This window comes from Nicotiana sylvestris, chromosome 9, assembly GCF_000393655.2.
Source record: "Nicotiana sylvestris chromosome 9, ASM39365v2, whole genome shotgun sequence".
NCBI classification, from domain to species: domain Eukaryota; kingdom Viridiplantae; phylum Streptophyta; class Magnoliopsida; order Solanales; family Solanaceae; genus Nicotiana; species Nicotiana sylvestris.
Genome location: NC_091065.1, coordinates 117,780,165 through 117,852,253, shown reverse-complemented (window position 1 = coordinate 117,852,253; position 72,089 = coordinate 117,780,165). Strand labels below are relative to the sequence as shown.

Here is a 72,089-nt window from a genome sequence, read left to right as displayed (position 1 = left end):
AATTTAATTGCTTAAGTCATGTTGGAATCTGATAAAAGAATTGTAAAAGGTTAAATTCACTTACTTGAAGTTTGAATGGAATACTTGACTGTAAATGACAAATTTGTGTTTTCTTTAAAATTATTTGATAGTTGTGAAACGGGCCGAACGCCTAGATAGCAGATAGATGCATCTATGGTTCGTGCAGTTCGACCTTCGGCAGTGCATAGTTTAAATATTATGTTGGATCGGGCCGTACAACCTCGGCATAATTTGCACATTATAGTTCTTTGGAACTCTCCATAATATATATTTAAATGTCTTGAAATGTAAGTTGTTAAATGATAAAACTGAACTTGGAATTATATTTGTGACAAAAGAATTTATTATTTCCTGTTATTGAGCTTTCAGTATTATTCATGAAATCCATGCTTAGTATAATATTTTTAATATATTATTGTTAGCCCATAGTAAGTGTCAAAGTCAACCCCTTGTCACTACTTCTTCGAGGTTAGACTGGATACTTACTGGGTACATGTTATTTAAGTACTCATACTATACTTTTGTACTTAATTGTACATGATCTGAGGCAGGTACATCTGGTTACCCGTCCGGAGCGCATACTTAATCCTGGTTCGAGATTTCACGGTGAGTTGCCCCCTTCCGAGCCGTTTAGCAACATGCTAGAGTCTTCCTTTTGTTTTGTTGATATCTATTCTATTTGAGGCACTAGGATAGACATCTTTTGTATATTCTACTAGTTACACACATACTTGTGACACTAGATTTTGGCCCATATTAGTAGACTAGTGATTTTTGGGTTATGTTCCTATGGTTATAAATGTTTCTAACTGCTTTCATTTATTAACTTAAATCGGTTTCTTATTAAATTTTTTAAATTATGGGGAAAAAATTCTATATGGGAAAACTCGTTAAAAATCGAAAATCACTATGTTGTTCACTGTTGGCTTGTCTAGTAACGATGTTGGACGACATCACAGCCTGACATGGAGTTGGGTCGTGACATAGCCCACTGCTCGCAAATGCGAAATTTTCTTCGTAAATGCAAGGTTCGCATTTGCTAGCCAGTCTGAAGACCTGATGCACCAGTAGTCCATTTAAGTTCAAAAACACGTTGTAGCCTATCCGAAACTCACCCGAGCCCTCGGGGCTCCAAACCAAACATACACACAAGTCCAAAAACATCATACGAACTTGTTCGCGCGATCAAATTACCAAAATAATACCTAGAACTATGAATTGGACACCAAATCAAATGAAATTTTCAAGAAAACTCATGAACTTCTATTTTAACAACCGGATGTTCGAATCATGTCAAACCAACTCCGTTTCTTACCAAATTTGACAGACAAGTCATAAATATATTAATGGACCTATACCGAGTTTCTGAACCAAAATACGGACCCAATATCAATAAAGTCAAATATTGGTCAAACTTTTAGATTCTTTAAGCCTTTAAACCTAAATTTTTCAACAAAATATGATAACTCGAGGTAGGGACCCCCAAATTCGATTCCGGACATACGCCTAAGTCCCAAATCACGATACGGACCCACCGGGACTGTCAAAATATGGATCCGGGTTCCTTTGCTTAAAACATTGTCCGAAGTCAACTCAAATGGATTTCAAGGCAAAAATTTGATATTTTATTAGTTTTTAACATAAAAGCTTTCCGAAAGAACACCCGGATTACGCACGCAAATCAAAAAAGATTAAAATAAGATATTTGAGGCTTCGAAACACAACATTATATTCTAAAACTCTAGATGACATATCGGTCGTCACATCCGCCTTTTGAAAATTTAGTAGAAAACTCTGATTTGACTGATTCTCATTCTTCTACTTATACCAATATGACCTGACCGACGTCGAAATACAAAAGGAAAAGGACTAAGCGTGACATTTTCGGTTCCTGGGGTCCGAGGAGAAGAGGGTCAAGATCATGCATAAATGATATGATATCGATAGCTTCCAGAAAATATTATTGCTAAGCTACCTTAACATTATAAGTTCAAGATTATAATAAAGGTGAAAATGAAGTAATTCTTGTGCGGCATTTATTGTGGCCTAGTCTTACAAATCCAGATAGATTCAGATAGTTTAGTCACATTGCTTACAAATCGAAACAATTCAATATCCTCGTAGTTTAAGAAATTTGTGTGACATTAATTTATTGAAGAAATGTAATTTCGTCGCACTTTAATTATTTCGATAGTGTTCAACTTACTTAGGAAAAACAAGTAGCTAACTTTTCTTGTTCCGTTGTTTTTACTAATCAAAGAAGCTACAATATTGTCCAACTTCCAGGCTACCAACGCAAAAATGTATTGGATTTATTTTCTTTTTAACCTCGTTTTTCTTTTGTGAAAATTAAGAAGTTTCTAGGGTGATCGTGGAGTGACACGTGGACTCAAGCTATAACGTTGACGATAATAGATGCAAAAAAGCAAATCGAGCTTCTTCTTTTTTTCATAAGCATTTCGTTGGTTGTATGATGTGATTTTAAACATAAACCATATATACAGCTCTGCTTTTTTATTGGCGAATTACTCATCTAGGAGATAACACGGTGGTGACGCGTGGAGCTCTAATAAAACACATGAAAATGAAAGGCAAAGTGTAGATAGTAATAACTTCACAGAACTGTTTAGTGCTTACTCTGTAGCCAGCAAGGAAAATGATAGCCATGATCAAAACACTATTCATTCCTACATCAACTACAGAAGATAGAGCATTGTGTAAGGAAAATGGAAAGAGGCCAAAAAGGGGTGAAACGGGCAAAACACACACACTAGGGTGGTCTAAAGATGATTATAATGATCTAACTAAAGATGATTATATTAGTTAAAAAAAATTGCGTACGTGACATTAACTTCTTAGAGTCTGGTCAAGTTTCTAGGAGGCAAAAATACTATTTTATTAAAAATTTAAGGTGTTTGGCCGAGATGAGAAGTACTTTTGTGCAACAGCACAAGCAATTTTTCTGATTTGGAAAAAACTACAAATTCCAACTTCTTCCAAGAAGCAGAAGCAGAAAATTAATTTGTTCAAAACGATAAAATAACCTTACAATAAATTTATATTTTCTAAATTATCCTATATTAATTTAATATTTTTATTTAGAATTTTCATTTTATTTCTACTATACTTTTCTTCTCTCTCTTTTTAATCATATTTTTATTCTTTTTCGACTATTACTAAGAGTAGATTTTAAATTTATATTGAATGATGTATTTTGATATATTTGAATTATCATGTAAACAATAAATAATACCAAATACTCAATGTTATTGTCACGACCCAAATCGATGGGCCGCGACGGGCATCCGGTGTCTTACTCAACCGAGTATCATCGTAATGTATCTTTCTTATTACATCATCATGGGTAAGTGGGTCAGAAGGGTCGTATGAGGCAACAAGAATAAAATATGAGGAAACATTTGACATAAAACGACCCAATCTGATATAGAAACTCATACACATGACATACGGGCCTATAAGGCCAACATGATCATTTGTAAACTCAAAATATGGGCCGACAAGGCCATACAAGTATTTTATACATAACATCTGTCTACAAGCCTCTAAGAGTACATAAGTAATATAAAGGTCGGGACTTGGGCCCGCTATATCAATCAATAGATGTCCTAATTATAGTGATCAAATAAGCAACTCTAGAGCAAAATGGAGCGCACCAACTCCTTCCGCTGAGCTGATAGCCTACTTGGAGGACTCTCAACCTGTCTATCGGGACGTGCGGTCATGAAACGCAACATCCCCAGACAAAAGGGACGTCAGCACAAATAATGTACCGAGTATGTAAGGAATGAAAATCAGTAAATAATAGACATTAGAGAAACATAGAGTAAAAGACTCCACATGTAAGTTTGAATAACTCTGTGAATCATTAATATGTATAATGTCATGCATATGCGTATAAAGGTCATGTCGTGCAAAAGTAAATGTGTTCATAACATCAACAAGCCTCTGAGGGCATCCCATCATATCATCTCGGTCACTGTGGGCAAAATCATCAATGTATACCAGCTGATCAGGTGGTGGTACGTATATAATAATGTAACCTTTTCACATATCCCATATACATATAATATACATATATACGCGTATATAACGCCATCTGGTCATGGGTCAATGTACATGTATAAATGAATACAATGCATGAGAAGTACTTCAATAAAATCTCTCGGAACATCATAAGACCATTATGCCTCTAATTAATATCATGAAGTAAACTTTATCCACTTACGTATTTTCTGAGACCCATGAACAGACGATAGCACAATAAGACATATGGGAATTCAAGAACATAGGCACCTCTAATACGAATAGAGTCATTTATGGAAGTTGTACATTTGCTCATTTCGTTTGTGTCGTGTAGATCATGCCAAAAGGAAAGTAGGGATAGCCTTAACATACCTGAACCGATTCTCTTGACAATCCCTCTACCACATGTCTTTTGAGAAAACACATAATTGCGGATCGAAGTAGGAAAAAATCTGTATGATATTCTTGAGAAAGATTGTATCGTGCTCTCTTAGAATTGCAAATCCCGTTACTATTACACAGTATAACTTCGTATGAAATTTTGTTGAAGCAAAATCACGTTGCCTATCTATCTCACATTGTAAAGGATTCATAAGAAGTCTTGTTTGAGAATTTCCATCAGTTCCTACTTGTATAAGCATCTCAATTTGTGATTTTGAAAGGTCTTTTATATAAGTGGGTGTCGGCCCACACTTTGTATGACTAAGTCACATAATCTCACAAATTTTTCCACCTTGAAGAATGATTTAAGAGTCACTTAGTTGGTCTTATGTGGCTGCCATGTTGGGGGTTGACCTTTATCCAATAATTTTCCACTTAATTCCTTAATTAGTTTCTTAATCCCTGATTAACTAATAATTATTCAATTATCCACATAATTAGAAATTATCTTAAATTACTTAAAATACTACTCACTTTTAACACACTATGTACACCTTACTATTATGGTCATGTGGTACCTTGTATTGGCACTAGTTTATAAATACCGGGTATTATAGCTCGGACCGTATTTTTATCACAAAATATTAAATTTCGATGAAACTCATTTTCTTCGATTTGCTTACCCTCTAACCTTCACGAATTTACTTATCACTTGTTTGAAATAGCATAATATTTGTAACCTCAAAATAATCTCATTCCCGAGCTTGCGTCGATTAACTTACGATGAAACTTTAACGTCCGAAAATGCAGGATGTAACATCTCATTCCCGAGCTTTCATCAATTCACTTATGGCATACTTTCACGTACGAAAACATGGGGTGTAACATCATCCCCCCTCCCCCCTTGGAGCATTCGTCCCCGAGTGTTGACTGATGCACTTATCATTTTCATGACCTATGTCTTCCGAATACTTTAGTACTCTCCTTGCCATCTAGACAACTGTTCTGTGAATAAATCCAAAGGCCAGGGCATTTTCCCCTTTAGGCCTCTTTCTCACACCACGGTCTATGATCGGAATTCTTCTAATCTCGTAACTCTTGCTACCTTCTGTCATGCAGCCTGTACGACTTTTTCCTTGTATGTGTGCCTATGCGACTCTTCTCTCCTTTTTCCTCCAGTTTTTAGCCAATCTCTAGGCATCAATTTGTAAGCAGATATAGAGCTTGAAAAGATGTCTCTTTGGGAATTTATAGGTATACTGAAGTTCTTTGCTCGATACTTTATCGAACTTATGAATATTGCTATATCTTATTTCATATTCCCGGTTATCTATCTGCATGACTTTACTACATCCAAGTAGGTCATACTATACCATAGATCTTACCTCGATTTATCGTTACTAAGGTATGCTACCAAACTCCGGGTTACGTTCGTTGCTTATCCTATATGTATAAATCTAAGTCCTTTAATGCTTCCTCATTACTATTCATCTTAAAAATAACGGCCTAATCTCATCTCATACTTTGTAACTTTTATCCATCCATTATTGATTCACCTCAATGTTGATCTGCAATCTACTACTGAAAACTTAAAATCTCTTATGTAATACATTGTCACTAGGGCTTACGTCTCATCGTGGAACATCTGAAACAATTAGACTAATCCACCTGGGGCGATATTGTACTTCCATAACCCTATTTCATTGCATCCCAATGTGGATATTTTATTCCTGTACAATTCATGAAATCCCCTTTTTTTTTAAATCATTACTCAATCGAAGGCCCAGACGGCATCGTTTATCTTTCACAATTACACTCTCATTCTACTACCAGGGCAGCATTCCATCTTTTTTTTAAATGTTATTAGTCTTAGATTCCTTTGAGTTCATTCAGGCTATACTGAACTTTCTATAACTTAGATAAACCACCAGCTCTCTTGTTTTCATGGGCTTAATCCCGAGGACTTATCCATTTTCGTCACCTTTCAATTGTCCTTTCTTATCCTTACTCATGTCTTCCTAAAACCTTGTCGCTCTACCATACTTTAGCTTGCGTCCTGTCCATATCTATTTATACTACTCATAATATTCCTTCAACTTGCTTGCATCATTGATTTTCCTATGTCATTTTGGAACATCAAGCGAGATATCACATCGTCTCTAACTCTTCTTTAATCTCTTAATTAGACTTCTCGATACCTAAAAACCATAGGCTGGAAGATATGCCACCAATGACACCGCTATCATTCCTGGATACTGAATCCAATGCTTTTAGCCCTCTATCTAAAGTATAGATTATTCTCAACCTTGTGCACATGAGTATATCATACATTGTTCACCTTTACCTTACTTACCTTAAAATCTTGCATCACATCTTCTATATTTTTCATGAGCTCCCTTCCACATAGGTATAGTTCACATCCACAACTTGAAGCTCTATTATAATACTTGCACCTCTAGTGCATACACAATCCGGTGGAAGCTTCATACTGACTGCTTATGAGGCTGGTACTCTTCTAACTTGCTTTATCATAGAGCCGTTATAGAATATGGTTGTTGTACCATCTCTCTTGTACCTCTGATATTAATAATGATTCTGCAATATTCTCAATCACGAGGTCTATAATTTTCTGGGTCCAATAATCACATTCCTGATTTACTTTGTTGATGTAACTCTTTAGTTTTTTCCTCCTTCTCATCAGCCTTTATGTAGGCTTAAGCTATTTTTTGATCTGCGACTTATGGTATTAGTTATTACTTTAGCCTTTCATGGATGCTATGGAGTATCCGTGATACCATCATCTAACAATTCAATCATTTGTCTATGACTTGGATTCAATTCTTTTTCTCAACTTATACCGGAGCCTTCTATGGCTGTATGAATGTCAACATATATTTGCATGGATATTACTCCGAAATCTTAAATGCATAATCCCTTTTGTTCCTTCTGATCTTCCTTTAAACGTAAGCTATTACTTTTCTTGGTCTTTATGCCTCCCCCCCCCCATTGCGTATATACTTAGCTTATCTTAGTTCTTACGCATGCCGGAATTTTTGGGCAACTCACATGGTCTCGAATATTACTTTTGGTTTCATTTCCAGTTCATTAGCTCTGATAGGTGCTACTTTCTTATGTAGTGCATACAACTTTTGTGGTGAGATTGTTTTTACATGACCATTTCTCCTTCGAGTTACCATGTTTAGATTGAAGCCTTCTTCCTTATTTTCTCAGCTAGTATTTTGTTGTAGTACTTAGGGAAGACCCTCTGACTCTTGTAAAACTGCGAGCTTATTATATCGTATCCGACAGAACTTTTGATGTCCTTCCTCGCCTATAATTATCCGTAGTTATCTACTTCCACGCCTCTGTGCTTGTAGGATTGCTTCTGAACTAATATTTTGACTGACTTCCCAATGACATCCTCTTTTATTTTCGTAACACTCATACGGTACCTTTAACTTTTCTAACTCTTATTTGAATACACCTCAAGTATTACAAAGTCATATCTGCGAGACTGAATTCCCCACGTTGGGATTCACTATGTTTATCTTGCATGATCTATTTATTTGTTTGTATCCTCTTGTCTAACCATAACTAGGCTCTTCCCGAATCAACTACTAACTACTTGCTGGCCCATTCTCATATCAATATTCCACATAATCTTTCTTGGGTTATTTCCTTTGTCTTAACTTACGTCTCCTACTGGCTCCTTATTTATCAATAACATCTCAGGCAGGAACCCTTACTTCCTCTCCTTGACATCACGTTAGAATAATGTTCTAGAATCGTAACATATATATAGGCTTTGAATAGGTGCAATTTCATCTTTTTCTCATTTTTATTGCTTTCCGTCTTTACCACTCCATAGTTACTAGAACCACTTAATTCTGACTTAATATCGCGTCATTCCATATCCCCTCCCCCCCCCCTAGAGGAGTACTAAGAGTTGGAGCTACGACAATCTACCTATAGATGTTTTACCTCTTCATTCTTGGCGTCTTTTCACATCATTGATGACCCTTACTCGCCTTGCGGTAATCTTTTTGTACTAAGGATAACGAAATTCCTTACTTGCAAGGGTGGAAATTACTATAACTGGCACATACAGTCTCTTAAGCTTAACTTTGCTCACATTGCTTGCTTTAGGGAAGCATCTTCCTGAATGACCATTCTCTGAATTCTTATGAATATTCTTTTGTTGTCCATTCTGTTATCGCCGGAACGTAATATGAAATTCTCATGATGCTGACTATTATCCAATCACTCAGTCCTTAATTCACTTTTAGTGTATCTTGTTCACCAGCCCATACTCATTTCTATTATTTTGGGGTCTAACTTTTCCCTCTGGTAATCATGTTAGAGTCACGAACTTATTTCTCGAAATAAGGATATGACTGTATGGCCTTTACTTCTTTTGTGGTCTCAAGGCCTGTCACCTTTCATCTTTTCCTTCACTTAACTATAGACTCTGTAATACAATTATTTGTTTTAAGTTACCATTGTCTTCCATGTATCACATTAACTCTCTTCTTTTTTCCTGCTAATATTTCTGTTTATCACTTTATTCTAAAAACTTCCAACAAGACATTCTTTTGCTTTTAGATCCCCTCGCTCCATCCGCTGGCTCTTCGGGTTGATTAACGTTCTCGCTCTACTAGGAACGGGAGCCATACTAAGATAATATTTATCCCTTCAAGGCTTTCAGTGCCTATCTTTGTAGTACTCATATATAGCTGTACTATTTTAGAATGCACCATGTGGGTGTCTCACAAGGAGATCTATTAGCGCATTTACAATATCCTTCAGAAATGTCAACTAACACAAATAATCCCTCCACCATTTTAGGTCACTGTAACCCCAGCTGGATCATGATATTAGTCTTTCTCTTATACTACTTATGTTAGCTTCCATAGGGCATAAATGAGATAGGGTGTGGCCAATTGTACATACCTTTTTACAATTGAAGGTAACTTAAAACGCTTATATTTCTCTGCTTGAATAGTAAATAATGATAATCTTCACTCACTGGGTACCCCGTACCCTTCTTCACTTTGCTTCTTTTACTTGATGAAGCTTGAATGTAGCTTCTGAATCTCTCATTGCCTTTCACCATATGGATGGACAGATATTCTTGCCTTAAGGCTCCTTATCAAAAAGCTTACACATCTACACACATGATCTGCCGAATACCTCGTATTTATCCATCATAAGCATGATACAAAAATTGAGTTCCTCTGACTCAAATCTTCCACAGTTATATCTCTTACCAACCATCTTTCTCGATGTAGGTATGATTGTATTACGAATAAGATAGAGTTTAAGAAATTGAGTTCTTACAACGCTCTACCACATGATCCAGAGTAAGAAGAAAGAGTGATAGTCCTAAATGCATGTAGCCTCCTGCTTATAAGTGTGGTGCATGACATACTAATAAACAAGACTCTACTAGACACAGCTTGTAGACTCCCTAGGACAAAAATGCTCTGATATCACTTTTGTCACGACCCAAACCGATGGGCCGCGACGGGCACCCGGTGCCATACTCAACCGAGTACCAACTTAATATATCTTTCTTAGTACATCATCACGGGTAAGTGGGCCAGAACTGTCGTATCAGGCAACAAGAATAAAATATGAGGCAACACTCGACATAAAACGACCCAACCTAATATAGAAACTTATACACATGACATACAGGCCTATAAGGCCAACATGATCATTTGTAAACTCAAAACATAGACCGACAAGTCCATACAAGTATCTGTATACATGACATCTATCTACAAGACTCTAAGAGTACATAAGTAATATAAAGGTCGGGACTGGGCCCTGTTATACCAATCAATAAATGTCCTAATTATATTGACCAAATAAGTAACTCTGGAGCAAAATGGAGCGCAGCAACACCTTCTGCTAAGCTGATAGCCTGCTTGGAGAACTCTCAACCTGTCTATCGGGACCTGCGGGCATGAAACGCAGCGTTCCCAGGCAAAAGGGACGTCAGTACAAATAATGTACCGAGTATGTAAGGAATAAAAATCAGTAAATGATAGACATGAGAGAAACATGGAGTAAAAGACTCGACATGTATGTCTGAATAACTCTGTAAATCATTAATATGTATAATGCCATGAATATGCGTATAAAGGTCTTTGTCGTGCATAGGTACATGTGTTCATAACATCAACAAGCCTCTAAGGGCATCCCATCATATTATCTCGACCACTGTGGGCAAAATCGTGAACGTATACCAGCTGATCAGGTGGTGGTGCATATATAATGCCGTAAACTTTTCCCATATCTCATATGCATATAATATACATATATACGCGTATATAACTCCATCTAGTCATGGGTCAATGTACATGTATAAATGAATGCAATGCATGAGAAATAAATCAATAAAATCTCTCGGAACATCATAAGACCATTATGCCTCTGATTAATATCATGAAGTAAACTTTATCAACTTACGTATTTTTTGAGAGCCATGAACAGTCGATAGAACAACATATGGGAATTCAAGAACATAGGCACCTCTAATACTTCTATGAATAGAGTCATTTATGGAAATTGTGCATTTGCTCGTTTCGTTTGTGTCGTATAGATCATGCCAAAAGGAAAGAAGGATAGCCTTAACATACCTGAACCGATTCTCTTGACAATCCCTCTACCACATGTCTTTTGCAAAAACACGTAATGACAGATCGAAGTAGAAAAAAATTCGTATGATATTCTTGAGAAAGATTGTACCGTGCTCTCTTAGAATTGCAAATTCCGTTGCTATTACGCAGTATAACTTCGTATGAAATTTTGTTAAAGCAAAATCACGTTGCGTATCTATGTCACTTTGTAGAGGATTCATAAGAAATCTTGTTTGAGAACTTCCATCTGTTCCTACATGTATAAGCATCTCAATTTGTGATTTTGAAAGGACTTTTATATAAGTGGGTGTGGCCTCACACTTTGTATGACTAAGCCACATAATCTCACAAATATTTTCACCTTGAAGAATGATTTAAGATTCACTTAGTTGGTCTTACGTGGCTGCCACGTTGGGGGTTGATCTTTATCCAATAATTTTACTTAATTCCTTAATTAGTTTCTTAATCCCCTATTAACCAGTAATTATTATTTACATAATTAAAAATTATCTCAAATTACTTAAAATACTATTCACTTTTAACACACTATGTACGACTTACTATTATGGTCATATAGTACCTTGTATGGCACTAGTTCATAAATACCGGGTATTATAGCTCGGACCGTATTTTTATCCCAAAATATTAAACTTTGACGAAACTCATTTTTTTTAATTCGCTTACTCTCTCACCTTCACGAATTTACTTATCACTTGTTTGAAATAGCATAATATTTGTAACCTCAAAATAATCTCATTCCCGCGCTTGTGTCGATTAGCTTACGACGAAACTTTAACGTTCGAAAGTGCGGGATGTAACATCTCATTCCCGAGCTTTCATCAATTCACTTATGGCATACTTTCACGTACGAAAACATGAGGTGTAACAGTTATTATTTTGGAATAACTATATTTTATATTAATTTAAAATAGTAATTTATATTTTACTTTACATTTTTATTTTTTATTTTATTCTTTTACAATAAATATTAAAATTTTATTTATAATACTAATTTCCAACTAAACCTTCCTATCATTTTTCACAATTTTATACTTAAAAGTACTTTTTGAAAGGATTGGCCAATCACAATGAGCTTCTAAAAAGTATTGCTCCAATGAAATGGCCAAACACAAACTGCGATTTTGCAATAGTACTTTTTCAAAAAGTACTTTTGAATAAAAATACTTTTCAAAATAAGCACTTTTGGCAGCTTGGCCAAACGAGATCTTCGATAATATATCTACACCATGTAAATTGTCTAATAGCATGTTTGACCAAGTTTCTTTTTTGAGGCGATAGTACCTTTTTTATTGTTTGTCAAAAATACTTTTTTCAAAGTTAAGGTATTTGGCCAAGTTTTTAGAAGGGAAAAAGTGTTTTTGAGTAGAACAGAAGCAGTTTTCAAAAAGAAAAAAAAATTAGCTTTTTCCGAAAGTATTTTTTTAAAAAATACACTTAAAATCACTTTTTAAAAGCTTGACAAAACCGTGATTGCGACTCAAAAGTACAAATCAAGCTTATTTTAAGAAGCAATTCAAAGCTGAATTCTTTGAAAAGATGGAGTGGAGTAGTTGCGAGTGTGATGAATGTTATCTTTTAATTTTGTGTGGTCTATTATTATTATTATTATTATTATTATTATTATTATTATTATTATTATTATTATCTGTCAGTAGAAATGGAGAGAACAAAAGGGAATAGGGACACAGACAATTTGGATCTTATATTTATATATATGTTGATCAGGTCACATGCGAGATACTGTAGTGGAATTTCATTTATTTTTTTCAATATAACCAGTGAAGTTAAACTCCAGAGATATCCATACTTCTTTCTGACAGGAGTGATCTCTTACCAGTAGTTATTTAATTTTCTCTTTTAGGACCATATATACAACACTGGATTCATGCCCTAATAAATAGTAGTTCGACGCATTAAATCAAGTGAGATATTGTCCAATTGTAGCATTTGGTACAAATGAGTTTATAAAATGTCCCAAAAGAACAAGTTCTTGCGCGGACTTGTTACTTGTCGACATTAATAGGTCATTTGGTACACATAAAAGATTGAAAAAACAAAATGTTGAAACTTGAAAATACCTAAATATAACTAACACTATCTACACTCTATGGAAGTGAAGTCCTTTATTTCATCACAATTGAAAACTATATTCTCCACGTCAAAGAGTTTAAGTATTCAACCTAAATCGATTTTGATATTTTACACAAGGATCGTTTAGAATCCTCACGTTAAAGGTTGACAGTTTTGAATGAATTGATCTCCTTTAAATTATGTAATGTTGTTTTAACTCCTTTCAAGGCCTTGTTGTGGTAGTAACGAAACAGCCCTTATTGGTTGTATCTAATCCTAGCTAGTTAACAGCAAAAAATATTAGCCCATTTCCCTAAGACTATTAAAATATTACTACGTAACTTAATTAAGTGGAAGCCATTAGCCATTTCATGATTTTGATTTTCTCAAGAATGCACGAGTGCATGTAGTCTTTGGAAAAAAGAGTCATTTAGGTCTCCAAGACTACACGTTCAAGATCTAGATTTCTTGACTTCAAATTTGGAAATCCTAGGAACTCCCAATCAATAAGCCTTTTGTTTGTTTATTTTTGTATTTGTGTCGTGATCCCCATCTCAAATTATTTATCGTATTTTTCTTTTACACGTTTTTAAGAAAATATTAATTAAAAGAGATTTTTGACTACTTTACTCTTACTCATTTTTTTAAAATATAATCTCTCTTCATCGTGTATTTACTTTATTTATGTGTTATTTCCATCCACTACTAGAAATTCGCTAAAACCGACCACGATCGGTCGGTCAAAAAATCAATCGAAGTCGATCGATTTTCAAAATATTTTATTTTAAAATTTTTTTACAAGCCCGACCAACTTTGGTTGGTTTTTTTGGCGCAAAAATGCAGAAAACTATTTTTGCATCCCAAAAATTTATTTTCAAGAAACCGACCAAAGTTGGTCGGTTTTTTATTTAAAATAAATTAAGATTAATATTCAAAAAAATGATTGAAATCGGTCGATTATTTCGGCTGATCATTTTAACCGATGGATTTTGGTCGGTAATTTTACTTTTTATAAAATCGACCGACATCGGTCGGTTATTTTCGTGCGAAAATGCAAGTAAAGAGTATAAATGAAATAAAAGACAGTTTTAAAATAAAATGCATCAATGGTCTGGTGGCAGAATAGTATCCTGCCACGATACATACCCCAATTTGATTCCCATATGGCACATTTTTTAATTACATAATTAAAAATATCGACTGACTTCGGTCGTCTTTTGGGTAATTTTTTCTTTTTTGGAATTTAATTGACTGACCGAAATTGATTGAAAAATACCGACCGAAGTCGGTCGGTTAACTCTACCGACCATACAATTACCAACCACCACGAATCGGTCAATTTTTTCTAATTACCGACCAACATTGGTCGGTTTTGGCAATCGGTTTCCCCCCTTTTTTTAGTAGTGATCTACAAGAACAATTACTACCAAGGGTAAATGGGAAAAAAATAATTAATTTTATGTTGAACTTCTAAAATGATAATAATTTGAGACAATTATTTTTAGAAATTACAATAAATAATTTGAGACATAAAGAATACTACTCCCTCCGTCTCATATTAGCAGTCGCGATTACTAAAAATAGTTGTCTCAAATTATTTATCATTTTAAAAGTTCAAGACAAAATTGATTATTTTTTTTCCTTTTTTACCTTTAGTAATAATTGTTCGTGAAGATGGAGATAACACATAAATAAAATAAATATTCAATAAAGAGATATTATATCTTAAGACATAAATAAAGATAGAATAGTTCAATTTCTTTTCTAATTAATATTTTTAAGAGGCGTATAAAAGAAAAATATGATATATAATATGAGATAGAGGGAGTATTAAAATAACCAAATTGATTTCTGTTTTAATGCAATACAAATCTACGAAATAATTTAAAACACGTCAAATGTCCAAAAACAAATGTTTGACGCTTGTTTGTTTTGTGGTCCATTTCTTGTATCTTGTAGACAGTACTGAATGATTGTTTACTATAACTAGTCTACATTTCATTTTTCTTGGAAAATTAAAATAATTGTCTCGAAATCAATGTGTTGCTGTTTTGACCTTTGACAAGAATTTAGTGCATTACCAATGAAAACTATTCTTTTTATTCCCTAGCCATTTAACTACTCTTTCCAATGAGAGGTAAACGTTATCTTCAATCAATTTAGACTGCACGAAATAGCACGTCTACAAACTCTGTCAAGATCCAAGCCCATGATACGTATTGTTTATTTTGGGTCTAGGTTTATACGAATTTATTATTTGGACTGCCTGACATTGAACCCTAAAAATATGTGTGTTATATGAACCTTTGTCATGCCTTATAAAACTCTTTATTTTATTTTTTTTATTTCGATATGAAATTCGCATAAGATGACATGTGCAAACCTTCTTGAAAACCTTACCAGCTTAAAAGCCTATCTGTCCTGCTAGACCTGCCCTCGTCAACCCGCCCTCTAACATGGCATCACAACTCCTTTGGCTCATTGATTTTGAATCATTCAACCCATGTTATGATCCTATCATTTGAGGAAATGATCTCCTATTATCACTTATAATTTGTATAAAGAAAATCACTAATAAAAAATTTCTATGATATTTTCTTACTAATCTTCTGTAAAAGGTGCATATACTATGCAAACTAGATGAGGTCCCCTAAGCAACCAGTTCCTAAACTGACTTGTATTAAGACCTCTTTTTAATGGTAAACATGTATACTGTACAGACAAAAAAAATGGGGAAAAACTCCTTTTAATTACACCAATTTTTTCACCCTAATTAGTTCCTTTGGATGAAAACCTATTCAATATTAGAATTTGTTTAGTCTTAAAAAAAAGGGGGCTGAAGAAAAAGAAAAAAAAAACACAAACAAGAAAAGCAAAAACAAAAAACTCTAGATTGAGAGTCTATTATCTAATACAATAGCAAAACAAAAATCAAACATTAAAAACATCTAACAACTCATATTAAAACGACATGTTTTAGAAGGTCTCTTCTAATAAAATGGTGGAATGGATTACTGTAAATTCATTCTTATAACTTTTCATATGTCATTTATCGCCTGAATCAGTATGGATCTTATTTATCCAAATATGTAATTAATTATTTATTAAATTATCTTTATTTATTATTCCAAAAAAAAGAGAAAAAATAATAAATAATATTATGATGAGGGTTTTAGCGGCCATTGGAGGAAACAGCGGCAACAAAGGATCAAAGGCATGCACTTTGTGATTCTGGTCAAATGAAAGGGACTTATCAATGGATACTTAATCATAGTGCATACTTAAATGAAAATAGAAAAAATAAAATGTTAAAATAACAAACAAAAATAGAAAATGGAAGATAAAAAGAGATACATATAACAAAGTGTAGCAATGATTGGAAGTCACTATTCACATAGATAAATGATGTCATGCAATATATTGCAATCCTTATTTGCATTACTTTCATGAAAGTGATGTTACTCTTAGTTACTGACTTACTGTGTTGCATATGCTCTCCTCCTACTCTTATTGTGCCACCAGGCCCCCACCCACCAATATTTTCTACTCTTTAATTTTGGTTTTTAATTTTTTCAAACACTTAACATTTTTTTGAAATGTCGATTAATTTTAGAGACGTCTTGACCTTGTTTCTTGCTGAAGGTGCAAGTTAAAGCTGAATTATGAGACCAAATAAACCAATGAAAACCCATTTCTCCCTCTATCTTAACTCCTGTATATATCATGCTTGTTTTCTAGTTTAAGTTGAAAACGATTTACTTTACCACTACAAATTGGTAAACGCCTAAACAGTTCGTTAAGTATAAAAATAAGAATCAAAAAAATAATGAAAACGCAAGTAGTCCTCGACCGATCAATATTTTAATAGCTGCGATTTGTTAAGCCGTTTCTATCTTAATTCAATCACGTTTGTTAATTACCCAAAATGATCGTCCCTTCATAGCGCGGATCATGTGCCACAGTACCACCAAAGTATGTGGCGCAGCGGATGAAGCTGCTCCTCCCTTAATATTAGAGGTCTCGGGTTCGAACCATGGGTATAAAAAAAATATTTGGTAGGGAGCGTTTCCCCCGAATGAGGCTCTATCCGGCGTGAATCCGAATATAATCGGGTTCCAATACGGGTACCGGACACCATATGAAAAACAACAAAAAAAATACTACTACAACAGTTACGCTTCAATCTCCAAAATCTTGAATCCGCTAGATATTAATCATTCATTATGTTTATCGCTCTATTTAAGTCGGTCTCGATCTGTCCAATATCGTAATTTTTTTTAGCTTTTTTGGCACTAGAAGTTCTTGTCTCTGTAAGAAGAAAAGACTCCTAACGATTGGACTAGAAATAAATGTAATATCATAAAGTGCACGCGTGGTTGATATGAAGCAATATTACGAAAAATAAAAAATAGAGCAACTCGTTGAAACTCAAGTTCTATTAATATTCGTTCCACAAACTCCTGTAAGGGGTTGGAATACATACAGCAACAGTGCACAATGGGGCACATAGAAGACCCTGTAGGGCTTCTGAAGAAGAAATGGACTGATTGGATAGTCCTAACCACATTCTACGTGTCCCATTTTTTGCTCTAATTATTTTTCACTGGAAAGTTCGACCTTGTGCGAGTTGATTATGAAGGAGTGTGGTGATATAAATAAGATCTTTGTACTCTTAATTGCACGTCTCCGATAGAAATATATCCATGATACCGAGGACATCTCCTTTAATGGGTTTTATTTTGCGACACAATACGTTTAGGTTAATTAAATGAGTTTCGAATATTAGATGGTTAAAAAAAAAATGCGGATTACATCGAGGTGGAGGGAGAAGGAGAAAGAGAAAAAGAGGGTTGTAAGTGAACAAAGAATATAATATAAGGAGGAGAAGAGGACAACTGAAAGAAACATGCCTAATCTATAGGTCAATAAATATACGGACATAATCACACACAGACAAAAAGAACATTGTTTTCATTGGACAAACTGACTTCAATCCTTTTTCTAATCCTGTTTGAAAAGATGGACGAAATATTATGAGTTATACTGTAGCACTTACTGTCTGATCTCTAGCTCACGTAATCGAACTATAGAAGTAGCTATTAATATTGTATTGCCGCAGATTGTTTCGGTTACACTCCTCGCAGTGTGGTCCGTTCCTGGACTTTACGTGAATACTGAATACTTTGTGTCCAACCTTTTTACACGGCAGCACTATATTTCTGCGAATGAATTCTAATATCCGAATTTTTGAATGTCCTTAACTTTTAAAGCTACCACACAAAAGAAATTATGATTGGTTGTTTAATAAACAAAATTATGATTGAAAAGAAAAGTGCCTCACCGGATATATTCTTATTCTTGAAGGTACTAGGCTGTGCTGGGAGACTGAAGTGTGTGTGCGCAGTGGGAGATAAAGTGAGCAAATAATAAGACCACTTTTTTATTTTTTAAATTAAGGACAAAAGGAGTCTGCCAAAATGAAAGGCTCAACAAGTAGATGGATGGGGAGAGGATGGCAACTGTCTTTATCTTCCCGACAGTTTAGAGTGGTAAAAATAGACCTCTCAATGAACACAGGTGCTGAACTGAAAGAGACAACTTCTTTTTCTTTAGGTCTTAAGTTCATTACTTTAATAACTATTAATTAATTCTATCTTTAGGAGCTTGCAGAAATATTCATCTTCAAAATTAATCACGTCCAATTCTAGTCCTAAAAAGGATAAGCGATCGCTGCAAATATAATTCAGTCTAAAAGTCCGAAGTCGAACCCCACAGAGAACTAAGATTTTGCTATAACTGTGCAATACTATAAACACTTGAATAGATGATGGAAATACTGTCTCTATTATTGAATGTCTCAATGCGTTTAAATACAAGTTACAGTAACCATCTTTCTAGAGTTCTATGTAAACCAAATAACTGACGAATTCTATCGAAATCAAAGGGATAACTCTGAATACCTAACTATAATATCATCTAATCTAGAAGATAAATGCAATCTAATCTAAAGGGAGAAATACTAAAAACAGACCGATAACTACTAGTAATAAGGACTATTGATTCAATAAGTATCACTAAGAAGACAAGTTTGAACAATTTTCTAAATTATAAATATTGAGATTTATATTTCAAACTAATTAACTAACAAATACTAGAAAGCAGTAAAATTATCAACTAAGGAGACTAAGAGTTGGAGACAAGATTAAGGCGGCCCAGAATTAAGATATTTTCAATTTTCGGAATCCTTCCCACTACATCTCCTATAAATTCGCCTAAGTATTCTCTACCGATCGTGAGTACTTCGGGTGTCGTAATTCTCTTCCGAGCAACTACCATAATTTACTAAACATATTCTTCTGAACTACGCTAGCTGGCACTAATTCACCGCTCACTGAGATTGCACCAAAGTTTCGTTATTCCTAATCCCACCTTTAAACCCTTCGTATTGATTCCTCGCAAACGTCAGGAGTGATGTTGTTCAACAACTACCTAAATATGTACCATTTTCCAAGCAATACATAATAAATAGGCACATTCAATTGACAGCTCTTCAATCAACTGAATGAGTACGTAGTTAAACAAGTAAAGAAATTCAAAGGCTCAATTATATAAAAACATAACAAGAATTCATCCTCCAAAAGGTTCCATCAAAATCCTAGATAGGAAATTATCTATTCATGCTAGTATGTAAAAATACAACACTAGAATTCATAACAATGGAAAAATAGGAAGAAAGAGGAAAAAACATGAAGTTGAATCCTTCTCCTTGCTCCAAGTGTGTCCGTGCCTCCCCGAAGTCTTCTCTCTCTCCAAAGTAGTGTCTCTCCCTTAAAAGCACGTTTTAGGATGTATTTATAACGATAAGGTTTGTATGGGGAAAATTTTCCTTCTCCTAATTCGGATTGGAAAAGCTGATTTTTTGTTTTGCTCTGGTCCCGATCTGACGAAGTGAACCTCGCTTCACTATCCGGGACTTTTCTGGTTTCTTCTACTCTGGTCCTGGTCTGGCAAAGTAAACCTCGTTTCGCTGTCCGGGACTTTTCTCTTCAGCTCTTTTTTCACCATTTTTTCTCCTATTTGATCCTTTTCCGCATATTATTCCTACACATAAGAAACACGTAATGAGTATATTTTCACTTCAACAGCGATGTGAACTCCCGCAACTCACACAAAAATTAACACACAAACATACTCAAAACATGCACTTTCATCCTTTATCACCACTCTACACTTAAACTTTGCTCGTCCTCGAGCAACTTATGATTAAGCGCATAGGCAAGAAACCTATTTCATAACATACTCAACCATCACACAAATGGCAATGGTTTATATCAACGCTTAGAACCCAGCATATGCATTCCTCATACATTTCCTCAAGTTTTAAACTCATGCCAAGATTATTTAAAATATTTATGTGACTCTTCTTAACATCCTCGCCTCAAAACTTGACTCTAATACATTCCACACTATGACTCGCTCCTTGTGTCAACTCAAAAATCAAGGTCTCTACCAATCCTTTGCAAATCATGTGCCCTCACCTACAAACCACATAGAGAAAGTAGTCCACACTCTCAATATAAGTTCAAGTATATTTTAAGGATTCTCAAATCGGAAGAATTGTCTCACTCTCATAAAGAAACTCTTATGCCATACAAATTCATACCATAGGCTTTCCTATAGTGTAAGACTTGACTAATCTAAGCTTGCAAAGTTTAGGATCAAGTAGGATTTTGTAGGTTATGACGTAGACTAAGGGACGGGTAGGATATATTTGAGAAAACAGTGACTAACCCTCCTAAGCACTTTAATACACTACACTTCGCTTCTAAGCACATGACCACTTCAATGTCTTGCCGTGAAACCATACATATTTTAAGCTCTTCTTCATTAAGCACATCAACATATAGATATTTACTAGCCAGCCAAAGATATGAGAGGTATTATTCATTTGTTTCCTTCATTTATTCATTTTTTCCCACTCTACCTAATTTAGTATTTTCGTCTAGTGCCTTTTTCTGTTTGTACACAAGTGCACCTTTTCGATCTTTCTATAGTTCCAATCAAAAGCTACCTAATCTCTTTCTTTACTCTTCTAGTTACTTAAGTGCTTTTGAAAGTAAAGGTTCAACAAGATTGATTGAGAACAAAGGGGAATTGGCTTGTAAAGTGCTTGCCAAAGATTGTCTACAGGCTCAAAAGTGTTAAATGCGGATAATATTAGCACTAATAGGCAAATAGGCTAAATGGTTAATCAAAGAAAGCCTACATCACTTCCCAAACTTACAAGACTTAATCATTTTCCTTTGACTCACACACGGGGTAAGTTCTAGACTAGCAAGGATGGCATAGATACACTAAAATCTCACCTCACACAGTACACATGACCCACTTAGGACGGTTCAGACCTAACTCTCTAGTTAAAGCAACTAGCACAGTCATCATAGAATTTCAGCACACGATAATTAATAACAAGAGTCGCAAGATAAGCTTTGGCATCAAAAGAAAGCCACACATATTTAAGCATTAATTACAAAGACCATGAAGAAAGTACTTAGTTCAAATGCTCCAGACCTAAGCCCCGATATAAAACATGTCAAAAGCGCATATTACTCAAGATTCTTCTCATTCCATTGTCAATTCAAAAAGAAGAAAAATAATAATGAAAATATTTTGTGTTTTTCGTTGGACTTTAAACCCTCAAGAAAACTGTCCAGGCAGTCCATGTCGGGAAAAGTCCAAAACTTTATAAAATTCTACCTACAAAAAAAAAATTACCACCTAGTTCAAGAGTTATCCTTTGGAAAAGAACTGCGGCCATAAGAAAACCCACGAGGGATTATTTCTACCTAATTATGTTTTTATTTTTGATTTTTTCAACACACATACAATAACACAACTAAAATAGCACAGGAATACTCAAACAGTATCTTCACCTCATACTTAAAATTATGCATTGTCCCCAATGCATATCCATAAATACAAGAGGGTAAAAGAAACTCCCTGTTAGGCCAAAGACCGATGTATTAGCAGCTCATGGGGTACTCAGACTTCTCCCACACTTGGTTCATTGTGCGGGCACCCCACACTTAGTTCTAACCATCTCATTTGCATTTGCTTTCTTCCAATAGTCTTGCTTTCCATGCTCCTAGAGAAATAAAAAACAACACTACAATAATAATACAATAAAAAATTAAAAAAATATATAATAGAAAACAGTAAATCTGGGTTGGTTCTCAACAAGCGCTTGATTTAACGTCGCGGCACGATACGAATCACTTTTTGCCTCCACCTCGAGCTTATTAAATTGAATCCCAAGTTTTGATCCAAGCTTATGATCATGCGCTTGGGGTGGTGCAAATTTTTTCGAGCCGAAGTTTAAATAAATTTTCATGCAATTTTGGGCTCTCCATCGAGGAATGTTATCTTGCATAGATGGCCTTGAAATTTTAAAATATTAGGTTCATCGGCCTCTTCCCTTGACTCCTTTTTATGCTTATAAGAATCAATTTTCATTTTACCATATGAACATAATGTAGAGAAGTGTTTGAAATGAGATCCAACGCACTCAAATACATGAACTTCAAGATTTTTGACCTCCTCAATACCAATCACACTAGAGTCAACTAAATTTATAATTCAATGTCCTTGGCTAAATTTAGTATTACTTTTTCAACATCGGTATCCTCAAATTCTAGTTGGATAGATTGCTGGTGTTCTACTTTGACCTCCTCCATTAGCACCTCAATTTTAGTAGCTAATTCATGCTCTTCTTGGCTGATGTTACATGCCATGTTTTCGTATGTGAAAGTACGCCATAAGTAAATTTATAGATTCTTGGAAATGAGATGTTACATTCCGCATTTTCGTATGTTAAGGTTTCATCGTAAGTTAGTCGACGTAAGTTCGGGAATGAGATTATTTTGAGATTATAAGCATTATGCTATTTCAAATAAGTTATGAGTAAATTCGTGAAGGTGAGAGGCTAAGCAAATCGAAGAAAATGAATTTCGTCGAAGTTTGACATTTTAAAATAAAATACGGTCCAAGCGACAATGCCCCGTATTTATGGACTACTGTCATACAAGGTACCATATGACCATGATAGTAAGATGTATAAAATGTGTTAAAAATGAGTAGTATTATAGGTAATTTGAGATAATTCTTAATTATGTGGATAATTGATTAATTATTAATTTGAGTGGAAAATTAACAAATTAATTAGAAATTTGTGGATAAGTATTTAAGTGAGATTTGTGGATAATTATAAGGGGGTAACACCCACGTGGAATGTTAGAAATTTGGCAGCAAATGCCTTAGGTAAATATGACTCCTAAGTTCACTTAATAAGGTGACACTTTTAGGTGGGTTATGCGGCTTAGTCATCTAAAATGTGGGGCCCATACCCAAAGGTTAAATACTTCTTTAAATTCACTTTGTAATCTCTACAAGAGAATGAAGAAGATTTCAGCAAATTCTCAAGAGATCATATTTCTCAATAGCAACGTGATTTGCTTCAAATATTTCATAGGAAGACTACTTAATACTATTGCAACATGGGATTTGCGATTCTAAGGAAGTATGGTACAATCTTTCTCAAGAATATCATATGGATTTTCCCTATTTCAATTCTCCGTTACATGTTTTATCGTGTTTGACGTGTATTGGAAGGATTGTCAAGAGAATCGGCTCAGGTATGTTAAGGCTATCCCTTATTTCCTTTTGGCATGATCCATGCGATACAAATGAAATGAGCAAATGCACAACTTCCATAATGATTCTATTCATATAAATACTAGAGATACTTATGTTCTTGATTCCCCATGTGTCCTATTATTCTATCATCTATTCATGAATCTCAGAAAAATCGTAAGTTGATAAATTTTACTTCATGATATTAATCAAAAACATAATGGTCTTATGACATCACGAAAGATTTTATTGATGTACTTCCCATGCATTGCATTCATTTGTACATGTACATTGACCCATGACCAGATGACGTTATATATGCACCACCACCTGATCAGCTGGTATATATTGATGATTTTGTCCATAGTGGCTGAGATGATATGATGGGATGCTCTTAGAGGCTTGATGATGTTATGTGCATATATAACTATACATGGTATGTCATTTATATGCATATGCATGACATTTTAAATATTAAATAATTCACAAAGCTATTCAGACTTACATGTCAAGTCTTTTACTCTATGTCTCTCTCATGTCTATTATTTACTGATTTTCATTTCTTACATACTCAGTACATTATTTGTACTGACGTCCCTTTTGCCTGGGGATGTTGCGTTTCATGCCCGCAGGTCCCGATAGACAGGATGAGAGTCCTCCAAGTAGGCTATCAACTCAGCGGAAGGTGTTGGTGCACTCCCTTTGCTCCGGAGTTGCTTATTTGGTCAGTATAATTAGGACATGTATTGATTGGTATGGCAGGTCCCAGCCCCAACTTTTATGATATTTATGTACTCTTAGAGGCTTGTAGATAGATGTCATGTATACATATACTTGTATGGCTTTGTCAGCCTGTGTTTTGAGTTTACAAATGATCATGTTGGCCTTATAGGCCCGTATGTCACGTGTGTAAGTTTCTATATCAGGTTGAGTCATTCTATGTCGATTACCCTCTCATGCTTATTCTAGTTATCTCATGACAGCCTTTTCGGCTCATTTACCTATGATAGTATGACACGAAAAATACGTTATGTTGGTACTCAGTTGAGTAAGGTACCGGGTGCCCGTTGTGGCCCACAGGTTTGGGTCGTGACCAAAGTGGTATTAGAGCAGTTCTATCTTAGGGAGTCTACAAGCCGTGTCTAGTAGAGTCTTGTTTATAGGTGTGTTGTGCATCACAATTATAAGTAGGAGGCTACATGACATTTAGGACTGTCACTCTTTCTTCTTACTCTAGATCGTGTGATAAAGCTCACTTATAAGAATTCAAACTCCTAACTTCTATTTTATTCGTAATAAGATGATACTTATATCCACAAAGATGGTAAGAGATTGCATATGGCTATCGAAAAGTTGAGTCAGGGGAGCTCAATTTTTCATGATGGTTATGATGAGTAAATATAAGATATTCAGTAGATTGTGTGTGTACTAAGACGTGTAAGCCTCTTGATAAGGAGTCTTAAGGCAAGATTATCTATCCATCCCTATAGTGAAAGACAATGAGAGATTTAGAAAATAGATACAAGTTTGAACAAGTAAAGAAGCAAGATGAAGAAGGGTACGAGGCGCCCAGTTAATGAATATTATCAGTATTTACAATTCAGGCAGAGAAATATAAACTTTTTGAGTTACCTTCACCAATAACAGAGGTATGTACAACTGGCCACACCTATCTCATTTATGCCCTATGGGGGGGATAACAAAAGTAGTATAAAAGAAGGATGAATATCAGGATCCAGCTGGGGTTAGAGTGACCCAAAATGGTGGATGAATTGTTTGCATTAGTTGACATTTCTGAAGGATATTGCAAATGTGCTAATAAATCTCCTTGTGGGATACCCAGATGGTGCACTCTAAAATAGTACAACTAGATATAAGTACTACAAAGATAGGCACTGGAAGCCTTGAAGGGATAAATATTACCTTAGTATGGCTCCCATCCCTAGTAGAGAAAGAATGTTAGGCAATTCGAAGAGACAATGGATGGAGCAAGGGGAGCTAAAAGCAAAATAATGTCTTGTTCGAGTTTTCAGAATAAAGTGATAGACATAGATGTTAGCGGGAACTAAGAAGAGAGTTAATGAAGCATTATGAGCAAGATATGATATATGGATGGCAATGGTAGATAAAAATAATGACAGTATTACAGAGCCTATAGTCAAGTGAAGGAAAATATGAGAGGTGACAGACCTTGAGGCAACAAAAGAGTATAGGTCATAAAGTCATATCCTCATTTCGAGAAATAAGTTTGTGAATCTAACATGATTACCAGAAGGAAAAGTTAGACCCTAGAGTAATAGAAATCAGTATGGACTGGTGAATAAGATAAACTAAACATGAACTAGGGACTGAGTAATTTGATAATAGTCGGTATCGTGAGAAATTCAGAGATTGCGTTTCGGCGATAATATAATGGATGGTAGAAGAATAACCTTTAAAGGTCATTCGGGAAGATGCTTTCCTAAAGCAAGCAATGTGAGCAAAATTAAGCTTAAGGGACTGTATGTGCCAGTTATACTAAGTTTCACCCTCGCGAGTAAGGAAATTTGTTATCCTTGGTACAGAAGGATTACTGCAAGGCGAGTAATGATCATCGATGATGCAAAAATATGCCTAAGAGTAAGAGGTAAAACATTTAAAGGTAGCTCGCTGTAACACTAAATCTTAGTACTTCCCTAAAGGGGGGAATATGGAGTATTATGACATTAAGTCAGAATTAAGTGTAACTAGTAATTATGGAATGGTAAAAGAATAATGAGATAAAAATGAGAAAGGGATAAGATTGAACTTATTCAAATCTTACAAATATGCTATGATTCTAGAACATTATGCAAACACGATGTCAAGGAAAGGAAGTAAGGGTTCTTGCCCGGGATGTTTTTGATAAATAAAGAGCCAGTGTGAAAGGTAAATTAAGACAAAGGAAATAACCCAAGAAATATTACGCGGAATATTGATATGATAATGGGCTAACGAGTAGTTGGTAGTTGATTCAGGAAGAGCCTAGTTATGGCTAGACGGGAGGTTATACACGAATCAACAGATCATGCAAGATAAACCTAGTAAAACCCAATATAGTGAATTCAGCCTTGTAGTAATGTCATTGTAATACTTGAGAAATATTCAAATAGGAGTTGGGGTAGTTAAAGGTACCATATGAGTTTTATGAAAATAAAGGAGATGCCACTAGGAAGACAATCAAAATATCAGTTCAGAAGCAACTCTACAAGCACAGGGGAGTGGAGGTAAGAACTACGGATAATTATAGGCGAGGAAGGACATCAAAAATTCCGTCGAGTATACGATGTAATAAACTTGCAGTTTTACAAGAGTTAGAGGGTCCTCCCTAAGTACTACAATGAAAGACTAGCTAAGAAAATAAAGAAAAATGTTGCAACCTAAGCATAGTAACTTGAAGAAGGAATGGTCATGTAAAAACAGTCTCACTACAACATTGTATGCACTCTATAAGAAAATGGCACCTGTCGTGGCTAATGAACGGGAAGTAAAGTCAAAAGTAATATTCGAGATCATATGAGTTGCACGAAATTCTAGCATGCTTGGAAACTAAGATAAGCTAAGTATGCACGCAACAAGGGGCAGAAAGACTAGGAAAAATAATTGCTTACATTTAAAAAAAGCTGAGATGGATTAAAAGGAATTATTCGATCAATGATCCAGAGTTATTTATGTTATGAACTCACTTAATATTTCAAAATATTATCTATGCAGCATATATGTTGAAAGAAATAATTAAGTCCAGGTCATAGACAAAGGATTGAATTGTAAAGATTGTATCATGGATATTTCATAGTGTCCATAAAAGGCTAAAGTAATAACTAATACCATGAGCCACGGATCGGAAGATATCTTAAACATACATAAAGGTGGATCAAAGGGAAGAGGAAATTAAAGAGTTACATCAACTAAGTAAATCAGGAGTCTGATTATTGGACCTAAAAATTATAAAAATCATGATTGAGAACATAGCGGAATCACTCTAAATATCAGAGGTGCAAGAGAGATAGTGCAACATATTCTATAACGACTCTATGATAAACCTAGTTAGAAGAAGTACCAGCCTCATAAGAAGTCAGTATAAATCCCCCACCGGACGGTGTATGCACCAGAGGTGCAAGTATTGTAATAGAGCTTCAAGTTGTGGATATGAATCATACCTATGTGAAAGGGAGGTTATGAAAGAGATAGAAGAATGTGAGGCGATATTTTAAGGTAAGTAAGGTAAAGGTGAACAACGTGCGAGATACTCAAGTACAGAAGATTGTGAATAGTCCATACTTCAGATAAAAGGCTACAAGCACTGGGATTCAGTATCCAGGAATGATAGCGGCATTGTTAGTGACATATCTTCCAGCCTATGGTTGCTAAATATCGAGAGGTCTAGCTAAAAGAGTAAAGAAGTGTTTGAAACGATGTGATGTCTCGCTTGTTGTTCCAGAATAACACAAGGAAATTCATTGTTCAAGCTGATAACTAGGGATTTTGACTACTTATTTGCACTCTTTTACTTTCATTTTAGCTCAAAATTGCTTAAAGATATTCCCTAAAACTAATTAAATGTGCTTGCTTGTAGGTGTGTTGGAATATGAGCTAAAGAGCTAAAGATCAACTCAAGAAGGAGTAATTTTGGACAAGGACCAAAATGAGGATAAAATGGCACAATGCGGACTGCACAATATTGGGTGCGGCTGCAGATCCTGAAGAAAACTCATGACAAGAAATGCTACACAAAGTGCGGACCGCACAATTCTAGTGCGGCCGCAGAAGACAAAGATCAGAGAGATGGTATTTTAAGACCAAGAAGAAATGCGGACTACACCATTTATGTGCGGCCGCATAATCAAGAGTGCGGCCACACTCAGAAATGTATGGTCCACAGAAGTCCCGCAATGCAAAAGCCCATAGTCAAAGAGTGCAGACCGCACTATAATTGTGCGGCCGTAGAAGCAAGAGTGCGGCCGCACGCATAAATGTGCGGTCCGCAGAAGTTGAAGGAGTGTGGCCGCAACCAAGAATTGTGCGACCGCAGAACTGGAACCTGCCAAGCCAAGTCTTATTGTGCGGACCGCACACATAATTGTGCGGCCGCACAACCTCCGCAGGGGCAATTTTGTCAGATATTTTTAGCTTAGTATAAATAGAACTTTTTATCATTTTTAGATCAAGTTTTGTTTTGGGGAGAGCACCTAAGCCATTTTTTATTTACTGTATTGGGTAAAATTGTACTAGATTAGCATTTTAACATTAGATTTTTTTTCCCTTAGCCTTATATTATGAATTTTATCTTAATTTCTGCATTTTACATGAGTAGCTAAATTTTTAGCTAAGGTTGTGACCCAACCCTAGTGTGGGTACTTAATGGGTGTTTGATTTAGGGCTTGTTTGTGATTGGGTTAGTGATATTTAGCCTAGTTCTTGCTTCAAATTAAGAATTAATGGTTGCAAACATTGATTCATGCCTAATTGACTTAGCCTCTACTTGAGAAAGAGAGACTAAATCTACGAAAACTTGGCTAACAAGGAATTGGGGTGAACTCAAGAAATTGATAGCCCCAATTAAAGGGTTGAATCTAGAGATAGTAACCGACTTGATCATTTATCACTGATTTTGTGCAATATCTATTTGGACTTGAGAAAGCCAAATTGGGCAAAATCACTCTAACGACCGAGAGGTATTGAGTGGGTAATTGCGTGCGATTGCTTTATTATAACCCCGACCAATCAAACTTGCCCTAGAGTATACAACCTGTTAGGTAACCACCTAGGTGATGTCACGACACTAGATCTTTCATAACTTGAAAAACAACCAAAACCAAAAATATTATCTCTTAGCGTTTCATTTGCAAACATTAGCATAATCATTAGAAGTAGAAAGAAACAACCAAATATGTGGAAGTTCAATCTTGGGCACAACATACACCTAGTCTAGATATATACCTAATCCCATATCTATCTCCATGTGGATTCGACCCCGACTTGCGTTGGTTTTTATTATTGCTTTTACCGCCTCATAACCTATATTGTGGTGTAAATTTGGGCGACATCATAAGCAAGTTAAAAGAAGGTTGAGAGTAATATAAATAGATATGTGTAGGTAGCAAGCTAAAGTATGGAAAAGCGGCAAGGTTCTAGGAAGGCAGGAGTAAGGATAAGAAAGGGCGAGTGAGAAGGTGACGAGAATGGATAAGTCCTCAGGATTACGCCCATGAAAACAAGAGAGCTAATGGTTTCTTTAAGTTATAGAAAGCTCAGTATAGCCTGAATATACTCAAAGAAGTCTAAGATTAATAGCAATTATTGGAAGAGATGGAGCTGCCTTGGTAGTAGAATGAGGGTGTAATTATGATAGATAAAGATGACATTTGGGCCTTCGATTGAGTAATGATTTCATGAATTGTACGAGATTAAAATGCTCACATGAGGAAAATCACATTGGGATGCTATGAAATATGGTTATGAAAGTATAGTATCGCCCCTAGGTGGATCAGACTAATCACTTCAAATGTTCTCCGATGAGACGTCAGCCATAGCGACAGTGTTACATAAGAGGTCAAATTACCAGTGGTAAATTATAGATCAACATTAAGGTGAATCAACAATAGACAGATAAAAGTTCAACAGTATCAGAAGAGTTCATGCTCTCATTCTTAAGATGAACAATAATAAGGAAGCATTAAAAGACTTAGATTTATATATATAGGATAAGCAACGAGAGTAACCTGGAGTTTGGTAGCAGACCTCGGTAACAATAAATCAAAGTAATAATTATGGTATAGTATGACCTAACTAGATGCAGTAAAGTCATGCGGATAGAAAACCGAATCTATGAAATAAGATATAACAATATTCGTAAGTTCGACAAAGTACCGAGCAAAGAACTTCGGTACACCTATAGGTTCCTAGAGGGACAGATTGTCATAGTCATGCATATGTTCACAAAGTGAGACCTAGAGATTGGCTAAAAGCTGGAGAAAATAGGATAGAAGAGTCGCATTAACAGACATACAAGGTCAAAGTCGTATAGGCTGCATGATAGAATGTGGCATAGTTACGAGATTGGAAGAATTCTGACCACAAGTCATGGTGTGAGAAAGAGTCCTAAAGGTGAGAATGCCTTGGACTTTGGATTTATTCACAGTACACTTGCCTAGATGGCAAGGAGAGTACTAAAGCATTCGCAAGAGCTATAGGTTATGATAATGATAAGTGCATCAGTCAATATTCAAGGATGCATATTCCAAAAGGGGGGATGATGTTACACCTTATGTTTTCGTATGTGAAAATACGCCATAAGTAAATTGATGGATGCTCGGAAATGAGATGTTACATCCCACATTTTCGTATGTTAAAGTTTCATCGTAAGTTAATCGACGTAAGTTCGGGAATGAGATTATTTTAAGATTATAAGCATTATGTTATTTCAAACAAGTGATGAGTAAATCCGTGAAGGTGAGAGGGTAAGCAAATCGAAGAAAATCAATTTTATCGAAGTTTGATATTTTGAGATAAAATACGGTCCAACCTATAATACCCCGTATTTATAGACTAGTGTCATACAAGGTACCACATGACCATGATAGCAAGATGTATAAAGTGTGTTAAAAGTGAATAGTATTATAAGTAATTTGAGATAATTCTTAATTATATGGATAATTGATTAATTATTGATTTGAATGAAAAATTAACAAATTAATTAGAAATTTATGGATAAGTATTTAAGTGAGATTTGTGGATAATTATAAGGGGGTAACACCCACGTAGGATGTTAGAAATTTGGCAACAAATTCCTTAGGTAACTATGACTCCTAAGTTCACTTAATAAGGTGGGTCTTTTAGGGGGGTATGTGGCTTAGTCATCTAAAACGTGGGTCCTACACCCAAAGATTAAATACTTCTCTAAATTCACTTTGTAATCTCTACAAGGGAATGAAGAAGGTTTCAACAAATTCTCAAGAGATCATATTTCTCAATAGCAATGTGATTTGCTTCAAACATTTCATACGAAGACTACTTAATATTATAGCAACGTGGGATTTGCGATTCTAAGGAAGTATGCAATAATCTTTCTCAAGAATATCATATGGATTATTCCCTACTTCGATTATCCGTTACATGTTTTATCGCGTTAAGGTGTTATATACGCCCCACCACCTGATCAGCTGGTATATGTTGATGATTTTGCCCACAGTGGCTGCGATGATATGATGGGATGCCCTCAGAGTCTTGATGACGTTATGTACACATATACCTATGCATGGTATGGCATTTATATGCATATGCATGATATTTTAAATATTAAATGATTCATAGAGCTATTCAGACTTACATGTCGAGTTTTTTACTCTATGTTTCTCCCATGTCTATTATTTACTGATTTTCATTCTTTATATACTCGGTACATTATTTTTACTGACGTTCCTTTCGTCTGGGGACGCTGCGTTTCATGCCCGCAAGTCTAGATAGATAGGTTGAGAGTCCTCCAAGTAGGTTATCAGCTCAGCGGAAGGTGTTGGTGCTCTTCATTTGCTCCGGAGTTGCTTAATTGGTCAGTATAATTAGGACATGTATTGATTGGTACGGCGGGACCGAGTCCCGACCTTTATAATACTTATATACTCTTAGAGTCTTGTAGACATATGTCATGTATACAGATACTTGTATGGCCTTGTTGGCCTGTGTTTTGAGTTTACAAATGATCATGTTGGCCTTATAGGCCTGTATGTCACGTGTATAAGTTTCTATATCAAGTTGGGTCGTTTTATGTCGAGTGTTGCCTCATATTTTATTCTTGTTGCCTCATACGGTTCAATATCCTTGATCTCTTTCAGGTCATCATCCCTAGGTTCTTTGTTCCTATTAATTTCACAAGAAAAGAAGAACCATCAAAGTACGGGGTTCCGAGAAGGTAAGAAATATAAGCACAACTATGAAAGTGACCACATTGACCACCACACATATCACACACATTCCACACATAAGATTGAGTTGGTGCACATAACTCACTCTCGAAAATATTTTGATTAATTTGCGATGGGGTGGTTTTCTCCCCAATAAGCATTAGGAAGATCAATAGTAGAATTACCAACATCGAAACTCCCATTATTCTAAGATGCCATGTTTCTCAAATAAACAAGTTAAACTAAAAAAATCAAATACTAAAATAACAAAATAAAAGTTCAAACTTGAAACCTAGAAATATGTACCCCTACAGCTACACCATTAGTTCCCCGACAGCGGCGCCAAAATTTTATCATACTCAACTCTAGTCCTAAAAAGGATAAGCGGTCGCTGCAACTATTATCCGATCTAAGAGTCCGGAGTTGAATCCTATAGAGAACTAAGGTTTCGCTATAATAGTTCAATATCACTAAGAAGACAAGTTTGAATAATTTTCTAAATTATAAAGATTGAGATTTATATTTCAAACTAATTAACTAAAAAAATACTAGAAAGCAGTAAAATTATCAACTAAGGAGACTAAGAGTTGGAGACAAGATTTAGGCGGCCTAGAGTTATGATTTTCTCAATTTTCAGAATCCTTCCCACTACATCTCCTATAAATTCGCCTAAGTATTCTCTACCAATCGTGAGTACTTCAGGTGTCGTAATTCTCTTCTGAGCAACTACTACAATTTACTAGACATAAATTTCCGAACTACGCTAGCTGGCACTAATTCACCACTCACTAAGATCGCACCAAGGTTTCGTTATTCCTAATCCTACATTTAAACTCTTCGTATTGATTCCTCGCATATGTTAGGAGTGATGTTGGTCAACAACTACCTAAATATGTACACTTTTCCAAGAATTACATAATAAATAGGCACAGTCAATTGAGAGATCTTCAATCAACTGAAATAAGCACGTAGTTAAACAAGTAGAGAAATTCAAAGGCTGAATTATATAAAAACGTAACGAGTATTCATCCTCCAAAAGGTTACATCAAACCCTAGATAGGAAATTAGTTATTCATGCTAGTATGTAAAAATACAACACTAGAATTCATAACAATAAAAAAATAGGAAGAAAGAAGAAAAAACGTAAACTTGAATCCTTCTTCTTGCTCCAAGCGTGTTCTTGTCTCCCCAAAGTCTTCTCTCTCTCTCTAAAGTAGTGTCTCTCCCTCAAAAGCACGTTTTAGGATGTATTTATAGAGACTATGATTTGTATGGGGCGAATTTTCCTTCTCCTAATTCGGATTGGAAAAGTTGATTTTTCTGCTCCGGTCCCAGTCTGGCGAAGTGAACCTCGCTTCACTGTCCGAGACTTTTCCTGGTTTCTTCTGCTCTGGTCCCGGTCTGGCGAAGTGAACCTCGCGAACTTTTCCTGTTTTCTTCTACTCTGGTCTCGGTCTAGCGAACTGAACCTCGCTTCGCTGTCCGGAGCTTTTCCTGGACTTTTCTCTTAAGCTCTTTTTTCATCAATTTTTCTCCTATTTGATACTTTTCCGCATAAATTTGTTCATACCACTTTAAAAGCGATGTGAACTCCCGCAACTCACACAAGAATTAACGCACAAACACGTTCAAAATATGCACTTTTCATCCTTTATCAAAAATCAACCAAAACCAAAAAGGCATTAATCAATTGTTGCCGGACAAAACCGAAGGATAGATTGAGTAATTTGCTAATCAGTTTCTTGTTAAGGAAAAAATCTCAAATGTTCATTTACAATTTGAATTAGAAAAATGACGCAAGAAATTTTTTTTATGTTTTATTTACAGCTCTCTTAAATTATTTTTTTATCGATCTCTTTCCAAAAAAAAATCATATATCTATAAATTATTTGTAACGAACTTCAAAATCAAATCTCATGTATCTGTCCCAATGGTGCCGAACCCAAAATTTAGACATCATGGTTTCTGACTTCTGAGTTGACAAGATTTTAATTCTGAAATATATATTTAATTCTCTCTATAATTACTATTTTTTACGCTGACACACGTTTGTGGGTTTGTATGCGTTTGTGTACATAAAAGTTTTGTCAAATAAGGAGAACCCACCAATCCATCCATCACTTCTTGTATTAATTAACATGGATATCAGTATTCTATTTTACTGATCATCGCTTTTAGCAATTTTTTTTAACCATCAGAACTGTGCTCAGAGTTTACGCTGGTTGATGATATAAATAAGTATAATTCACTTGGACCTAGATTTCCTACTTCTCTAAAACCTTAATTTCAAGAACTTGACCAAAAAAAATTAAGAACAACAGCTCTATTTCCCACCCAAAGTCTAACGAGCAATGGTATTAGGTAAATGAAGCTAACATGCACTGACACAATCCTTGTGAAGAAAAATCCCGGAAATCCTGCACGAAAAGGACATAATACTATTCCCAAAATAAATTTAAATTGATAAATATGTTTGGTTGAAGCTAAACCTGTTAATCGGGCCGGGCTGACCCACTTTCAACCCGCTTCTGCCCGGGTCAGTCCGTTACTGTAGTGTATTGGGGCGGGCTGGGGCGGTTAGGCGGGGAGCGGGTTTTAGACAAACAAATTTTTGATACCGGTGCACCGGAACCCGCCATTAGGGGTGTCAATATAATGGTTCGGTTCGGCCGGTTATTTTATAAGATTTGTACCATACCAATTTTTCTGTTATTCTATTATGTATAATCAAAATTAGACTTTTCGAAACCATCCCAATCATGTCGGTTTCACTTCGGTATCGGTAAAGTTCGGTTAATTTTCGATTTTTTTTAATGTCATGTAAAATTTACGAGTAGAAGTACAATGCAATAACATACGTTCTTTTATAGGACTGAGCAAAACTCTCTAGACATTTTTACTGTTTAGATGGTGATGAATTAAAAAACATGAAAGATGGTTAGAGTATTGATCCATCAACTATTCGACAACAACATAAAAGAAACCAAATAAAAGCAAAGAAAATATAAATCATATGAGTAGAAAGATATTAACCAAGCTGGGACACAAGAATAAGTCTATATTAAATATTCAAAAAGATAAATCTAAATTATATGAAAGGAAATATATTCAATACATTATAGTTTCCTACTTATAATCGCTAGAATCTTATGTCTTGCTAATAAAGATACTTGAAATAACTTAGTTTAAGTATAAGTAGCATAATAGGTTTTAGGAATTAGTATTTTGAGTTTAATTACTAGATGGCTTGTAACAGTTTTCATAATTCCAAGGCCCAATAAAAAATTTAATGCTTTATTAATTTTAAACTTACTATATGAATATATTTTCCATATGTAAAATTTATTCTGTACGGTTCGGTATTTTTTCGGTTTATTTTTATAAAATAAAAAACCTACTCTAATTATCGGTATAGATTTATATAAAAACCTACGGTTTCTTTAAAAAACCTAAAAATTGGTCCGGTACGGTACAGTTCGTTCGGTTTAGTCAATTTTCAAATATCCATTGACACCCCTACCCGCTATGCCCGCTAACCCGTTAGCGGGTGCAGCCCGGTTCAGCCCGGTATCCGTTATAATTTTTTTTTTAATTTTGTGAACCGTTGCCAACGGTCAGATTCAGAAATGGCCGTTGGGCAACGGCCAGATTTTGCACAAATGGCCATTTCGACCTCCCCCATTAAGAAAATAGCCCTCCCACCCCTAATAATTGATAAATTACAATTTTAACCTTTTAAAAACTATAAATAGTCCCCCTTCTTCTTTATTTTTTCCTACAATTCACTCTCTTACTACTCTAATTCTCTCTCAATTCTCTCTTGATATTATTGATTATTATTCTTAAATTCTCAATTACTTATTATTTCAAGTTTCATCAAATATTTAGTTTAGCCATTAAAAATTATTATTATCAAATATCAAGTATTCAAGTGAAGTGTGGTATCAAGTACTATCAACTATCAAGTATTGATCTATCAATTGAAGTTTGATTTTTTATATCAAAATTAGTGCGGCATCCGGAATCCCAGTACACTCGTTCCATCTCTTTCTCTTCTTTGGTGTACACTTATTTTATTATTTAAAATTATTAATTTAATTTACATAATGGATTTACTTAGAGCAGCCAAAAAAGTGTGCACTAGTAGAGGTGGTAGTAAGAAAACTTCCAAAAGTTCAAGAGGGAGTGTTGGTTCTTCTAGTAGCTATACACATATTTATGAAAGTTCACCTGAAAATTTAAATGTAGATTATGAGTGAATTCAAGAAAATTATTGTATAGATGATGATTTAGATGATATTTTAGATGATATTCAATCACCCGATAATCTTGAAACACCACAAGCTACACCTGGTAATGCTAGTCAAACTCAAAATATTATGGGTGGAACAAGTAAGTCTCACCTCCCTATTAAGAAGAATCAAAGATTAAGAAGTAAGTGTTGGAATTTTTTTGACAAACTAGAAGAACAAAAGAATTATGTAAAATGTAGAATTTGTAAAATATTAGATGTGCATGTCATATTTATAATTTGATTATGAAGAGTGACCTTGAATTATTTAGAGATGAAAACACTTTAGTTAGGAGGGCTGTTGGTGTAATTCAAAAAAATAATAGAAGTGCTAGATTAAATGCATTTAAGGAAAAATGTGTACACGATGGACTAAAACCAAGACTCATGCCTGAAGAAATAGTTACTAGGTGGAATTATACTTATTTATTATTAAGATGTTATAAATATAGAATGCCTATAACTGAAGTTGCTAATTCTCATGTACCGATCCTAGCCGTTTGTTGACATCTAAAACTTGGATGTCATGGAAGATGTTGTACAATTTTTACAAAATTTTATGTGGCTACACTTGAGTTTTCTGGAGCTTATTATCCTACTATTGTAAATGGTTTAGTTCATATTGCTGAAATTTCTCTTTTACTGCATAATTTGAAGAAGAAAGAAGGATATTCTTCTGTTGTTGAATCTATGCTAGATAAGTTTAAAAAATATTTCTACCCAATTCCCCATATTTATCTAATTGGTGCTATTTTAAACCCTACAATCAAAATGATAAAGTATCGCCAATTAATCAGTGTTTTATATACTTATATGGATATTGGACCAACTGAAACTCTTGATATTGACACTTGTATTTCTGATCTACACAAACATTTACAAACTTTATATAATTATTATGCTAGCATTGTTGATGCTTCTTCGGTTGTAGATGCAAATATTCCTTCAAGTAATACTTCAACATCTGGAACAAATTTGGATGATGATGATGGTGTTCAAGATTATTTGATTTGGTCTACACTAGGAGAGCATCAACAAACCAGTAGCAGGAATATTGATGAACTCCAATTCTACTTGCAAAAGTTACGAGAGCCCCTCACAAAGGATTTTCTACTGCTAGGTTGGTGGAGGAGCAACTCAAATCAATTTCTTGTTCTTTCGGCCATGGCTCGAGACGTGCTAAATGTGCCGATTTCAATAGTCACACCAGAGAGCAGATTTAGCCAAGCAAGGCAGCAGCTAGGAGATACCCTTCATTTATTGGGCAGCAACGCTTTGGAAATTCTAGTGTACTTCGAAGATTGGATAAGATTAGAACGACGAAATCAAGGGCGTGCCGAGGTAGATTAAGCAGAGGATCAAGAAATTGGAGATATAATGGTTTATGGTTCCGATTCAACCAATGCCAGAAATCAAGAACCTCATGTTGACATGGATGAACTTACAAAAATGATGCAAAACATGTGATGTACTATTTCTTATTTTTTATAATTGTTGTAAACTTTTAATTTATAAGTTCAAAAATTAAAAAAATCAAAAAAGAACTTGCAAATTAATTTGAAGTATTATATATTATTCAATAAAAATATCAAATGAAAGCCTTCGGAGCTTGATCCTTACATATTGCCTATTAGTCTTATTAAATAATTTTTTGTAGCCACTTACTTTCAAATTTCAATTTTAAAATTTTAAAATTCAAATTTCAAATTTAAAACTTTAAAGTTTAAACTTCAAAGTTTAATTCTAAGCCTTAAAAGTTTGCAAACACTTAAATATCTGTAGATAATAAATTGCGTCAAGAAAGTAAAATCAGGCCGAAAAATATTGCAACAATCGTAGTATTTTGTTTCAAATATCTGAGTGTTACAATCTATATGAATCATCTGATTCTTCTTTTCAATAGTAAATAAAATAGCTTTCGAGCTTGATTTTGAACTTTATTTTATTTTAATCTAAGTGCTTGAGACTTGATCTTGATCTTAACGTACTTTTAATCCAAGGGCTTGCAGCTTGTTCTTGAATCTTCGTCTTGATCTTTTAATCCTTAGAACACTTGAATGCTTGTAGCTTTTGGAGAAATCTGCAGCGTTTGATCCACGAACTCTCTCTTGCTTCTTGTTATAACTTCTGGTGTCTTTTCTGGGTTATGAAGACCCCTATTTATATTTGTGGAAGGGAGGAGTTGTGATAGGAACAAACTCTTTCCGATCAATCAAATTGAAGTGTGACATGGCCGCATTTGATTGGCCGGAACATGTCACTTGCACACGTGGCGCGATTTCATTAGCCTTTTAATGTGACTTGACATGCCTTGTCATTTTGACACGTGGCATGATCCTATTGGCGCTTCCATTTGACTTGGCGCGCCACGTCATTTGGCACGTGGCACCAAACTGGGCTTCTGGAAAGATGATATTTTGGGCCTAATGAAGTGGGCTCATCACTTTAGCCCAATTAAATGGGCTAACCCAATGGATTAAGACTTATTTATTTAATCCATTTATATTGGAGTTATACAATTAATCCAATTATATTAACCCAATAAATTTATTTGAACTAATATATCTTGAATTTAAAATATAGTCCAAATTTAATTTATGAATTCTAAATTCAATACATTTTAAATGTCTACAGTATCAATAACATTGAATAAGAAAAATAAAATTTAATTAAAATAAATATATATATAAAAAGCCCAGCCCGCCCGAAATTGGACGGGCCAAAAACCCCGAAAATAACCAACCCACTACCAGCCCGCTATCCAACCCTGTCCGTTAACGGATGGGCTGTTTTTTTTTTTTTTTTTGTTCAGCTGACACCCGTTAAACACCTTTAGTTGAAGCCACATGGATGGCTAAGGAGAGAAAAACTAGTTGGATAACTTTTTTTATGTGAAAGTGTTGATGATTTACTTCTAATTAGTATTTGATAAGTTCAAATTGAAGAGTGATGTATTTTCAACCTTTGCAACTACGTAGTTCTAAAGAAAATTAGAAAGTCATGACACTTAACCCTTAACCCTCTTAACATTAATTTTTACTCCTTCAATCCCTACTCTTTATACACCCCAACACACATTGTATTAAAAGGTGGCTAGATTTGTAATAGAACTTCTAAAAAAATTCATGTTCTTAAGTAGAGATAAGTCACTTGAATTCGACCCATCCCCCTTATTTACATTCTGGCCTGGGGCACTGCAACTTGATAAGAACAGTAGCGGATGTAGCTCTTCAGCAACAGCCAACAGGTTCATTCATGCCCAATATTCTTGACGCAGAGCATAGATATACACGAGACAACCCACCAGAATGTTAATATATAAATATTAAATCTTGAACCATAATTTAAAAGTACAATGAGTTGCATCCGCCTCGCTTGGATAAGAAAGTTGTTCAAAGCAACTTAACAATTGTAAAATTACACACAGCACAATGGAGAAAGAATAGAGAAATTTAGCCAAGAGCTCGTTATATAGCTCAAAAAAAGAAAAGGAAGAAGAGTTCTATATTCAGACTTTCCTTAAAAAACACAAGGCTGTGAACATATGGGCGTCTATTTAGTTACTTTTTCCTGCGTTTTAAGCATGATCTAAGAAAAGTGATTACAAATTTTGATGTTACTCTACGTTAGTGGGCAGTGGAAAAAGATAGTAAAGCCATCGAACCAAATCTGCAGTAAATCCGTCGAAGCAAATCTGCTAAAACTGAACCCTATATGGACCATTTTATAACATAATGCCTTCATTCTTCAAGGAGTACCTCTTTGTTGCAAATGGGGCATGTCTGACAAATCGAAGTGAGTTTAGTTTTAGATCTCACAGAATGCAATGTAAACTTCTGATACACAGATGCCAGAATAGTTATTACTGTCATACCTTATTGATGCTTAGCCATTTGGAGCCGCATTCCGTGTGGTACATGTGCTTGCATGGCAAATTTATTTGCCGATCCCCTCGTCTGTACCTCATTTGACAGATGACACATCTAGCTTGCATGCACAAAAGATAATTTAATCTTTGAGGTGAAAGATAAAGGATTGATCAGCCAAAAAAGATGAAGGTAAGAACCCTAACATTTGATCAGCAGAAATTTTATGAAGGTAGCATAACATCCTTTGACTAAGAATTTATGGAGCAACTGAAATCCATGTAAGATATGCCCTAGTGATCACAAAACTGAATATTTTTACACAAGTACTGAGGTCAAATGGGAATTTTGAGGCATGGTTATGATAAAACCCCAAGTAGAGCCCTCTGTTTTGGCACAAAATAGACACTAAGCTAATCGGATCAAGTTACCAAATAACTTAAATTTTGAACCTTATATGACGTTTCCTCGTCAGACTCATTTTTTGGACTATCATTAATCCATCAAGTGGTAATCTTCCCAGAGGCCAGACTAGTTTCGGAGGTTCAAGCGGACCCACTTTCTATGGAACACTCAAACAGTTGGAGTAACAAAACAAACAAACAAACTGCAAAGCTATGCAATAAAAATGACATCACTTCTTCCAAACTTTTCCCTTCATAGTTTTTTGGAGTTCTCCTCTGTATACTCTTTTTAACATTTGGAGGATGGGGGGGGGGGGGGGGGCGAAGTGGAAGGCAGATTATTAATCAAGGATCAGCTCAAAAGTATTACTTGAATAAATTTGGTCCCTCACTCAGATACAGTTTTGCTGTGTTATATAAGGGAAAATGTAGGAGGAAAACAAAATCTTAGCTCAGGCCCCAAACAATTATCTTATATCAATGCTTTACCGCAGTTAAAAACTATCTACTCTGTGTGCCAGTACTGCTAGCCATCTCTCTTGAGACGGCAAGGAAGTAATGATCATTTTTGAATATGTAGATAAAACAGTGAACGGTTAGTACAGAAAGGGAAATTTCACCCCAAAAAGGTTCTGGTGTAAAAATTACCTCTCTTCTGATTTTTTCCTGGAAAAGATGCTGTTAGACTTGTATTTGGTTGTTGGAAGTAAATTAATAAGCTCCTCGGGAAGTCCTCGACTTTGAGTTCCAACTGTTTCACCTAAATCAAGCAACTCCTGCAACAGTAAAACAGAATTTAGTAAATCAAATCAACAAAAAAATTAATTGATCAAATTGGTTCAGCTATTCATAAGTAAAGATGATGGGAACCACTTATACAGAGAACAAATATTAGGATTTAAATTTCTAAAGGAGTTGATTGAAATTTGTGTGGAAGTTCATTATTTGTCTTCACATAACGGGTGAATGAATAATGAGATCCATATCATCATCAACCAAGATTAGGAAATAAAACATAAACTTCTAATCCAATTAATATCAAAAGAATAATGTTGTACTTTGCACCTCAGACTACCATTCAGCATCTTTGATCAACTTTTTGCAGTCATAGATAACCCAAAATGCAGAGTAAGCAATTCCAAAATTGCAGCCAAGTGTAAAAAATTGCAACCAAGTATAAGATAGTACATTAAAATCTAAAATCTGTTGTCAAGACAGTTTTTTTTTTTTTGGGTGTGTGTGGATAAATTAGAGGTGTAGTCACTTAGAAAGACGGGTACTGATTTTGGATTAAAGTGAAGAAGTTGTCAGTCATAAAAAGTAGGAACTATCATTCCCATACTTGTGGACCTTCAGCTAACAAAACAAGGCATATACACGAAGACATATTATATGGCTGCTGAATTGCTTTGTGATTAGAATTAACTCTTCTGTACTGTGCCATCCCATTTTTCTCTCTTTTCTTCCAGGTCCTTTTTTTTTCACGATCTCTCTCATCTGTTCTTTCTTATTTTTTTCTTTACGGAAGAGCTAATGCAAGGACGATTGGAGGAAAATGTTAGGATATACACAAGACATACAAATTGCTCTTGTTTGCTATTTTTTACATCAAATTATTCCATCCCAAGACACACTTTTGAGAATTGAAAAGATATCCCGAAACAATAACTACATGGAGTTTAGAAGCAATCAGCACAACCATGGACAATTGGCCGCTAAAATTCTGCCGCCCATAGTACAACCCTCATTCTAGGTGGAAGGATGAGTTCCAGATATTTACTTAACTTTAACGAAATAACTCAACTGCTCCAAGAGGTAAAAAGGTTTCCCTGTAATTTTGCATTGGACTCTTGGATTAGCTCTATGCATGAGTATGAATGACCTAAAAATTCCATCTCTCAATAATTTGCCATAATATGTTAGCATAACAATATACTAAGACTGAACAAATATGCTGCAGCTTTCTCTATTATAAGCGCTCCTCAAGCAAATGAGTAGTTCTTATCAAAATAGGAAGAAAAGAACTTGGAGGGGGTATTCAAAAGACTCGAGATAAATTGTATTCTCATAATAAACTGAAAATCAAGCTCGTTTGATAGACATAACCAAAGATAAAATGCAAACAATTTTAAAGAATATGAGAGGAACATGGTTAGACACCTCATAGGTCATGTTGTCGGGGTCAATATCATCTTCCAAAATATCCTGCACATGTTAACACGAAGGAAAGAAAGGTGAAATTAGCATGCGACAAGTCAATAGCATGTTAATCTAACCATTCTTAAACAAGTTCAAGATGATGGCAACTATTACACTGAACACATTTGAAGAACAAGAGAATCATGGTATTTAAATTTCAACTGCTTAAGAAGCAGATAAAAATTAAAGAGATAGTTCATTAACAGAGTGGGTGAATTAGGAGATCCATATATTGGTCTTCTGTCTGTCTGTCTTTCATTTTTATATATTCTCAAGGTTGAAGAGGAAGGGTGAGAGAAAGCAAAAGGTCAAAGACTGATTTTTTATGACAAACACTGACTCCATCTTTTTGGTTGATTTATGTAGGGTAATGCACAACAACTTGACTTCATGTTTGCCATATAAGTGTTTAGTGTAATCAGTATGTATACAGGACATAATAAAATTAACGGAACAACATCCCCTATTCTGAAAAACATTTTATCCAGCAGTTCAGAGAATTAGAGATAGGTAGTGAGAAGTGCAGCATTTTAAACCCAAAAAAAAAGAAAGTGAAATTGAGTTATCAAAATCCATAAAGTTTCCAAAGGCACAGTCAAAGAGTGGAGCAAACTCTTCTATTGGAAACAAGCAATATACCTGGTGGTTAGAATCATCTTGATGGGGTAGATCACCTGATGAATTGTGAAATATATGTTACACTCTGTAAAATCGCAGTATGTTATAAGTATTTAAATAGTAACGCATAAGTTGCAGAAGTATCCGTTTTTATGACATACTGAAACTTCATATCATTTACTGGTAAAAGAAGGGGTTTTATGAAGCAAATTTGTGGTCCTAGACCTATCTCACAAAGGGAAAGGAGAAAAAGTATAAGGAATTTTTAGTGTCGACTAGATGTAAAGGTTAAAAAACTACTACTAATAAAGGGGAATTGAGTAATTTGGCATCTAATCCCGCCAGTTAGGGAAAGAAAAACCTAAATGCATATAGACTAAGTGTTAAAATTTCAGATAAAAGAGGTGGAGACTCACATTCCTCGGTGCCAGCATCCTCAGCGGAGACTGTATTTTCCTCATATATTACATCAGTCGATACACCTTCGCCAACATTTATTGGTATAGGATACTCCCAAGGCCTCTCTGTGAGATCCGGTCTTGATACGTGGTGGTTGCTGCCAGTCTCATAAGAATGGTAAGAAGTACTCTCAAGATTGGAGTACCCATATTTACAGTAACTCATATTCATAGACCAGTATGCATTTTCCTGGACATAAGATTCAGAAGTTTAATGTCAGCATTCAAAATGCTCCAATTTTATTTTATTTTTTGAGATAAACTAACAAGAATGGATTAATTGTCACTAAACTTTACCCTTTGTTTCAGCAAAGTTTCAAACTTACTGCTTGTCACAAGAAAGTCAACAACAAATGGTTAGTCACACAGCCTAAGAAACAGATTATTATTTTCAGCACTAAAAGCCTAAATATGCATATTAGAGCCTATATGTTGAATTGGGGGCTACTTCTACTGCTACATTACACCCTTTTCACAACTTATAAGCCGAAGCAGTACACAATCAACTGCTACAAAGAAAGTTACTTATAAAGTTAAAATTTTTACCTGATCTTGAATGTGTAGAGGGTTATTATGATAGTGCATAGGGGTCAGTGAAACACCATCCAAGAAGCCTGTGAAAGTCTCTGGAACATTATAAGGAAACCCCATACTGCTCATGTAATGCATATCCATGTGTTGATCTCCACTCATTTTCTTCAACTGGAAAAAAAACTAAAAACCAAATACAAAAGCTCAATAAACACCAAGAATGCAGCAAACAGGGTGTTAATAACGAGAGAAGTTAAAGTGAAAGGTTAAACTACAAAAAGCTCCTTTCTTCACCCATTCTTGAAACAATGTACATAGGGGAAGCCTTATTTTTCTAGATTTGTAGTGGTTCTTTCCTTCCATTTTGGAAACCCAACAAGACAAGAAAACCCCAAGTAAAAATTATCTGATTTATTTTCCAATGTAATACATACAACAAATCAAAAACACACACTCAGAGAGAGAGAGAGAGATGAAATGCAGAAGCAGAAAAAGGAGTGTGGATGAGTAGAGAAGAGAGAAGGCTTACAGAGAGAGAAGGGAGTAGAGAGCGGTCACCAAATTGTAGTGAAAAATGGAAAGTGGAGTTAGTTGGATATATGAGCTGCTTTTTTTGTAAACAAAGACTATATAGATAGATAGATACAGTCCCCTCTTCTCTTCTCTTCTCTCTTTTGTTTGTCTCTGTCTCTGTCTCTGTCTCTGTCTAATGTCAGTCTCTCTCTTGCACACGCAGAGGTACTGGCGCTTATGCCGGGCTTGAGAGACACGCCATCTACATCTATGTATCCATTTAATAAATGACTATCAAACGATGCGACTCCTCTTTTAAGTAATTTTACTGAGGCTAGTTTCGCCATTTAATTTGTTCCCTTTATCTATTGCACATCTATGATTTCTGCTTACTAATAATTGTCTCTTTTGCCGAGCTCCAAAAATCATGCAATTAGTATTTGACTAAACTTTTAAAAATTAATTCTAAATGTATTTTTCTCAAAATTATTTTTCAAAAAAGTAATTTTGGAAAGAAACTACTTTTATCTGTTTCTCCAAAACTGCTTTTGTTTCTCCTCAAAAGTACTTTTTTCTTCCAAAATTTGGCCAAACACTTCAACTTTAAAAAAAATTACTTCTAAATTAGAGAAGCTTAGCCAAACCGACTATAAATCATCCCATACGTGAACAGAGAAAGAGAGTTGGGGGAGGTATCAATAAGTGTGGGTTTACAACTGTACCCTTAGACGTTGAACCACCCCTTTGGGTCGTGAGTTATGTATGGTATAAACATGTCTCTTCTCGTGATGTATTTATTCAAGTGTGAGAATGGATTTACTTTATTACTATGTTCAAATTTTTATTCTGGGAACTTTTATTTTTTTATTTTAAATTTTTAAATATCCTTTTCAAGTTGGCATGATTTTATTTTTTAGATAAATCGTGAAAAATATGTTAGGTATAATAACCTGGTCCCTTATAAGCACTTACATTAGATTTGAAACAATTAAGATCTTATTTGCAAAAGTATATATGGAGTAGTTGTGAATTTAGATCATCGTCATATTATAATTTTTGTAAATGATAAATTTACAAGTATATCTACACCTAAATTGTTATATTAGTTTCAATGTCAAATGGACAAGAATAACCTCACAATTAAAGTTTCTGACTGAAAAACTGTTTGAAATTTATGAAAATATGATTGACTACGAACTTGTAAGAGAGGAGTTTGGGCAACATAGAGATGGGCATTGTTTGAAATTAAAGGCAGCAAATTAGGATCGTCCAAAATAAAAAGGGAAAAATATAATATTACAAAGTCACAACCCTTGGCATCAAATGGTATGAAATAATTGCTCTTTGATATTTCAGAGTTAGAAAGATCTAAAAAGGTAAAGGAGGGGAGGACAGTATTTTCCTTTTACAAGTATTAATAATTACCAAAATCTGATCATCATGATGTTATGATTAAACATCTATTTTTGTTTCATTCTTTTTTTAAGATTAAATCTTAAAGGACACTCAAGACCCAAAATTAATCTCATCATACACTTAAATCTTTGTTTCGTTCAACCAGTAACTCATAATATCTAAATTTTTATTTCGCTATTTTTACTCACCAACGTCAGCTAGTAGAAACAGGGAAAAATTAGAAATAGTCTGATTTAAAACTGATAATTAAAAAAATAGATAAAATTTCAAAAGTAATCGAAATTTAATTATTTTTTATTTAAGGATAAAATTTGAACAAAAATATCCTTAAAAATTCGAAAAACTCTAGTATAATAATGTTAGAGTTCAAATTTTTTACATATGAAATTCTAGCATAATGTGATGAAATTTCATAATGTGCTAGAGTTCCAACATAATATGCCGGAAATTTATACGCATGAGTTCCATAATCAAGCATATTATGCTGGAACTTTTTGTATTTCAGCTAAAATAGTGGCTATTTTTTAATGACTTTGCAAACGCTGACTATTTTTCGATTATCAATCTGAAAACTTGCTAGCCCAAGCTATTTCCCGTAAGAAACACAAGCTCTCCAAACTTAGGTTTCGTAAACAACTTTACATAATTATCGTTTTAAAAAAATGAGAGACAAATAAATTAATGTAAATCGGAAATGAGAGAAACACCGTAAAAGCTCCGATAGTAAAGTAACATCAACTTGCCAGGCTGTATACTTATGGATGCAGAATTCTTCAAAAAAATGATGAGTTGAAGCTAAAAAAAACACAAGTATTTGGGGAATATAACTTGTACTGAAGCAAGCAGAGGGATAAATTTAAAACCTTGAGAAGGAAAGATGTACCTTCTCTGAACCAATCCAAATGAGGATTCTAAAAGTTAGGTCTGCTCTTATATAGGTTGCTCCATTTCTTGATCAATGTAACAGGGGCTATCTCCCATTCTGTTTTTGGACGGCAAAACCATTTGTAGTAATAAAGTTAAATACTAGAAAATGACAAAAATAATTAGTAATTTCTTATGTTTGGGTAAAATCGTCATTTAAATATAGTACTTGAGAATTTACCAAACGTGGGTCTACCAAACTTAAGGGTTTGTTTGGAAATGTGTAATTATTAGGGTAATAATTACACAGTCTGATAATTACATAGTATTGTAATTATAATGGTCTGCTTGTTTATCATGATATAATTACAATGTAATTACATGTGTCATGTTTGATTGTACAAGTGTAATTACATAGATAAATAAATATTTTTTCAGATTAACATATAAATAATTTTCACTGTATGATAAATATTTATCTATCTATATTATGTTAAAGAACGAAAGCCCTTAGCAAAATGTCGTTCGCCTTTTTTACCCTTTAAAAATATATTTTATATTGGATAAAATAGTAATTTGCTTATCTTCCTAATATTTAGAACTTCTAAATCAACTAAAATTTTATTTATTATATCTTTCTTTATTTGAATTTTGTAGAAAATAACTTTAAAATTAATTAAAATATACATGTACATTGAATAACTCACCATGTTGGAAAATATTGTAAGGAAAGGATTCAGCAGCAATAATGGTAAACGAATAGCACATGTAAAGTGAATGTTCAAGCTATGTGATTTTGTCCAAACAAATTTAAATACCCTTAGTTGAAAGGAAAATTGATAAAGTAGATTTATGGAAATAATCCGCCTAGTCTATTCCTTTTTTCCCTAAATATTAGAAAAAGGTTTAGTTATAATTGTGTCTTACTATCTTAAATTGTTCAAAATATTGTTCGAGTAGAAAAAAAGTTCAAAAATAATTCTCATCTTCTATACTATCTTAAAAGCATGAAATCTCAACAACTAACTAAGTCTTTGAATTAATAAATTAGCAACAAAAAAATCAATTCAATATTTTTCAAAATTATTTGTCAAGTTGATAAAACTTTTAAGGTACATAAATTTATTTTCACTAGAAAAGCATTGGCCGTGAAAGAAATAAATAAATAGAGTAAAATTCATTATAATATAGTATTAAAAATTAAATTGCTAAACATGCTAAGTTGAATCATTAAGGACGTAACATAAGACAAAAGGTATTCAAAAGAAGGATCGCTATCATTATTCTTTTTCTTTTTTATATTCATTTCAATAAATGATAATTCCCTATATTTTTAATATAGTATTATATATTTTTGTAATTCAATAAATGCTTTCCTGAGCTAAGGGCCTATTGGAAACAACCTCTTTACCTCACAAGGTAGGGATAAAGTCAGCATACACACTACCCTCCCCAGACCCCACGGTGTGGAATAATACTAGGTATGTTGTTGTTGTTATTGTTGTTGTTGTATTCTGTTATCTTTGAATGATTGTGGTAAAAGTATCTTTTGTGTTATTTGCTTAAGAGGTGGAGAACGTAACGATCCGACCGGTCGTTTTGCTTTCTAGAATCTCATTTTCCTATAATAAGGCTTTCCGTACGTTCTTTTACTATTTTATGACTTGTAGGGATGGTTAGTTCGGAATTTGGAAGGGTTCAGGTTGAAATCGGAATACTTGGTTCCTTAAGGTTGGCAAAAGGGCCAAGTTTGACTTCGTCAACATTTTGAGTAAACGGCCTCGGAATTGGGATTTGACGGTTTCAATAGGTTCGTATGATGATTTTCGACTTGGCCGTATATTCGGATCCGATTTTAGATGACCCGGGAGCATTTTGGCATTTAATAATGAAAGTTGATTCTTTAAAGATTTTAGAAGTTCTATAAAGTTGGTTTGAAGCGGGTTTTGGTGATATCGAGGTCCAAACGGAATTATGAGATCGGGAATAGTTTCGTAATGTCATTTAAGACTTTCACTTAAAATTTGGCGTCATTCCCAGTAGTTTAACTACGTTTCGGCACATTGGAAGTAAATTGGAGAACTTGAAGTTCATAAATTTGATTCAATTGGTTTTGGGGTATCATTCTTAGTTTTAATGTTGTTTCGGGTGTTCCGAGAGTTTGAGCGAGCCCGTTTTATGATTCCAAACTTGCTGGTATGTTCGGGTGGGGCCCCGAGTGTCAATCGGACGAGGCTCGGAGCAAGTTGGAAATTGGGAGGAGCAGCTGAAGCTCCTAGTTTTATCATAATCGCACCTGCGCTTGGCCAGCCGCAGAAGCGAGCCAAACCTCGCATAAGCGGCCAAGGAAGGGCAGCCCAGGATCCACAAGTGCAGCCCAACCTCCGCAGAAGCGGGACTTCGTCCTCAGAAACGAAAGCAACCAGCCTAGGGAATTTTCAAAAAAACAGACTTTTGTCCGCAGAAGCGAGGGAGTAAGTGTCACCCTGTGACCGCAGGTGCAGAATCGCTGGATGCAGTGGGATTCATTTAATACGGGACTTAGGTATTTTTCTCTCATTTTTCACACACTTGGGCTATTTTATAGCTTCAAAAGGGGAGATTTCAACCTAGCTATTGAGGGGAAGTAATTCCGACCTAATGTAAGTTTAATATATCGATTATAGGTAGATTTTACCATATAAATTTGTGGAATTCATGGGTTAGATGGAACACCTAGATTTTTGATAAAATGAGATTTAACCACAAAATTTGTTATGAAATTTGGTAAAACTCATATATTTGAGTTCACGAGGTTATGGGTAATAACTTTCTTTGAAAATTTCTGGAATCCGGGCACGTGTGCCCGGGGTTGAATTTTAGGAATCTCACATTTAGGGTTGGTAATCACTTAAATAGTTAGAATATGAACTTTTGAACATATATTATTTAGTTTTTATACTAATTGAATAATTTTGGATTGCTCGGCATCGATTTAAGGGTTTGAGCCTAATCTCGGACCGGAAAGTAGGCCTTGAGACGAGGTAAGTCTCTTTTCTAACCCTGTAAGAGGGATTTAACCCCATAGGTGGATTAAATGAATATGTGTACCTATTCGTAGGGGGCTATGTACATACGAGGTAACGAGAGTCCGCATGTCACGACCCAAATTCCATTTATAGATTGTTATAGAGCCCAACACTGTTGTTAGGCAAGTCAACCCTAATCAACTAGTGAATGCTCATTTATTTACCAAAACAATCCCAACATTTTTAAATCTTAAACTTTTAAACAGTCGATAATTAACAAGTTATAATAACAGAAATACATTTCCAAAATAGTAGTCTACAATGTGTGTGCCAGGAACTAGTGTCACAAGTCCTAGGGCAACTAGTAGAATGTACAAAAGAATATAATTATCCTACTGCCTGAAACAGAATAGACAGTAATAACAAAAGAAGAGACTCTGGTATGCTGCTGAATGGCTCAGAAGGGGCAGCTCACCATGGAATCTCGGTCAAGCATCAGGAACGCGCGACGGACTGGTAGCTAGATGCACCTGCCTTAGATCCTGTACATTTAAGTATAGAAGCATAGCATGAGTACATAAATAATATGTACCCAGTAAGTATCCAATTTAACCTCGAAGAAGTAGCGACGAGTGGCCCACTTGACACTTTCTAGGGTCAATAATGATATAATTTAAGGGTTACACTAAGCATAGATGTCATGAACAAATAACAGTTGATAGAAGGAAGTGACAAGCTCTTTCATAGATAACATTTTAGTTAACAGTCTATATTTCAAGGCATTTAAAACAGTTCAAAACGCAAAAATGGCCAAGCAGGTAGCATGCGCAAATAATGTCGAGGTCGTACGGCTCGCACTGCCGAAGGGTCGAACGGCGCGAACCATAGGTGCATCTATTACCCCGCTCGCGAATCATACATGCGACACGGTCATACACAGATGAACATATCAAGAAGTCATTCAATAATTTATCAGGAAAGGAATTATCCAAAATAATGTCAAACTTCTCTTTAACGTCCAAGAAAATGATGTTTAACTTTTTAGAAATTCATTTGCCAAGTTTGATGTGATTTACGCAATTTGAATTAACAATAAATTACGAATACGGCAAGTAAGGCATGCTTTTGGGCCCTAGACTACCCGGACTTAAGCATAACAGTAGCTATACACGGACTCTCGTCACATCGAGCGTACGTAGCCCACATAATTAGTGACAAATATCAAATTATTTCTCCTATGGGGACAATTCCCTCTTACAAGGTTAGAAAGGAGACTTACCTTGCTCAAAGCTTACTTCCAATTTCAAGAACGCGCTCAAACCCTCAATTCGGAGTTGAACCGATCCAAAACTAATCAAACAGGATAAGAACTAGTCAATACAAGCTTGAAAATTCATATTCTAACTATTAAAGTAATTTTCCAACCCTAAATGCAAGGTTCCTAATATTCATCCTCGGGCCCATGTGCCCGAATTCCGAAAATATTTGAAGAAAATTGTTACCCATAACTTAAGGATCAAGAATATATGATTTTTACTTCATTCCATAACAAATTTCATGATTAAATCTTGTTTTTATCAAAACTCTAGGTTTTACTCTAATCTCATGATTTTCACTAATATTTATGAGTTAATCTACCGAAAACCAAGTATTAAACTCACATTAAGTAGAAATAACTTACCTTATAATGCTAGGTTGAAATCCCCTCTTTGGGAGCTTCCAAATCGCCCAAGAAATGAATAAAATGTGTCAAAAATGACACATTTCCCGTATTAAATGAAGGCACTGCCTTCAGCGATTTTCGCACCTGTGGTTAGGGGACCGCATATGCGGTCTCGCTTCTGCAAGGAGAGGTCAAAATCTGTGGAATTTGATCGGGCTGGCTGCGACTGCAACTGCGGTCTGGGGGTCGCATCTGCGGTTCCGCTTCTGCGGAAGAGGAGCCTCATCTGCAGTTTCTGGGCTCCTCCCCTTGGGCCGCACCTGCTAAGGATCGACCGCTTCTGTGATTATGGCAGCAACCTGGAGCTTCAGCTCCTTCCAAAATTTCGTAACTCCACTTGAGTCTCATCCGATTGACGCTTGGGTCCCTCGGAGCCCCGCCCGAACATACCGACAAGTTTAAAATCATAAACGGACTCACTCGAACCCTCGGAACGCCCAAAACAATGCTAAATCTAAGAATCACCCCCTAAAACCAATTGAATTAAACTTATGAACTTTAAGTTCTTCAATTCACATCCAATGTAACAAAATACACTTATACTACTCGGATTGACACCAAATTTTGCGTGCCAGTCTCAAATGACAATACGAAACTATTCCCGGTCTCAAAATTCCGTTCGAACCTCGATAACACAAAAACCCACTCCAAACCAAATATTTAAGAACTTCAAAATCCTTAAGGAATCAACTTTCACTATTAGGCACCAATACGCTCCCGGGTCATTCAAAACCCGATCTGGACATACGCCCAAGTCGGAAATCATCATACGAACCCGTTGGAACCTTCAAATCCCGATTCTAAGGTCGTTTACTCAAAATTTTGACCGAAGTCAAACTTAGCCTTTTAAGCCAACCTTAAGGAACCAGATATTCTGATTTCAACCCGAACTCCAACAATCCCCGCAAGTCATAAATTAGTAAAAGGCAAGTATGGGAAGACTTATTTAGGGGAACAAGGTTCTAGAAAGTAAAATGATAAGTCGGGTCATTACATTCTCCACCTCTTAAACAAACGTTCGTCCTCAAACGGGTTTAGATTCATACCTGAAGTGCTAAATAAGCATGGATATCTGCTCTGCATGTCCTCCCCGAACTCCCAAGTCGCCTCCTCGACTAGTTGGCCCCTCCACTATAGAAATCCTCTTGGATCTCAGCTTGCGATCTTGTCTATCAACAATGGCAACTGACTCCTTCTCATAACCCAAACCCTCATTTAGCTGAATAGTGTTGAAGTCTAACACATGAGACAAGTCGGCGTGATACCTCCGAAGCATAGATACGTGAAAAACTAGATGAACTCCCGATAAGCTGGGGGTAAAGCAAGCTCGTATGCAACCTCCCCAACATGCCTCAACACCTCAAATGGGCCTATAAACCTGGGGATCAACTTGCCCTTCTTTCCGAATCTCATAATACCCTTCATCGGCGAGACTTTCAAGAGAACCTTCTCGCTGACCATGAATGATACATCCAGCGCCTTCTGATCTGCATAACTCTTCTATCTAGACTGTGCTGTGCAAAGTCTCTCCTGAATCAACTATACCTTTTCCAAGGCATCTTTCACCAAATCTGTACCATACAACTTAGCCTCACCAGGTTCAAACCACCCGATAGGAGAACGATATCGCCAACCGTATAAAGCCTCAAATGGAGCCATCTCGATGCTGGACTGATAACTGTTGTTGTAAGCAAACTCGGCCAAAGGCAAGAACTGATCCCACTGCCCTCCAATGTCAACCACACATGCTCTAAGCATGTCCTCCAGAATCGGAACTGTCCGCTCTGACTGCCCGTCGGTCTGCGGGTGAAATCCTGTGTTGAGCTCTACACGGGTCCCCAACTCACACTGTAAGGCTCTACATAAATGGGAAGTGAACTGAGGGCCTCTATCTGATATGATGGAAATAGGCACATCGTGCAACCGTATTATCTCCCGAATGTAGATCTGAGCTAACATCTCTGAAGTATAAGTAGTCACAACCGGAATAAAGTGTGCCAACTTGGTCAACCTATCGACATTGACCCAAACAACATCAAACTTCCGCAATGTCTGCGGCAACCCAACCACAAAGTCCATAGTAATATGCTCCCACTTACACTCAGGTATAGGCATCTGCTGAAGTAGGCCACTTGGCCTCTGGTTCTCATACTTAACCTGCTGACAATTCAAACACCTAGCAACATACTCAACTATGTCTTTCTTCATCCTCCTCTACCAATAATGTTGCATCAGGTCACGATACATCTTCATAGCACCTAGAAGAATAGAATATCGTGAACTGTGTGCCTCCTATAGAATCATCTCCCTCAAGCAATCGACATTAGGAACACATAGGCGGCTCTGGAGTCGCAGAATACCATCCTCTCCAATAGAAACCTCCTTGGCACTACCCTGTAACACCGTCTCTCTGAGAACTGCCAAGTGCGGATCATCGAACTGCTTAGAATTGATCTGCCCCAATAATGAAGATAGAGCAACAACACACACAAGGACTCGGCTGGGCTCTGAAATGTCCAACCTCACAAGTCTGTTAGTAAAGGACTGGATGTCCAAAGCTAGTGGCCTCTCCTCCGCAGAAATGAATGCCAAGCTACCCATACTTTTTGTTTTCCTACTCAAGGCATCCACGACCATATTTGCCTTGCTCGGATGATAAAGAATGGTGATGTTGTCATAATCCTTTAGTAACTTAAGTCATTTATTCTGCCTTAAATTGAGATCCCTCTGCTTAAACAAATGTTGTTAGCTGCGATGATCAATATAAGCCTCACATGATACCCCATACAGATAATACCTCCATATCTTAAGAGAATGAACAGTCGCTGCTAACTCTAGGTCGTGCACTAGGTAATTATTCTCATGAATCTTCAGCTGACATGAAGCATATGAAATAACTCTCCCCTCCTACATCAATACACATCCCAAGCCAACCCGTGAAGTGTCGCAATATAATGTATACATCCCCGAACCAGAAGGCAACACTAGAATCGGTGTTATAGTTAAAGTTGTCTTGAGCTTCTGAAAGCTCGCCTTACAATTATTGGACCAATGAAAAGGAGCACCCTTCTGGGTTAATCTAGTCAGAGGTGATGCAATGGATGAAAATCCCTACACAAATCAACGGTAATAACCTGCTAACTCTAGGAAACTCCTGATCTCAATCACTGAAGTAGGACGTGGCCAACTCTGAACTGCCTCAATATTTTTGGGATCCATCTTAATACCCTCTCCTGATACAATATGCCCCAAGAATGCTACTGACTCTAGCCAAAACTCGCACTTGGAGAATTTAGCATATAGCTTCTGCTCTCGCAATGTCTGAAGCACTACTCTCAAATGTTGCTAATGCTCCCCCAGGCTACGTGAGTATATAAAGATATCATCAATGAAGACGATAACAAAGTAATCAATATAAGGCCTGCAACACCCTGTTCATCAAGTCCATAAGCGCCGTTTGGGCATTAGTCAAGCCAAATGACATCACCAGAAACTCAAAATGGCCATATCTAGTATGGAAAGCAGTCTTCGGAACATATGACTCCCGAATCTTTAGCTGATGATACCCTGATCTCAAATCAATCTTAGAGAACACCTAGCACCCTGAAACTAGTCGAACAAATCATCAATGCATGGCAACGGGTACTTTTTCTTGATGGTAGCCTTGTTCAACTGGCGGTAATCAATGCATATCCGCATAGTCCCATCCTTCTTCTTCATAACAACATTGGTACCCAAGTGACAAACTCGGTCTGACAAACCCCTTTGCTAACAACTCATCTAGCTGTTCCTTCAATTCCTTCAACTCTTTTGGAGCTATACGGTACGGTAGGACAGATATAGGCTGGGTGCTTGTAGCCAAATCAATACAAAAATCAATATCACGATCCGGTGGCATGCCAGTAAGGTCAGAAGGAAACACATCGGCGAACTTCGGGACTACTGGAACTGAATCAATCATTGGAGACTCTGCGGTGGTGTCCCGAACATAAGCTAGATAAGCCAAACAACCCTTCTCGTCCATATGTCAAGCATTCAGCAAAGAGATAACCCGACTAGATGTACTAATTGAGGAACCCTTCCACTCCAACATTGGCAACTCTGGCATTGCTAAAGTAACAATCTTGGCATGGCAATCTAGGACAGCGTGATATGGGGATAACCAATTCATGCATAGGATGACCTCAAAGTCGGTCATATCAAGCAATAGAAGGTCTGCTCTAGTCTCAAACCACAAAATGTGACCACATAGGACCGGTTGATCTGATCTGCAACCACAGAATTGCCCACAAGAGTGGACACATGAACAGGAGTACCCAAGGACTCATGAGGAATATCCAGGAAATGAGCAAATAAAGATAATACATATGAATAGGTAGACTCTGGATCAAATAGCACTGAAGCATCTCTACCGCAGACGGAAATAATACCCGTCATAACGGCATCTAAGGACGATGCATCTAGCCTGGCTGGAAAAGCATAGAACGTGGCTGGAGCACCAGCTGGCTGGCCTCCACTTGACTGAACAGTAGCCAGCTGACCTCTCCTTATCTGGCCTCCACCTCTAGGACAACCTCCACCAGTCTGTCCTCCGCCTCTAGGCGACTGGGCAGCCAGTGTTGTAATCATGGGCTGCTGACTCTGCTGCACTACCTTGCCTCAAATTCTGGGGCAGGTCCTCTTTTTGTGACCTAGATCTCCACACTTGTAACAACCTCTCGGTGCCATAGACTGCTATTCTGAAGTCTGGCCCTAATGGTCTGAATGCCTACTAGAGGAACTCTGAATAGCTAGTGGGCAGTATGAACTCTCCGATATAGCACTAAAGTGGGAGCTGGAAAAACCTTGGAGACCTGAATACCCACTGGAAGAACCGTGGATGGCTGGCGGGCGGTAAGAACTCTCTGGTATGGTGCTGAAATAGGGGCACGCTGGGGTACCTCGAGGAGGTGGTGGTGTTGAATATAGGGGCCTGCTGGGTTGACCCCTCCCAAACTGACCACTGCCCCTAGCCGGGGCACCTCTAATCTTTCCGGAGAATCAATCTCTCTTGTCCTGCTGCATCTGCTCCCTACCTCTCAGACGGTAGCCCTCAATCCTCCGAGCAATCTCCACTACCAGCTGATAAGGAGTCCCTATCTAAACCTCTCGGTCCATGTTAGACCTAATGCCAGAATGCAACCCTGCAACAAACCGTCACACACTCTCTTCGTCAGTAGGAAGTATCATCAATGCATGGCGGGACAACTCTGAAAACTTTACCTTATAGTCGGTCACTGACATTTGACCCTGTTGCAGCTGCTCAAACTGATACCGCAACTCTTCCCGCTCAGAGGGGCAAATATACCTATCCAAGAAAAGTTGTGTGAACTGACCCCAAGTAATGGGAGGAGAACCCGCTGGCCTGCCGAGAACATAAGACTGCCACCATCTATGAGCCCTGCCCTCAAGCTGGAAAGTAGTGAAGTCAACACCATGAGACTCCAGTATCCTCATGTTGTGCAGTCTGTCCCTACACCTATCAAGAAAGTACTGGGCATCCTCATGACGCTCACCTTCAAAGATAGGAGGGTGTAGTCTAGTTTACCTGTCCAATAACTTCTGCGGATCGCCATCCGCAATTGGCCTGGGCTCGGGTACCACTGCGGCAACTGGTTGTGCCCCATCCACGGGTAGTGCACCCTGAGTCTGATATACTACAGTTGCATGACCAGGAGCCTGAGTAGTAGGGGTCTGTGCTTCCCCTCCCGCCTGAGGTGTGGTTGGGTCTGCTGGAAATAAACCAGCCTGAGTCATGGTATCCATGAACCGCAATATACATCCCATGGCCTCTTGGAAACCCGGTGCTATCATAAAGTTTGCCGGGGTAGGCTCAGCTGCGAGCACCTCGCCCTGCTCATTAATGATAGGGTCCCCCGCAGGATTTGCTGGTGGTGCAACTGGGGTAGCTCGGGACACCCTCGTCCCCTACCTTGTGCCGGTGCCCTCCCCTGACCTCTACCTCGGCCCCTAGAAATGGGGGGAGCAGCTCCTTCCGGGTCTGGAACATCTGTCGTGCATGTCCTCACCATCTGTGAGAGAATAGAAGAAGGAAATTTAGTATACCATCAACTGCACGATATGAGATGAATAAAGACTAGATTCCTAACACTCTATAGTCTCTCGAAGATAAATACAGACGTCTCTGTACCGATTCGCAAAAATCTATTAGGTTTGCCTATGACTTGCAAGACCTACGTGAACCTAGTGCTCTGATACATGTTGTCACAACCCAAATTCCATTTATAGGTCGTGATGACGCCCAACACTATTATTAGGCAAGCCAACCCTAATCAACTAGTGAGTGCTCATTTATTTACCAAAACAATCCCAACATTTTTAAATCTTAAACTTTTAAACAGTCGATAATTAACAAGTTATAATAATAGAAATACATTCCCAAAATAATAGTCTACATTGTGTGTGCCAGGAACTAATGTCACGAGTCCTAGGGAAACTAGTAGAATGTACAAAAGAATATAACTATCATACTGCTTGAAACTGAATAGACAGTAATAACAAAAGAAGAGACTCCGACACACTGTTGAACGGTTCAGAAGGGGCAGCTCACCATGGAATCTCGGTCAAGTATCAGGAACGCGCACCAGACTGGTAGCTAGATGCACCTACCTCAGATCTTATATATTTAAGTACAGAAGCGTAGCATGAGTACATAAATAATATGTACCCAGTAAGTATCCAATCTAACCTCGAAGAAGTAGTGATGAGTGGTTGACTTGACACTTACTAGGGTCAATAATGATATAATTTAAGGGTTACACTAAGCATGGATGTCATGAACAAATAACAGTTGATAGCAGGAAGTGACAGGCTCTTTCATAAATAACATTGTAGTTAAAAATCTATATTTCAAGGTATTTAAAACAGTTCAAATCACAGAAAGTTCCAAGTAGGTAGCATGTGCAAATAATGTAGAGGTCGTACGGTCCGATCCAACATAAAAATAAAGTGTGCACTGCCGGAGGATCGAACGACACAACCATAGGTGCATCTATTATTCTGCTCACAAATCATACATGCAATGCGGTCATACACAGATAAACATATCAAGCAGTCATTTAATAATTTATCAGGAGAGAAATTATCCAAAGTAATGTCAAACTTCTCTTTAACGGCCAAGAAAATGATATTTAACTTTTTAGAGATTCATTTGCCAAGTTTGATATGATTTCCACAATTTGAATTAACAATAAATTACGAATACAGAAAGTAAGGCATGCTTTTGGGCCCTAGACTACCCGGACTTAAGCATAATAATAGCTACAAGGACTCTTGTCACTTCGTGCGTATGTAGCCCCCAAAATTAGTGGCAAATATCAAATTATTTCTCTTATAGGGACAATTCCCTCTTACAAGGTTAGAAAGGAGACTTACCTTGCTCCAAAGCTTACTTCCAATTTCAAGAACACACTCAAACCCTAAATTCAGAGCCGAACAATCCAAAACTAATCAAACAGGGTAAGAACTAGTCAATACAAGCTCAAGAGTTCATATTCTACCTATTAAAGTAATTTTCCAACCCTAAATGCAAGGTTCCGAAAATTCATTTCCAGGCCCACGTGCCCGGATTCCGGAAATTTTTGAAGAAAATTGTTACCCATAACCTAAGGATCAAGAATATATAATTTTTACTTCATTCCATAACAAATTTTGTGATTAAATCTTGTTTTTATCAAAACCTTAGGTTTTACTCTAATTCCATGATTTTCACTAATATTTATGTGTTAATCTACCTAAAAACCAAGTATTAAACTCACATTAAGTAGAAATAACTTACCTCACAATGCTAGGTTAAAATCCCCTCTTTGGAAGCTCCCAAATCGCCCAAGAAATGAATGAAACGTGTCAAAAATAACACATTTTTCGTATTAAATGAAGGCACTGCCTTCAGTAATTTTTGCTCCTACGGTTAGGGAATCGCATCTGCGGTCTCACTTTTGCGAGGAGAGGTATGCATCTGCGAAATTTGACCGGGCTGGCTGGGGATGCATCTACGGTTCCTGGGCTCCTCTCCTTGGGCCGCACTTGCGAAGGATCGACCGCTTCTGTGGTCTCGCACCTGCGGCTGGCCAACCGTAGGTGCGGTTATGATAGCAACCTGGAGCTTCAGCTCCTTCCAAAATTTCCTAACTCCACTCGAGCCTCGTCTGATTGATGCTCGGGGCCTCTGGGGGCCCGCCCGAACATACCAAGAAATTTAAAATCATAAAACGGACTCGCTCGTACCCTCAGAATGCCCGAAATAATGCTAAATCTAAGAATCACCCCCTAAAACCAATTAAATCAAACTTATGAACTTTAAGTTGTTCAATTCACATCCAATGTAACGAAATACACTTATACTACTCGGATTGACACCAAATTTTGCATGCTAGTTTCAAATGATAATACGGAACTATTCCCGATCTCAAAATTCCGTTCGAACCTCGATAACACAAAAACTCGCTCCAAACCAAATATTCCAGAACTTCAAAATCCTTAAGGAATCAACTTTCACTATTAGGCACCAATACGCTCCTAGGTCATCCAAAACCTGATCCAGATATACGCCCAAGTCCGAAATCATCATACGAACCCGTTGGAACCTTCAAATCCCAATTCTGAGGGCGTTTACTCAAAACGTTGACCAAAGTCAAACTTGGCCTTTTACGCCAACCTTAAGAAACCAAATGTTCCGATTTCAACCCAAACTCTTCCAAATCTCGATCCAACCATCTCCGCAAGTCATAAATCATTAAAAGCAAGTATGAGAAGGCTTATTTAGGGGAACAGGATTCTAGAAAGCAAAACGACCAGTCGGGTCGTTACACCGTACGTAGCTACTAATTATGTTATCAATCGGGTACTCTAAGACCTGTATCATGCTATACTTGAAATGTTTGCACCCCTACTTGTTAATTAATTGCTTAAGTTATGTTGGAATTACTTAAAAGAATTTTAAAAGTTTAAATTCACTTACTTGAAGTGGTGAATGGGACACTTGACTGCAAATGATAATTTGTACTTTTTTAAAAAATATTTGCTATTTGTGGAGCGGGTCGAACGCCTCGGTAGCAGATAGATGCATATATGGTTCGTACCGTTCGATCCTCGACAGTGCACAATTTAAATATTATGTTGGATCGGGCCGTACGACCTTGTCATAATTTGCTCATGATAATAATGTGGAAACTATTCATAATTTATATTGCTTAAATGTCTTGAAATGCAAGCTGTTAAATGATGAAATTAAACTTGGGATTTAATATTTGTGAAATAAGAATTTATTTCCTGTTATTGAGCTTTCAGTATTTTTCATGAAATCCATGCTTAGAATAAAATTTTATTATATTATCGTTAGCCCATAGTAAGTGTCAAGTCAACCCTTCGTCACTACTTCTTCGAGGTTAGACTGGATACTTACTGGGCACATATTGTTTATGTACTCATGCTACACTTCTGTACTTAATTATACAGGATCTAAGGCAGGTGCATCTGGACAAGTCCGGCACACATCTTTGATCCCCGCTACGAGATTTACGGTGAGCTACCCTTCCGAGCCGTACTGCAGCAGCCGAAGTCTCCCCTTTTGTTATATTTCCTGTCTATTTCATTTCAGACAGTAGACTAGTATTCTTTTATATATTCTACTAGAATGCTCATACACTTGTAACACCAGATCTTGGCACACACACGTAGAATTATAATTTTGGGTTGTATTTCTACAATTATGTTTTCATTTAGCTGCTTTTGTTTTGTTCGCTTTAAAAAATCTGTTATTCATTAAATTCTTTAAATTTTAGGAAAGTTAGCTGTTTGGAAAGTTTAATAAAAGTGAAAATCACTAGATTGTTCATTGTTGGCTTGCCTAGTAATGGTGCTGGGCCATCACGATCTAAGCTAGAATTGGGTCATGACATATTGTTTGAAAAGACATTTTCCCTTTCCTATGCGATCGAAGAGATCTTTCAATTTCAGGATCGTAACCTGCCAACTCTTTTGTAGAAGAGCAGGTCATAAACTAATTGAAATCCATAAAGTAGAGAAAATTAGTTTCTAAAATTATAATAACAATAAACAAAACAAATAAATAATAATAATAATAATAATAATAATAATAATAATAATAAAAAAAGATTGCATAGATGATAAACAAAATAGGTGATAAAGCAAAATAAAAGTATTAGATCAATAATTTTATTATTTATAGATAATAAAGATATTATACCACACTTGTAATAAAATAGATATATAAGAATGGCACAACAAGTAAACTGTGACAAGAAAATATAATTTTATTTAAAGTAATAGTGTTAATACTCATGATAGTATCTAAAATTGGAACGATAATATATATAAGGGCAGCTAATAGTGTGTGAGCCTATGAAAGTATTGATTATAATATGATTTTTTTGGGTTAATAAAATACTGACAATAGTCTAATTGTAGTAGATATACTAAGTAATTTAATAAAAATAGTGGTAGTAGTTATAATGAGAAAGAAAAATAAAATAGTACTGTTACTATAACTATTATTGAGTAAAAAAATGTTATTATTAATATAAACGTAATTAAGTCCAATTTAGGAAACATAGAAAAAAAATATTATAATAATAAGTTCTCAAATTAGTAATAAAATTTTTAATATGAAGTAGATGTATGCTAATCCTCGGTAACAGGGCCAAAAATTTGACGAGGCTAATGCGTATAAGATTTGCTATTCGTACTCTGTCAAATTCTAGTACAGTTTATGATATCGTCCCGCAGAGATTGGAGAATCTAGCTACAAACTTATAATATTCTTACTACTATTTGAGAGTATCTAATTGATGAAGTTTTATTTGTTGAAAATTTAAATTGCTTAAGTTGAAACAAAATAACTTTCGGAAGGTTTATATTTAAAAAGATAGGGAATCATTGAATTCACTCGATAACGTGATAATAATAATAAAATCTTTGCTTCTACATGTATTTCTCTTAGGAATAACTGCTTATTGCTAATACAATTATATTTTGCTCACTAAGAAATAATCAATTAATAACACTTCGCGAGGTTATGTAAATCAATTGATATATGACTCGTGACAATTAAATTGAAATAATTTTCTTGCCTGAATTGTGCTAAAAGATAGCAAAACTCTCTTGCGATTACTCTTTACTAAAAATCAATAATCTTGTCAACTACAACTCCTTCGTGAGAATTAGAATGGAAGCAAGCAAGGTTATAGACTTGGAATGATAGCTTAATAATAATAATTACTCTTACTCTATTATTTTACCCAATATTTATCATATATTAATTTTGCTTCGTAAGAATTATAAAATTGACATACAACTAACTTTGGAGAATAAATAGATATAAGTGATAATAATTAATTAAAACTAATATTCCAGCACAATATAGAAATATAAGTAGAAAGTTTCAGGTCAAGCATGTAGTAAAATTGAGATTAATATTATAACGATATCGAGTTTCATTAACTATCACAATAAAAAAAATCTCACAAAAAAAGAATTTCTTAAAATACTATCAACACTCTTAGAAAATTCAAAACTACAAAAGGAAAGTGAAATAGATAAAAAAAGAAGCAAAGACCAAAGGTAGAGTAAAAGTTGCTAATTGGCACGTCTGATCTCCTCCTTAACACAAATATGACATACTATTTATAGAAATCAAATTCCGTAAGGTGTTATGTTGCCTCGTGCTTCTTTTACCATGATACCTCATGATCTCTTTTTATTTGTTTTATCGTGATATTTTTATTTCCTGTAAAATACTATTAAAAATATAAAGAATAAACATATTATAAATATATTTTTAATTTAAAATAATTTATTTTTAAGTATATAATATATAAATATTTTATAATTATCAATTAAACATCATTATCCGCTCAATCTGCTCGATAAGCACCCGCACCCGTATATAGTGGGGAAAAAAAAGTTTCTATAGTTGAATAAGGAGTGGCGTGGGGGGTAGAGAAGGCATGTGGGGGGGGGGGAAAGCCGTTTAAACGGCCGGTGAGAAGAAGCCGCATTCCCAGAAGACTGTCTGCCGTAATCTTTGCCGTACAGCTGTACCTCTGATCAGTAGATCTGTAATTAAATAACAGTAACAGAGCATGTTTTGTCACTACAAAAATCCTATTTGCTTGCTGTCTGGTCCCCTTTTATCCAACCACCCCCTAGTCAATGGAAATTTTTACATTATCTTTCTTCTTGTTGTTGATGTAAATACTTCTATTATTTTGTTGTTTTCAACTACTACTTCACTAAAGAGCAATAGCTTATTGGGTAGTGTTTATTTTTTGTCAAAACCGCTTGTTGGATCAAAAGTATTTTTTTTAAAGTTAAAATATTTGACCAAATTTTATAAGAACAATAAAATATTTTTGAGCTGAAGCAGAAGTATTTTTTTAAGAAAAAATACACTTAAAATATTTTTTAAACTAATTAACCAAACATAAATCATTTAGCACCAAAAGCACTTTTTTAAAAATTTATTTTGAAAAAAATAAATTAATTTTAAAAGCATAGCCAAACAGCCTACAATCATTTTTATTTTCCTTAAAGTACTTCTTTGTTTTTTAAACTATAATCTTACAACTATTTTGCAAGTTTGAAATGGTTAACCTATACTAATCAATATCGGAATTGGATTGAATATATTTTGAGTTGTGGTCCCTCCGAGTTTATTAAAGAAAATAAAAAGAGTAGAAAAATAATTCTCCTACCAAGGATTTGGGTAAGAAGCGGTAATAATGTCAGCTTTTCTAAAGTATGCGGTCCTGCAAGTTGCTGTAATTGTTGCATCACTAGCTCTTCAACAAGGTACACTATTCTTTATTATTTCTTGTACGTGACCGGTGAGAATTAACGAACCAATAAAAAAGAGGATGGTACTCTGAGGTTAGTTTGGTTTGAAGAGTTAGAATTATTCTGGTATTATTTTTTATTGATTGTTTGATATTGTTGTATTAGTCTTTGGATGGTAAATTTTATTGCTTTATTTTTGGATAAATTATACTGGTATTACTATTCCACCATCTGACAGATATTAGTTATTCCAGTATTATCTTTAATCCTGAGATAACTTATTCCATGATTACTAACCAAAACAATATTAAATTTTTATCCTAGAGTTATTTTTGTTTATCTATCATACCAAACAACTCTTCTAGTGTGGAATTAGCTAGGGGTGGCAAATGGGGATTTGGGCTGAATTTGGGATGGTTAAGATATGTTATGTTAATAAATAAGTCATTGTCCAATCCAATCCAGAGTGTACTTGGACTAAGATAGGCTGTGTCAAGATGGACTAAACAATGAGTCATAGCCCAACCAACTCAACTCGACCCATGTTATAAAACCTTGTTCATCTTCCATAAACAAAGCCCCTATGTTAATGTTGCATAGCATGCCATCCCAAAGTTAACGGCTTAGTTCAGTGATTAACAGTATTATTAGCTCTAGCTTCATATGTACAAAAATAAAAAATTATACGAAGAAAGGACGGAAAAGATTTAATGGTACTATGGTGGTTATATATAACGATTAAATGTATAATTAGAAATCGTAGCAATTTTGATAAACATATTACACATGAAGATACATTTTACAATTGATATTTTCTTTTTAACTTCACCTTTTAATTTTGTGTGAAGGAGATTCGAGGTAAGGAAAAGAGGAAAAGGAAAAAATAAAACTTGAAGAGAGTTGAAAGTTTCACCCATAAGATGTAAGGTAATTTTACTATCATCAAGAGACGGTGTTGGGATAAATGAAATGCCTTCACCTTAAAGAGATGCCTTAGATTATAAGTACTCAATATGAAAAAAATATTGACAGGGACTTTTTCTCCTTAAATAACTATACATATCGCGAATCTAATTAAAAGGATGAATAAATTTTAGATATTTATACAAAAAAAAAAAAAAAAGTTGCAATACTACTTATATTATCACCCCATGCTCATCAGCAGAGGCGTATGTATAGTATATTAATTAGGGGTTCAATTAAACATAACTTTTAATGCGAAGTAAAAATTTATATATAAAAATTTATTAAAAATTAAAAAATAATAAATATGAACCTATAAAATTTAAATTCTTCATTTGTTGGTCATGAACTGTTGAGTGACAAAGGAAGCGAAATCAGTCATGATTCCATGGTCCAAAATTGAATGAAAACCAAGAAAGATCATGTTATAGTTTGAGAAACAAAGGTGAGCCATGGATTCAAGGGGCCACACAAATCCCTTGTCTTCAAGCAAGGAATTTGATGTATCTTTTGACCAATTACGTATCTCTTAGTGAAGACGCTCTTTGTCCCTTCTTTCATATAAAATATGTTCTTAATTACGTGGAAAAGTTGGTCAATAAATTAACTAAAGAGTTCATAATAATATATTTTATGGGAAAAGAAGGTGATTTATCTTGGGAAATGATTAGATTGTATATGATTATCCTTATTTAAAAACTTGAAAAAGGTGGGATAAGAGCATTGCTTTCTTGTTCATCTCCACTTCACTGCCGTTAGTGTTGAGCTTCTAATTTCGGTAGTGGACAATAATCATCTTTATACTTTGTAACTTTACATGATTAAATAAATCATACATATTCACAGTATAAAACCTATTTCACTTTAAGTTTTGTACTTCAAATAGTTGTGCTCTTCATTAGTTTCTTCAAAATTGAGAACTTGGATATGTTGGATGTAACTCATGTTGTTCTTAATTTTTCCAAAAATCATACTCCTATAACAATTGGAAATAACACGGAAAGCTTTTTATCAGAAAAGTAAAAGAGCAAAACATACAACAACCCTATTACTGTTTTCCTTTTTCTTATTTACAGGAATCGAATTTCAAATAATTTATGAAGATGTCAAAAAATAAAAATAAAAAGAACTTTAGAATTTGAAGGGGAGAAATTCAAAAATAGCCAGATTTACAATTGGTCGTTCAAAAATAGCCCAGTTTCAAAAGTAATCGAAATTTAGCCATTTTTCATGTAAAGATAAATCTGAGCGAAAATACTGTTCAAAACCCGGAAAATACGCCAGTATATTATATTGGAGTTCCAACATAAATATGCTTGAACTCCAGCATATTATACTAGAGTTCCAGGATAAGTATGCTGGAACTCCAGCATAATTTGATGGAGTTCCAGCATAAGTACACTAGAACTCCAGCATAATATACTGGAGTTCCAGCAAGTATAATTGTCCAGTATAATATACTGGAGTTTGGAGCACCGGTGCTCCAGTCTCCAGTATATTATACTGGAGTCAGCAAAGTATACCGGTCCAGCATAATATGCTGGAGTTCATATACAGGTGCACCGAACTCCAGTATATTATGCTGGACCGGTCTCTGTTGCAGCAAAATAGTGACTATTTTTCATTGACTTCGTAAATATTGGCTATTTTTGAATGACCAGTCCAAAAACTGGCTATACCGTGCTATTTTTACAATTTGAAAGGGTGAAATTTTGGGCCATAACACCTAATTGGGAGGTCCAATCACTTCACATATGAGCGTAGAGCATAGGCCTATCATGAAGCCCAGCTGTAAGCTGCGGTTCAACTAGTTATATGGACTTTCTACAACTAAATTAGCTAGACAACTCAAATAATTATTTTTTAAATTTTTATTGGCGAATTTCTGTTGCTCAAGCCGGTATAGGTACAAAAGTGGCTAAAATGGAGTAGCTTACTCCTGAGATGGATTTACCGATGGATAGATTTACCCGCCTTTTTCACTCAAGCGGATTTTTCTGTGCTACCGAGTTTTGAGCGGACTGCGAATTCATTTAACGATCTTTTTGATAATATATATGAACAAATAATACCTATAGTCCAACTATTTCCCGATTTTGAAGAGTGGGATTTATATCATTATATCAATGTATTTTCATAATATATGGAGTAGATAAGATTTTGAGAGATTCTACTACGTACAAACTATAAATAGAATTATATTTAAGGTGAATGTCTATATCTATAGAGATTTTAGGAATTTTATTTGGTGGTTAAGTTACTTTTTCCCTATAAATAAAGGGGTCATATTCCATTGTAATTGATCCCATATCAATAAGAATTCTGTCTCTCTACTTGTCTCTGCAATACTCATCTTCTTTTATTGTTGTATAACACGTTATCAGCACGAGACTCCAACCAATTGAGTAGAGGTACCTGCTTTGGTCACCATGCTTTGGGATACGTGCATGGTGCTCAACTTGTACACAATATTGAGCATAATGATTGTCAACAGATCCATAAACTTCCTTCAGAAATAAATTCTAGATTTAAGGTAAGTATTTTACTTTACTTTTCTCTTTTAAATTCTTGACATTCTATAATTTGATTTTAAATGCAAGCAAAGACGATAAATTTTGATTGTAACTCTAATGGAGTTTGAAAGAAATTATAACCACCCAAAGTGGTAAAAAATTTTATGCATTGCCGTGATCAAATTCATATATGATTGTGTGCAAAGAGTTGAAAACCTGTCCCATTGAATTTGCTCCATTCTCATTCCCTTAAGAGAATATGATAGCAGTATATGATAAGTCTGAAAGAAGACAAACTTATTACTATAAATATATCAATGGACGTGAACGTGGCAATAGACGAAATTATAATCGTCATCATTGTGGTAATGAGAACAACAAGGATTCTCAAAATATCCTTCACTTTGTGAAAGTGCTATTTGTCATCGATTTGACATGAGATTTTGTAAAGCACATATAGATTATGGTCCATTCATGATGTGAATATGACAACATGTGATTTATGAATACATATTCATTCTTGGAAGAATATGAACGTGCTAGTGGTAGTGAATATACCGCACTCACCTCTAAAAGGTGGTTTGGGTTGAAAAAAATAAATAATGTCATTATTATGGCATGAATGTTCATTGGTCACGTACCTATTATACGTCAAAATATTATGACAATGTGATTATTAAAAGACAACGGTAATGCAAGAAACAAATCTTACATATAATTTGACCATGACCATAATGGTATAACTTTCTCTTTTAAAGAGATATTCAACACATGGATGTTGATGAATATGTGGTAGTACAAAATTAATTGAGAGCTCTGAAAGCGCCAATTATTACTATTTTGGAGAAATACAATTGATTATCATGTCAATTTATTGTGTCGTAGTAAGTCTCAAAGAAACTTATTCAGTTTCTAAAGTATTCGAAAAACGACTGGTTATATTGAGACTATAAATAAAGAAAAGATTTAATATCTTCTATTACTACAACTTGTAGCGGGCTAATATGTATGTGAAAATCTACCTGCTTTATTCTCTAATTTGTACTACACAAATAAAAGAATACCATAATAAAGTGAAAGTTTATTGGTATAAATCTCATATCATAATAAACTTGGAGTTATTGATAATTGTACACGTCATGGTCTAAACTTGAAGTTTATCAATATTGATAATTTATTTAGTTGGCATAATTAGTTTAGCCATGTTAATTTAAGTATGATGTGAAAAATAAAAGAAAATTCACATGGGTAAATATTAAAGAACTAGAAAGTTCGTTACGAATTCTTTTATGTTGCTTGTTCTTATTAATTAATAGACCAACTAAAATTGAGATTGAATCCCATGAATGCTGAAAATATCAAACGTGAATATGGGCCCATTCACCTGCCATGTATACCATATAAGACGCATCTATGAGTTGGTTACATGTGCGATTATTATTAACTCGCAACTTGGTGTTTGCGAGGTAACTTGCTCAATAATTTAATTTAGAGCATAATTTTCAGATTTTCTATTCAAGACAGTTTATCTTGATAAGTTAGTTTACATCACAGTTGGTTTAGCAAAATAATTTATTGAGTGCCTCCACTTAATAGCTAAACTATTTCTTATGAGAACAAAGTTATATATATCAGTTTGATATACGTTATATAATAAAGTGTATTATTTTCTCCCCTCACAAGTGGTTCAGGGTCAGGAACCAAATAATTCCATCTTATTATTATTGATGTGCGGTGTATATTTTGATTAATACCATAACACACAAAGATGAGTTTTCAAAGTTGAGAAAGAAAGTTAGTTTTTCTAACATGAGGGGGAGACATGATACAACATTTGAGAAAAAGTTACACGGAATGAATTATTTATACATCTAGATCCTCGAATAAGATAATATGAACTTGAAGTTAATAAAAGGATAATTCATTTGCAATATATTGCAAAGCATGCCGGACGCATTGCTGACCCAAAGAAAGTAACTATATTCTCACTGCAAATGCTCTTATTAGAATAAGTCCTAGAAGGACAAAATTTACGGTACGCTTAAAGCATATAGACAAATCGATTTCAAATAAAATTCTTGATAAAGAAGATGAGCAAATGATCATAATGATCATAATAAGGAGGCAAGTGATCTAAAAGATCACGTGACATAACATTTCATAAAATCTCAGGAGAGGTTCAAGTACCTGAAATGAATGAAGATATCTCTATGTTATGTCTTTATGAAAAAAATATTGGAACTGATATTAAATGTTCGCCGACGACATATATCATAACGCTAAGTATAGATGAGGTCTGTCGAATATAGACACAAAAATATTGGCCAAACAGAAGAGACATTATTCAAATAGAATTGGTTTCATATGAAAGACATATAGTTTTGGACATGTAGTTCAAACACTTGAAAGTATAAAGTCAATGATATGTGCAATCAATTTTCGATATCTTATTTGTCTAGCATGACATGAAAACTTGATATGCATCTAACTATATTATATAACTTATATGGCAATCCATGAAGGATTTAAATTGCTTAAAACATATAGAATTCTTGGTCATGAAGTACTACATCCTAAGTGCGATTTGTGCATATTTGTATCTTGCTATAACTATAAGCATGATAATGTGATAGCGAGAATTTTCAAGGTGCAACATATTCATTGGAGTTAATATGGCTGATTTATTCACTAAATCTATGCCGACGTCAACCTTCAAGAAGCTAGTGCACAAGATTGGGATGCGAAGGCTCAAAGATGTGAATTGATGCTCTCATCAAGGGGAGTTAATATGCATTGTACTCTTTTTTCCTTACAAGGTTTTGTTCCAATGTGTTTTCCTTGCAAAGTTTTTAACGAGGCAACCAAACAGCTATTGTTAGATATGTGTACTCTTTTTCTTTCACTAGAATTTTTTTTCCACCGGATTTTATTTTAGTTAAGATTTTAACGAGGCACATTATCCGTTGAATAGACATTCAAGGGGGAGTATTATAAATAAAATTATATTTAAGGTGAATGTCTATATTTAAAGAGATTTTAGGGATTTTATTTGGTGGCTAAGTTACTTTTCCCCGATAAA

General features: G+C 35.4%; 1 protein-coding gene across 2 annotated transcripts; it reads right to left on the bottom strand.

Moving 5' to 3' along the window:
* Positions 1 to 40,422: 40,422 nt before the first annotated feature.
* LOC104215599 (E3 ubiquitin-protein ligase BIG BROTHER) lies at positions 40,423 to 45,935 on the bottom strand. 2 transcript variants are annotated; one of them, XM_009765444.2, is made up of 8 exons: positions 45,685 to 45,935; positions 45,171 to 45,338; positions 44,583 to 44,814; positions 44,188 to 44,222; positions 43,510 to 43,554; positions 41,998 to 42,125; positions 40,954 to 41,062; positions 40,423 to 40,861 (listed from the first exon to the last, which is right to left on the bottom strand). In XM_009765444.2, exons 2-8 carry the CDS (start codon positions 45,315 to 45,317, stop codon positions 40,820 to 40,822), a joined length of 738 nt encoding a protein of 245 aa, XP_009763746.1. In that variant the 5' UTR covers positions 45,318 to 45,338; positions 45,685 to 45,935; the 3' UTR covers positions 40,423 to 40,819. The 2 variants fall into 2 exon arrangements, with proteins under 2 accessions (XP_009763746.1, XP_009763747.1); XM_009765445.2 differs by lacking the exon at positions 40,423 to 40,861 and having other exon boundaries at positions 40,954 to 41,066.
* Between the last annotated feature and the right edge of the window lie 26,154 nt (positions 45,936 to 72,089).

Coding starts and splice junctions, on each gene's coding strand:
- LOC104215599 (XM_009765444.2), bottom strand. CDS start 45,317: ATGAGTGGAGATCAACACATGGATATGCATTACATGAGCAGTATGGGG. Junction 44,815..45,170: donor CTCTACACATTCAAGATCAG/GTAAAAATTTTA, acceptor TCTTATGTCCAG/GAAAATGCATACTGGTCTAT. Junction 41,063..41,997: donor AGGAAAAAATCAGAAGAGAG/GTAATTTTTACA, acceptor CATGCAAGCTAG/ATGTGTCATCTGTCAAATGA.